General features: G+C 35.0%; 1 protein-coding gene across 1 annotated transcript; it reads left to right on the top strand.

Annotated features, from left to right (window-relative positions):
* Nucleotides 1-20,508: 20,508 nt before the first annotated feature.
* Nucleotides 20,509-38,777, top strand: LOC134243423 (integumentary mucin A.1-like). The gene is made up of 2 exons (XM_062725669.1): nucleotides 20,509-20,654; nucleotides 37,615-38,777. Exon 2 carries the CDS (start codon nucleotides 37,725-37,727, stop codon nucleotides 38,715-38,717), a length of 993 nt encoding a protein of 330 aa, XP_062581653.1. The 5' UTR covers nucleotides 20,509-20,654; nucleotides 37,615-37,724; the 3' UTR covers nucleotides 38,718-38,777.
* Nucleotides 38,778-67,362: the final 28,585 nt, after the last annotated feature.

The following is a 67,362-nucleotide window of genomic DNA, read 5'->3' as shown; positions in this document are numbered from 1 at the left end:
ATTATGGGCAACGACCTTTATTTTTCGTCGTCTGCACTTCCGGTCGCAAACGGAAGTGAATTCAAAAAGTCTCATTTTTCAACTTTTTTCTTTTTCAATATTTTTCTTTTTGATTTACAGGGTTTATAGTGTGTCTTATGAGAATTCTAAATATGTATTCAGAATCTTGATGCGTGCATTTATTGAAAAGATATGATCGAACCAAACTTTGTCCCACTGTCGGGGGTTCGAATCCCGCCGTGGGCGTTCCCAAATTTTTTCTTTGTTTCTATCATTTTTCAATTGTAAATGACTTTTCTCACTTTTTATAACATGTATGAAATATTTTGCCGATTTTTGAAAGCTATATTTAAAGACATTTTGAGGTTTATCTGTAATAATCATGATATATGTTGAGAGACTGCTGTAAATGAACGTAAAGGGAAAAAAAAAAAATTCTGAAACCTATTTCATGGGATGACGCAGCATAGATATCTAACGAAAAGTCAGTCGGAAGACCGCTTGTTGCTTTAGCAACAACAACGCATCTAGTTATGTTCCCCAAACGAAGTTGGGGAACATATTGTTTTTACTCTGTTTCTTATTATTATGTTCCCCAAACGGAGTTTGGGAACATATTGTTTTTACTCGGTTTCTTATTATGTTCCCCAAACGAAGTTGGGGAACATATTGTTTTTACTCTGTTTCTTATTATGTTCCCCAAACGGAGTTTGGGAACATATTGTTTTTACTCGGTTTCTTATTATTATTATTAAGGTCTTCCGTCTCCAACGGAAGACCTTCTTGTTATTCTTCGGTTTCTTTTTCCCTATTATTATTATTATTTTTTTTCCAACCGATTTTTGTGCACGCGATTTCTCAGAAACGGATCGGCCGATTTACACGAAATTTTCATATGTAATAGATCATTAATCGATCTTGATAGGTTTTTAAACGTTTTTATGACGTCACATCCGGTCGTGAGATATGGTCAGTTTTCTGATTTTAAATTGCAATTTTGTCTGAACTTAGTAGCGAAAACTGCTTAAGATATGAACTGAAGATTAATTGGAGATGATAGTTCATGATTTATAGCGTTGCAGAATCACCTTTTCGTGCGTCGTCAATACTTCCGGTCGCTACCGGAAGCGAATTTAAAAAACGCAATTTTTCAAATTTTGTTTTTTAATATTTTTGTTTTTGATTTGAATAGAGACCCTTTTGTAGAAGCGAAATATGTAATTTGTTTGAAAATCGAAAAAGCCGATCTCGAGATATTTGCATTTGAAAACGCGAAGCGGCGATTCCAATGGCTAAATGGTTAGCGTGTTGGACTGTCACGCGGGCGACCCGGGTTCGATCCCCCGTGTGACCAAAAATTTTTATCATTTTTCTGTTCGATTTTTCGATATTTTTTAACTTTAGATCATTTGGAACAATATATTATAAACTTTTAAGCATATCTTGCGTAATTAGGGGTCACAAGGGGCCAGAATATCAAATCTTTGACGCCTTATATCTCGTAAAGGGGGAATATTTTGATAAGCAATATTGAACAAAAGATAGTCAGGATAATGTTCTAAACAATACGCATACTTTTAATTTTTGTAAAACGCCCCCATTAAGGACTTGTAGGAGTGGCCCTTAAATATTTTTCATTTAGCATATCTCCACAACGAATAGAAATCTCTGAATGAGTGTTGAACAAAAAATATTCAAAATCACAAGACCTTTCATTCGATATCAAGAAATTGAGGCTGACCCCTCAAATTAGGGGCTCAGAGGGGCCAAAAGTCTTTTATCTATAACTCTCTAATGATCAATATTTTGTTATAGATTACTGAAGCAAAAGTATCTATCTTAACGATTTTCAACAATATATGATAATATTTTGATAATATGTTACGTAATTAGGGGTCACAAGGGGCCAGAATGTCACATCTTTTAACGCTTTATATCTCGAAAAGGGGGAATATTTTGATAAGCAATATTGAACAAAAGATGGTCAGAATAATGTTCTAAACAATATGCATACTTTGAATTTTTGTAAAACGGCCCCATTAAGGACTTGTAGGAGTGGCCCCTAAATATTTACATTTAGCATATCTCCACAACGAATAGAAATCTCTGAATAAGTGTTGAACAAAAAATCTTTAAAATCACAAGACCTTTCATTTGATATCAAGAAATTGGGGCTGAACCCTCAAATTAAGGGCTCAGAGGGGCCAATATTTTTTTATCTATAACTCTCTAATGATCAATATTTTGTTATACATTACTGAACCAAAAGTATTCATCTTAACGATTTGCAACAATATATGATAAAATTTTTATCATATGTTACGTAATTAAGGGGTCGCAAGGGACCAAAATGCTATATATTTTATACTTTATGTCTCAAAAAGAGGGACTACTTTCATAAGCCTCATCAAACAAAAGATGTTCAGAATATCGTGATAGGAATGAGAAACTTTAACTTTAAAGAGGGAAAGCTCAATGTCATTCTCTTCAAACAAATATCTCAGTCAAAATCACATCTCATCTTATCGAGAAATTCAACGGAAGACCTACTCGTTGCTCGCAACGAGATCTCATCTAGTTATTATTATTATTTTTCTTTTTTCATAGTTAGGGCGATATCTCAGCTGTGCGCGGACGGATCTGAAAGTTTTTTACAGGGATGATGCATCATGAGAATATCTCCAGACGTGTTTTTCATTTTTTCGAAATTCACTTTCGTTCGCGATTTTTGGGGATTTTTGTATTTTTTAAAAGGCATTTTGTCCAGCAGTTTTCTCGGGAACGGCTAAAGATATGAAAGTGAAACTCACTGAGGTGATAGAACATCGAACTCCGTTATGGGGAACGACCTTTATTTTTCGTCGTCGGCACTTCCGGTCGCAAACGGAAGTGAATTCAAAAAGTCCCATTTCTCAACTTTTTTCTTTTTCAATATTTTTCTTTAGGATTTACAGGGTTTATAGAGTGTCTTATGAGAATTCTAAATATGTGTTCAGTATCTTGATGCGTGAATGTATTGAAAAGATATGGCCGAACCAAACTTTGTCCCACTGTCGGGGGTTCGAATCCCGCTGGAGGCGTTTCAAAATTTTTTTTCTTTGTTTCTTTCTTTTTCAATTGCAAATGACTTTTGTCTCTTTTGTAACACGTATGGAATATTTTGCCGATTTTTAAAAGCTATTTTTTGAGATATTTTGAGGAATACGTGTAATTATCATTATGTATGTTGAGAGACTGCTGTGAATAAACGTTAACAAAAATATGCATTCTGAAATCTATTTCATGGGATTACGCAGCATAGAACTCTAACGAAAAGTCAGTCGGAAGACCGCTTGTTGCTTAAGCAACAAGAACGCATCTAGTTATTATTATTATGTTCCCAAAACGAAGTTGGGGAACATATTGTTTTTACTCTGTTTCTTATTATGTTCCCCAAACGAAGTTGGGGAACATATTGTTTTTACTCTGTTTCTTATTATTATTATTATTATTATTTTTCTTCTTCTTCTTCCTGGAACTTTTTTGTCCGGGAATGATCTTGCAAACTGTTCGTCCGATGTAGGTAAAACCTTTTTAGGGTTAGTAGACATGTTATGTGGATTTGCGGAACCAAGGTCATTTTGCGCGCACGTGCTTGCAAGAGCGTGCACGTGCAACACGTGAAATGACCAATATAATAGATATAGCCACAACTGTTCTATTTTTAAATGAAATGCTTTGAAACTCATAATGTGAGGATATATTAGTAGTATAGACATGACGACATGGTGAAAATAGCAAGATCTCACGCGCATGCACGTGCACTTCGCTCTGATTGGCTGAAACTAAAGTCTCAATATCTTTCTTGTTTTTTGACGAAATCCTTTGAAATTTTGAACATAGCCATGCATTAGGATATCCTACAACATAAAATAAAGCAATAATCATGAAAACACGTGCATGCACGTGCAGTGCAATCTGATTGGCTGAAACTTTAAACAGCTATAACTCCCTTGGTTTTCAACCAAACAGGATGGGATTTGGAACATAGATAGATATAATGGACTTCTACAAGTAGGTATGGTCACCATGCACATGCATACACGTGCGTGTACATGTGCTGCAATCTGATTGGCTGAAACTTTAAACAGCTATAACTCCCTTAGTTTTCACCCAAACGGGGTGGAATTTAGAACATAGATAGATGTAATGGACTTCTACAAGAAGGTATGGTCACCATGCTCATGTATGCACGTGCGTGCACGTGAAATGAGTAAAATCAAACATACACTTGAATGAGCGTATTTTTTTAAAATAATTTTGGATTAAATACTTTAATATTCAGTATATTAAAAATATAGATTGTGTAGACAAGATGATATGGTCATGATGCAAATGCATTCACATGTGCACGCGTGCAATGCTAAAGTTTAAATGATTTTTGTACACTTCTTTGTTAATGTTGTTAAAATCTCAGATGCATAGAGGTTGTCTTATTTAATGACGCTTACAGGGAATATGGCACCAAAAGGGATTGGGGAGCGTTTGGGGAACATCTGTAACGGTCCCCGTTACAATTAGCACTAGTTATTATTATTTTTCTTCTTCCTGGGCACTTTTTTGTCCGCGAATGATCTCGTAAACTACACATCCAGCTAAGGTGAAATGTTTTTAGGGTCAGTAGACATGTAATGTAGATTTGCGGAATGAAGGTCATTTTGCGCGCACGTGCTTGCAAGAGCGCGCACGTGCAACACGTGAATGACCAATATAATGTATATTGGCGTAACTTTTCTATTTTTTGATGAAATGTTTTGAAACTCATAATGTAAGGATGTATTAGTAGTATAAACAAGATGGCGTGGTCAATATGGCAAGATCTCACGCGCATGCACGTGCGCTACGCTCTGATTGGCTGAAACTAAAGTCTCAATATCTTTCTTGTTTTTTGACGAAATCCTTTGAAATTTTGAACATAGCCATACATTAGGATATCCTACAAAATGTATTATAGCAATTATCATGAAATCACGTGCATGCACGTGCGCTGCAATGTGATTGTCTGAAATTTTGAATAGCTATAACTCCCTTGGTTTTCAACCAAACAGGATTGGATTTGGAAGATAGATATATATAATGGACTTCTACAAGAAGGTATGGTCACCATGCACATGCATACACGTGCGTGTACGAATACTGCGATCTGATTGGCTGAAACTTTAAACAGCTATAACTCCCTTGGTTTTCAACCAAACAGGTTGGAATTTGGAACGAAGATATATATAATGGACTTCTATAAGAAGGTATGGTCACCCTGCACATACATACACGTGCATGTACGTGCGCTGCAATCTGATTGGCTGAAACTTTAAACAGCTATAACTTCCTTGGTTTTCAATCAAACGGGGTTGGATTTAGAACAGATAGATGTAATGGACTTCTACAAGAAGGTATGGTCACCATGCTCATGTATGCACGTGCGTGCACGTGAAATGGGTAAAATCAAAAATACACTTGAATGAGCGTTTTTTTTTCATACTTTTGGATTAAATACATTAAAATTTAGCATATTAAAATATGTAGATTGTGTAGAGAATATGATATGGTCATTACGCACATGCATTAACATACGCAAGTGTGCAATGATAAAATTTGAATGAACATGGTACACTTCTTGGTAAACGTTGTTAAAGTCTCAAATGCAAAAAGTTTGTCTTATTTAATTACGCTTACAGGGAATATGACTATAAAAGGGAGTTGGGGAGCGTTTGGGGAACATCTGTAACGGTCCCCGTTACAATTAGCACTAGTTATTATTATTTTTCTTCTCGGGAAAATTTTGTCCGCGAATGATCTTGTAAAGTACACATCCGATTAAGGGGAAACCTTTTCAGGGTAAGTAGGCATGTTATGTAGATTTGCGGAACGAAGGTCATTTTGCGCGCACGTGCTTGCAAGAGCGCGCACGTGCAACACGTGAAATGACCAATATACTTGAAATTGCCGTAACTTTTACATTTTTCAATGTAATGCTTTGATTTTTAGAATATATAGACAGATTATAAATGTAGATAAGATGACATTGTCAACATGCTATTTTGTGTACACGTGCTTGCAAGAGCGCGCACGAGCAACACGTGAAATGACCGATTTAATTGATATAGGCGTAAATTTTTACCTTTTTGATGAAATGCCTTGAAACTCATAATATAAGGATATAGTAGTAGCATAGACAATATGACATGGTCAAAATAGCAAGATCTCACGCGCATGCACGTGCGCTTCGCTCTGATTGGCTGAAACTAAAGTCTCGAAATCTTTCTTGTTTTGTGATGAAATCCTTTGAAATTTTGCACATAACCATGCATAAGGATATCCTACAACATGATATATAACAATTTCATGAAAACACGTGCATGCACGTGCGCTGCAATCTGATTGGCTGAAACTTTAAATAGCTATAACTCCCTTGGTTTTCAACCAAACAGGATGGGATTTGGAACATAGATAGATATAATAGACTTCTATAAGAAGGTATGGTCACCATGCACATCCATACACGTGCGTGTACGTGCGCTGCAATCTGATTGGCAGAAACTTTAAATAGCTATAACTCCCTTAGTTTTTAACCAAACAGGATGAGATTTGAAACATAGATAGATATAATGGACTTCTACAAGAAGGTATGATCACCATGCACATCTATACACGTGTGTGAACGTACTCTGCAATCTGATTGGCTGAAACTTTAATTAGCTATAACTCCCTTGGTCTTCAACCAAACGCAGTGGGATTTAGAACATAGATAGATGTAATGGACTTCTACAAGAAGGTATGTCATCATGCTCATATATGCATGTGCGTGCACGTGAAATGAGTAAAATCAAAAATACACTTGAATGAGCGTATTTTTTGTAATACTTTTGGATTAAATACTTTAATATTTAGTATATTAAAGTATATAGATTGTGTAGACAAGATGATATGGTCATTACGCACATGCATTCACATGCGCACGCATGCAATGCTAAAATTTGAATGAACTTGGTACCCTTCTGGGTTAAGGTTGTTAAAGTCTCAAATGCATAAAGTTTGTCTTATTTATTGAAGCTTACAGGGAATATGGCACCAAAAGGGAGATGGGGAGCGTTTGGGGAACATCTGTAACGGTCCCCGTTACAATTAGCACTAGTTGAGCGTTATTTTTGCCAATTTCCGTTTTTTTTTCTTTCGGTAAGTATCTATCGATCTACTTCAAGGGGGAGGGGGGGGGGGCTATAGCATACATCTGTTACTTAATCACTGCATATATTTATTAAACATAATTAAAAATTCTCTTTAGGTATCGTTGATTCCGCTTTTTACTGTGTTTATATATTATACACGTGCGTCTGTTTCAAGAAAACTCTCACTTAAACTTCTGGAAGTTATTTAAAGTTATAGTCCCTTTTTTCTGTTAAAACCGTCATTTTACACTGATATAATCGGAAAACACTTACTAGTATTCACCATGCCTAAAAGTGTAAACTGTGTTGTTTGTAAAAACGCATAAATAAATCGAATCGAAGAACCCTCAAGGAAAAAATAAACGAAGTACGAAGGACTGAATTAGCGCGTATTACGGGAGGAAAGGTCACGGAGGATGACTACATCTGCACAAAATGCACCCTCGATATGAATAGGGGGAGCTTCAGGGGCAATGTTGATGTTAAAACATTTTACATCGGCACAAAGTCACACAAATATTGTGCTATTTGCAGATCCCGTAAAAGGTCAATGAAAGCTGTTTCTAAGAAAGCTGCACACAGGTACATTGTATTTCTTATACATAATGTTATATTGCACGAAAAAGCACGTGTACATGTATGCCCCTCTCACTTGTCCAATGATTAAAGATCAATATTATCCTGACTTTCTATCAAAATTCAACCGCATATAGTATATATTTGTTGGAACACTCAGATTTTTTGCAAAATCATATGCTTTTGATAATCAATTCTACGTATAAAAAAACTTTAATGAAATTATTATCGCTTTAGAATTAAAATAATTATCCCTTGAGAAATAAGCTAGGTTACTGTAAAATCTTAAAAATACTTACCTAGTCCCAAAAATACCATCTTTTGCAAGACATTATGTTTACAGAAACCATATCATTGTGTTTACATTTTATTTCAACGAATTTCAAAAATAATTATTTCATTGATATGCTCGTTTAAAAGCTAAGCAGTAAAAATAAAACCTAAACCTACCAAAATTATTACATATTGTCGGTCCCAAGCCTGAAAAAAAGGTGAGGGGTTTTAAGATTGTTTAGTTAATTAATAAGATATCACTTAAAAACTATATTAAGTACACGTCGAACACTCGATAATATATTCACACTATTCGCACGCTTGATTGACGCTCCGCCTCCTTATTCAAATAATACAGTGACCTATATATAGCCGCAATGGCGAAGTTGAGATTTGGCACTGATGTATGCAATTTTATTTCATTGATATTATGTATATATTGAGAGTCTCTCTATCAAAAAAGATTTTGAAGTGTTTGTATTCATACCATACTTGTACATTTTAGCTAAAATATGTCAATGTTCTGATTTGAAAAGGCAAAAATCCGTGTTTAAAAAGGGGCCAGATCGCAATGTTATGAAGAGTCATTCTTTCTATTTTCTGCATATTATTTACAGATTTAATTGTTGCCTACTTTGATAGACTATTTGTTGGAGTAACTACCACAACTGATGAACTTATTCAGTAGTTGGTCATAAAAGAGTTGTCTTTCAGTGAAAAGTGTCAATTTTTCAAATTTTAACAAATTTGAAAAAATGCCAATTTTTGGCATTTTCTAAGCATAGTAGCAAGAAAACGCGGGCAATCCATAACAAACAACTACCATCACTGAAAAGGTCATTCATTACTTAACAAAATATAAAATTTCAAGAGAGGTATTATTTCTTAAAATAAAATAAAACGAAAACGAAAATGGTTGCTATAGAGATTTTGGATTAATTTGTAGATTCAACATTTGGCTCCTTTTTGTACATTATTACTTTTAAAAAATCAAAGTAAAACAAATCACACTACTAAACATCATAATTTTAAAATATCATGATATAAATGTAAGTTCATAAATTAAACAAAAATAATGTGTTACTATAGCAACCAAAAAGTCAGGAAAAATCACTATAACCTTAATAGCTATTGACGTTATCATTATCCAGAATCTTTGGCCTCAGTGTATGATTTAATTTCTTCAATTAAATAACACTTATTATATTTGTTACTTCACTTATCTTCATTTAAAAAAAAATTCAAGCGTCTAAAATCACGTTGCTATGGTAACCCGATAGTTTTTTAAACACTTCCTTATAATGGTTGCTATAACAATTTTGTGATACTAACAAGTATACAACGGATAATAAAAAAAGCTTCATTCATGTTTTTTTTTTTCTTTTTCAAAAAAATAAATTGAATTTAAATGTATTTCACTAAATATCAAAATATTAATTCATAATTCATTTTAAAAAATGGTTGCTACGGCAGCCAATAGATCAGGAAAATCATTTTCATTGATATGTTTAATAGAGAAAATCTTCTGCTTTATTGCACGATTATATGTCTTCTTCAATTCCATATAAACCTTTTCATTTCACTTACATGAAAACAGACATTTATAATTTTAAAAGAAAACAGTTGCTATGGTAAGCAATTGCTAATAATTCAGGAATGATCCAAATAATTAGGGCCCTACTTGGCGGGCGCCCTATAGTGATCAGTCTCTCCGTCCGAGATCTCCTGTCCGGAGCATATCTTCTCTCTCCTTGGCCCAATCTGGATTACACTTCACCTACAGAGTGCCTTTGGGAAACCGGTGTGCAGTGACCTTGAACCATGTTTCTAGGTCAAGGATCAAGGTCAAAGCAGATTTTAAGAAAAATCTTTGTCCGAAGCATTGTATCTTCTCTCTCCTTGACCCAATCTGGCTTTTACTTCACTCACAGATTTTCACTGATTAGTGGATGTTCAGTGACCTTGGTAGAAGTTTCCAGGTCATGGTCAGAATTAGCCTCTCTGTTTAAATCTTTGTTCTGTGTATAATTTTTTTTCCTTTACTTCCAGTAAATTTATATAACTGAGGATACAAGATAACTTCGATATATTTCTGTAAATGCGCAATATTCGTGAAGTCGTACTAAATGGCTTTTACTGTATTACACAAACGTTCCTCTTCAAAATAAACCCTTTTAAATTACCTTACATTTTCAAGTTCATTGTTGAAAGCGGGGCCCTTTGAGATGGCCACCATCTCAATGATATCTAGTTATTGATGTACCAGTATACAAAACTCATAGCACTGCCACCAATGTTTGATTATACTTCTAATTAATTTATTTACCGGGACAAAAACAGATGAACTCAAACTTAAACTGATCACATATATCTGAATTAGTGCAGCAGGATTTGTTTCCATGGAAACAATAAATACCTACATAAAATCATGACCGATCTTTTGGAAGCAATTTGCTTTATTAATTGAAACATATATACACGTTTTAACATGTACATGCACTTCTTAGTTTAAGTAGGACAAGCACATAGTCAAGAGTGCCCCCCCCCCCCCCCTTCGTCCTCGATTCAACTTGTTTTTGCTGTTGTTGAAATGATCTTTTGCTGTTCCTTTCGTAAGGAATCATTATACCACCGCTGCAAAGGAGAGGGGGTGTACTAATTTACTTTTGTGTGTCAGTCCGTCCGTCTGGCTATCTACCTGTGTGTCTGTACGTAGCAAATGTTTGGTTGCAGTTTTCTCAGCAACTATTCATTGAAGATGCTTGAAATTTTAGCACAGTATTATTTTGCTAAGGCATGCCATATGCATGGTGGGTAATATTTTAGTTTAAATCTGATGTCAACTTCCTGTTTATCCGTGAGTCCGTTCCATACATAAAAAATTTCGTTGAAGTTTTCCAAGCAGACACAAGTGTCTTTCATATACATTAAGAATGACAATCAAAATTCAGCATGTAATTCAAAGATTTTGTGATTTTGTTCTTTCTCATTAAGGCACCGAGGTTAAAATAAGTATAAGGGAAAGTACAATTAGGTGGAAAGCATATAATATTCATTCCATGGTGCGTGGCATTTACCCCCAGGAAAAATAATCAAACACAATACAGTATAAGTGTTAGAAAGAAAGATAAAAATCACTGCTGTATACTTCCATGGAGAAAATACTAGTATGTAAATTACATGTTCAATTAATTTATCTTGACTTATTAAAATGTAAAGAATACTTGAACTCTTTACAATTTGTGTAATATACTGTGAATTTCTAAATTTTAGAATATAGTTCTAAGGGCAGATCACTCTTACTGCAAAAAACACCATAGAATCAGAACTCGTTGGTGTGCAGTGTAGAGAGGGTTAAATTCTTAAGTATACATCGATATATGACAGGAAAAATATTATTATCTGAAATAGTTTTCTGGGGGGTTAAAGTGAGAGGGGGGGGCAATAAAATGTTACCAACCCTCCTCCAATATGTTAAACCAGAAGTCTCTGTTGAGACTGTAGCTCTACTGGTTTGTACATATAACAAAGGATGAGAAAAGAAGCCATTGCCATCAGACCAAAACTGTAGAAGGAGTAGCGTTTTAAAGGAATTTCACAGAAAGTTCTATTTTTAGTAAAAATGGCAACACCGTTCATCGAAATCGGAAACCGATGCACAGTTTTATGCACCTTAGTGTAGTCTACTTGTGTGCCAAGTTATTTTAAAATCAGATCAAAATGGTACAAGGAAAAGTGTTTTAAAGGAATTTCATAGAAAATTCTATTTTTAGTAACCATGTCAAAACTGTTCATCAAATCAAAATCCAATGCCCTATTTTATGTACCTTAGTGAAGTCTACTTGTATGCCGAGTAATATTGAAATCAGACCGAAACTGTAGGAGGAGTAGCATTTTAAAGGAAATTCACAGAAAATTCTATTTTTAGTAACCATGGCAACACCGTTCATCGAAATCGGAAACCGATGCACTACTTTATGTATCTTAGTGTAGTCTACTTGTGTGCCAAGTTATATTTAAAACAGACTAAAACTGTACAAGGAGTAGCATTTTAAAGGAATTTAACAGAAAATTCTATTTTTAGTAACCATGGCAACACAGTTCATTGAAATCAAAAACTGATGCACTATTTTATGTATCTTAGTGTAGCCTACTTATGTGCCATGTAATATTGAAATCAGACCAAAACTGTAGGAGGAGTAGCGTTTTAAAGGAATGTCAGAAAATTCTATTTTTAGTAACCATGGCAACCCTTACATCGAAATCCGATGCACTATTTTATGTATCTTAGTGTAGTCTACTTGTGTGCCAAGTAATATTGAAATCAGACCAAAACTGTAGAAGAAGTAGCGTTTTAAAGGAATTTCACAGAAAATTCTATTTTTAGTAACCATGGCAACACCGTTCATCGAAATCAAAAACCGATGCACTATTTTATGTATCTTATAGTAGTCTACTTGTGTGCCAAGTTATACTGAAATCAGACCAAAACTGTAGGAGGAGTAGCCTTTTGAAAAATTGTTTACAGACAGACGGACAGACGGACGACGGACACCTTACTATCGCATAAGCTCTTCTGGTCTCTGACCAGTAGAGCTAAAAAGGGGGGCTTGATTTATTTGTATTAATATTTTTTAAATAACTTATTTTTATCTAAAACTATTTGGAAAGCTTCTTAAAAATATTTTCCAGAACATAAAGTCTGTGATAAATGGAATACTGAGATGTCCTCATAAAATATGACAAAATCAAATATAATATTTTTTTCTCTCAGAGAGAAAAAGATTTGGGCACAGAAATCTATGATTTCAACAACGACCATTTTACATATCCCCAATTTCTGCATGTACGTAAAAGGAACTCCTCTCCACTGAAAATTGCCATATTTCCCTATAAACCTTAATGTATTCCTTCATTATATATTGTTTCAGTAAAGTGTACACATTGTATAAATTTAGCTTAAATTCAACTGTGACAGCGTTTGCTATGACAAAAAATCTTAATAATTAAATTATATATTTTTTCTTTGTTGCAATACATTAATCTGACATTAAAGAGATAAATTTCTAAGTTCTTTCAATTTTTTGCATTAACTTCAAGTTCCCAAATGAAAGGGCACATTCACCCACGATCATCGATCCCCATTCAAAAAAAATTTGCATCAACAAATTTCAGCCCTGAATAAATTGAAATCTAAAAGAAAATTGCAGTTTTGTTACGTGTTCAGTTTAGTGATGTGATTTCATAAGGTCAACATGTAAAATAAAACAAAAATAATTAATTTTAAAAACTGATAAATAAATGAAATTAATTCTTTTAAAAATTGATGAAATACCTTGCATGGCAATAACTTTTTACCCCCCCCCCCCTTCTTTTTTTTTCCAACCACACAATTAAAAAGCTGTTATGAGGTATTTAGCTTTTGTCATATACAGAATTGCTTTAGTTTACTTTGGTTAATAACATATTTTACCGTATAATCCCTATTAAGTGCCCCTGCCCCTATAAGCGCCCCCTAGGTCTTCTTTCAATTATCAGAAAATAAGGGCCCCCTGTACAGTGATTAAAATCATCTAGAATGGTATTAAAAGTATACCAAAATTTGAAGAAAGTGAAAATGTAACTTGTCTATTATCCTGTATCTCGTGGAAAATGAATCATATAGCATAATTTGGGTAGATTATCTTCACTTAAAGTAAAGTTAGACATTATTTTAGTGGTCTTTAAAATTTTTGAAGTTAAAAATTGATATTAAAGAGAATACCAAAATAACTTCGCAATTTTCTAAGTGCCCGGGGCAGTTACCACGGTAATAGGGATTATAAGGTATAATTTTTATCAACAGAAGGTTTATATAATTTTCATCAACATCTGATTTTAATAACATTGATAATTTGCCTAAACTATAAATTATTGATATAATTAGAATCATATCATTATTTATGCTTGGGTACTTAAATGTTATTTTTACAATCAATAGTCATACCCTCTTATTAATAAACTCATACAAAATATGTGCAACTTTCAATGTTCATGGTAAATATTTAATTGGTACTTGCCCTGTAGATCTCTAGTTATCTTCTTATTGCCATGTATATTACTTCATCACAACCTTATTATCCCATCCTTAGCTTTGAAGTCCATTTAACTGACGATACTTTGTTTTTAAACACTTTTTTCAATGATGCAGCACTTGTCACATAAGCAGGAATTTCATAGGATGCAATCCATTTTTAAGTTTATCACATTCACATCTTATACACAAACATGTATATCTGTCAGACACAGTAAAGCCTGAACAATCATTTAACAGTTTAACTATTAGTAATGATAAATATTTCACAAATTGGATGAAAACCCCTGAAATATCCAAAAGAGACAGTATTTACTCCTCAAAGTTGTTTTCTGCTGTGTACTTTCACTTTCATTTTCATTGATTGAAGCAAAAGATTTCCTAAAGGGGAAATAACTCTTGACAAAAATGTGTGTAAATTTAGAGATTTTTACAAACTTTACCATCAATTTATTTTCTTAAAGTAAATAATACCTCTCCAGTTTTTTCATATGTTCTTCATAAATGTATAAGGTGAAATTCAGAGCATCAGAATATTCCACCAGTGCCTGCGTTTTTTGTGTACATTGTTATGTTCAACCCCCCCTTTTTTAAAGCAATTTTCTATGTTATTTGGCATTTAACGGCAGGTCAAAAATTTTTTTTCGACTTTTTTGTTTAGAAAATACAAATAAATTATTTCAATGGAAAAAAATAATAATAATCACCTTTTTTAATTAAATGTACATTAATGAGAAGAAATATCATTTTAGGTATTTTCCACCCTTGTGCAAAAACAGGTAACCTGGTTGCCATGGAAACAAGACCAATTGGTCACTTTCAATAATATTTTTGTAAATCGGGCTTATAATGTAGTTATTTCACCAAGTTTCATCAAAATCTGTAAAAATCAATTTCCAGCCCATTTTGATGCTTACAGGGAATGACTCTTAAAACTTGACACGGCACTCAGGGCCATTGAGCAATGAAGGTTTTTTTTTAACTCACCCGAGCCGAAGGCTCAAGTGAGTTTTTCTGATCAGAATTTGTCCGTTGTCTATCTTTGTCGTTGTCGTCGTAAACTTTTCACATTTACATCTACTCTAGAACCACTGGGCCAATTTAAACCAAACTTGCAACAAATTATTCTTGGGCAAAGAGGGTTAAAGTTTGTTCAAAGAAGGGTCATGCCCTCTTCCAAGGGGAGATACTTATGGATAAGTGAAAAATAATGGCATCTCTAAAAAAATCTTCTAAAGAACCACTGTGCCAGAGATGATGAAACCCGTGTGGAAGCATCCTCAGGTAGTGTAGATTCAAGTTTGTTCAAGTCATTACCCCTAGAGGTAGGGTGGGGCACAATGGGGGATCAAATTTTACTTAGGAATATATAGGGAAAATATTTAAAAATCTTTTTCTCAAAAAACTATGGGCCAGGAATGATGAAACTCATGTGGAAGCATCCTCATGTAGGGTAGGTTCAAGTTGCTTAAATCATAACCCCCGGGGGTAGGGTGGGGCTACTGTGGGGTATCAAAGTTTAAAATAGGAATACATGGGAAAAATCTTTAAAATCTTCTCAAGAACAGCAATACCATGAATGGTCATAGTTATACTAAAGCATCCTCAGGTAGTGTAGATTCAAGTTAGTTCAAATCATGACCCCCGGGGGTAGGATGGGGCCACAATGGGGGATCTAAGTTTATCATAGTAATACAGGGGGAAAAAATTTAAAAAATCTTCTCAAGAACAGCAAAGCCATGGTTGGTCATATTTAGACCATTATGCATCATATTAATTTAAAAGTATTTGTTTATACTATGAAGTATATAATTATTTAAGTTGGTTCAAATGTATCCCCTCCCCTCCCCTGAAACCACTTTTATATTTAAACTTGTCAATACTGAATTGATTTTTGCTTTTAATTAGCCAGTTGCTCAGGTGAGCGATATGGCCCCTTGGCCTTTTGTTTTATTGTGCTACTACCTATCGCGAAACAAAGCATAAGTTTTTAAGGTCTCATCCGAAGGACCCGCGACTTTCAATTAAAAGTGCCGAGACGTCGCGCACGGTGTTGGTGTCAAATAGTCAATAATTACTATTATGGCGGCATTTGCACTATTTCCATAATTTTAAAACAATTCTCTATATGAAAACTATATATCATTCGGTCGGTAATTGTATACTAAATACATTTTAACAAAAATATTGATTAAAAAATTCCAATTATCAAATATATTAATTTGACTATTCAATCAATTACGTCAAGAAAGCATGTAGATCGGTAACAGGAGCGTCGCACACGCAATATCAAAATGTTGATAATTTCCATAAAACAAACAATAAAAACATAAAATTTAGCAGAAAAGTTCAAATTTTGATGTAAATAATGTAAAGTTTTACAATTGTGATGTTGTTTAATCCGAATGCTTTGAACGCGTTGTTCAAAATGCAAGACAGCAGCGATGTAGATAAGCATTATCCGAAGAAATATGGAAGGAATATGAAATGTCATCGGTAACTAAATAAAAATAATTCAATGAGCAAAATCAATTTGAAATGGCATGTCAATGATCCTTTCTGTGTGCAAGGAACTATATTTTAAATTAGACTGATATTTTGTGTCGATATGTATGTTGGGTTTCTGATATTAAGCCGATTTATTGTGGGAACATTGACTAAGATGGTGTGTCACAAAGTTTGGAGGTTCAATGTCGCAAAGTTTTTAAGATTCGTAAAATGGCAAATTTTTTAATGCTAGATGAACAAGAGGCCCACGGGCCTTATAGGTCACCTGAGCATTATGCAACAACTTTCCAGTTATTGAATTTGATTCATGTTTTAACTTAAGCCAGATGATATATGGCATTCGCAATTTTGAAAGAGGCACCATTGATCATCATAACAGTACACTTAGCAGTTGCTTAGCTTGGTTACTAAATACCCATACGCAGGGTAGGGGAACAAAAATGCATACCAACTAATCAGTAATATTCAGCAATAATCAGTAGTGCCCCTAACACTGTGATATAAACCCCTGACCCTAGGTCCACACATTGCACAAATTTTAAAAAGGCACTCTTAAAATTGCCTATCAAAAAATAAATAAATGTTTTATAAATACAAAGGAGCAGATTTCAAACAATTAATTCATTTTCAGTATATAAGTAGAGCCCCCCCTCCCCCACCCCTGACCCAGGGTCCTTGAAATTCACAATTCTGCAAGATTAGGGCCCTTGCTCATCATGACTATATAGGTAGTTCATCTGCTTCATACCCAGAGACAGAGAAGAAAATTTTCAAAGATTTAATGTATTTTCACTATATAATCAATAGAGCCCCGCCCTAACATCAGAACCCCAGACCCTGGGGCCATAAAATTCATAATTTTAGAAGAGGCATTCTTGCTCATCATAACTATGTACTTAGTTAGTTTATTTAATTCCTAGGAGCAGAGAAGATTTTCAAAGAATTCACGTATTTTCAATATATAATCAAACTAGCCCTGCCTTAACACCAGAACCCCTGACCCTGGGACCATAAAATTCACAATTTAGGTAAAAGCACTCTTGCTCATCATAACTATACACTTAGTTAGTTTATTTAATACCTAGGAGCAGAGAAGAAGATTTTCAAAGAATTCATGTATTTTTACTATATAATCTATAGAGCCCCCCCCCCCTCCTCAACACCAGAACCCCTGACCCTGGGACCATAAAATTTACAATTTTGGTTGAGGCACTCTTGCTCATCATAACTATGCACTTAGTTAGTTTATTTAAAACCTAGGAGCAGAGAAGAAGGTTTTCAAAGAGTTCATGAATTTTCACTATATAATCAATAGAGCCCCCCCCTCAACACCAGAACCCTTGACCCTGGGGCCATAAAATTCACAATTTTGGTTGAGGCACTCTTGCTCATCATAACTATGCACTTAGTTAGTTTATTTAATACCTAGGAGCAGAGAAGAAGATTTTCAAAGAATTAATGTATTTTCACTATATAATCAATAGAGCCCCCCCCCACACACACACACAAGAACCCTTGACCCGGGGGCCATAAAAATCACAATTTTGGTAAAAGCACTCTTGCTCAACATAACTATACACTTAGTTAGTTTATTTAATACCTAGGAGCAGAGAAGATTTTCAAAGAATTCATGTATTTTTACTATGTAATCTATAGAGCCCCGCCCTAACACCAGAACCCCTGACCCTGGGACCATAAAATTCACAATTTTTGTTGAGGCACTCTTGCTCATCATAACTATGCACTTAGTTAGTTTATTTAATACCTAGGAGCTGAGAAGAAGATTTTCAAAGAATTCATGTATTTTCACTTTATAATCAATAGAGCCCCCCCCCCCAACACCAGAATCCTTGACCCTGGGGCCATAAAATTCACAATTTTGGCTGAGACACTCTTGCTCATCATAACTATGTACTTGGTTAGTTTATTTAATACCCAGGAGCAGAGAAGAAGATTTTCAAAGAATTCATGTATTTTCACTATATATAATCAATAGAGCCCCACCCTAACACCAGAACCCCTGACCCTGGGGCCATAAATTTCACAATTTTGGTAGAGGCACTCTTGCTCATCATAACTATGTACTTAGTTGGTTTATTTAATACCCAGGAGCAGAGAAGAAGATTTTCAAAGAAATAATGCATTTTCACTATATACTTATTTAGCCCCGCCCTAGCACTAGAACCCCTGACCCCAGGGCCATGAATTTCACAATTTTGGTAGAGGACTCATTGCTGATTACAATCATGCAAACAGTTTGACTGCTTGATGTCCAGGAGTAAAGAAGAAGATTTTTAAAGATTGCATTAATTTTAGTGGTTTTGGCCCCACCCCTCAGGCCCCAGGGGGGCAGGGATCATGAAATTCACAATTTTTGTTCCCCTTTAGCCATAGATGCTTTGTGCCAAATTTGGTTGAAATTGGTGCAGTGGTTGCAGAGAAGAAGCTGAAAATGTTCAAATGTTAACACACGATGGACGACGGACGACGCACGACGACAGACGAAAACGGATAGCAATAGGTCACCTGAGTTTACTCAGGTGACCTAAAAATTGATGTTGAAAATTATTATAAATTCTACAAAATGTTGCCATGTTATTAAGGAAAATATCTCTAGACAGAATTTTAACTTGCGGTGCCTTAAATTTTAATAATAATTGTCGAGTTAACATGTATGTACTACATGTAGCTATACGTCACAGTTGAATTTGACGGCAAAAACGTCACGTTTAAATGCTACACTCCAGCAATGACCTACATTTTAAGAATTCATTTTTCTAATTTGGCACCAAACAACGTTTAATACAAAATGTGCAAAATCAAAACTTTATTTAGATATGAAAATGAATTGATTCTATAAAGAAGTGTTTGTTTTAGAGGCTTTTTACAATGTCAAAATAAATGTCACACATTGTCCAAAAGTAATAAATCTTACTTTAATTGTATAAATGTGGTAACATTGATCATGTGTAGTAATTGAAAATAGACATATTAAAAATTAAAGGATTTTTATGAAATGTGCATCTTTTCAAATAGTTATTGGTATATTCTAAAATAATTTCAATAGAATGGTGAAAAAAACCTAACAAAAATTAAATGTCAACATAAATGTCACAGACGTAAAAATTTGGCGTTTTGACGTTTTTAGGCTCAATGCATAAAATGTTATGTAAAGCGTCAATATATTTTTCGCTCTCCAAAACTTCCTCTTAATATTATTGCTGATGAGCCTGATATGGATAAAAGAAAAACATACCAATAATGATTAATTAGGAGAATAATTCAAGTTTTAAAAGTTGTATTTATATATAAAGTAAAACATGTGCAGTGTTTACTTGTACACTGTATCAGTGTATATCCCTGTCAGAATCTGTACAAAAGTACCCATCAGAGTTCGAATTAAGACACGAAAAGAAAATCACACAAACCAAAATTGATGCAAGGATATGATTTAAAATTTGAATTAACTCACAGTAAAGTGTGTCAACTCTATTTTATGCTGGTATAAACTGTTCTATACATGACGAGTTTACATTAATAATGTTTACACAGATAATGTTAATTTTATATTAAAATAAAATCACAATATTTTGGAAAGGTGTACTGCCGCACTTATGGCTGCATGAAAATGAAAAGCTGCGCAAAGTCATGCGCACTTGAATTAGACTCGGCCTGTTTAAGGAATTTTAATTATGACGCTTCATTAAGAAAGTTGATGCTGGATACAGTAACTTCATCATTTTTTGTTCATAACTGCTATTTGTATTCGGCGTAAAACATTATTAATCAATCATTTACATCAGATTCGACCTCAGGAAACATCGTGACCACAACAACAGTGGTCACTGAATCAACAACAACGGCAAGTTCCACTCAGTCACCATTAGTATCCGCTACTGCTACAACAACCAGTGTATTAACAACATCCCAGAGAGCTACAGCAGCGAACACTTCACCAACAACAGTCTTAGAATCAACTACCACAAAGACAACACCAACATCTTCTCCTGCGTCTCAAGGTAATGTGTGTTTTAAGTAGTTCTATTCTTTCTTCTTCTGTAGAGCTCGTTATTTATTTCTCTTAAATACTTATTTCTCTTACTAGAACGTCATTTAAATACAAGAGATGAAAAACCATGTTTGATGACATTAATTTTCGTATATTCAGAATTCAGAGGAAATATTAATTACAAAATGTTTAGCTGTATCATAAATAATAATCAACACTCTAAGTGTCAATGCAATTTTATTTTTATGTTAAAAGACGACGAGACGTCCATAAAACACACCTACACTTTTCTTTAATATTTTTTGTCACGATCATCATCTGTTTTATGTTTACTTAGTATAACTTTACATACTTGTATGTTGATTTCTTATAACCAGAGATGCATACATTATAATAAAAGTAATCTTTTCTGTCACCTGCTTTCGTGTAAATTCTTATAACCACAAAAACGCATACATTAATTGTATAATAAAAGTAATATCCTTTCCTGTCACATTTTTAGCTTATTTTCTTGGATTTTTTTTTATTGACCACTGCAGTTTTATTGGGTTTTTTTTATTACTCTTTTTTGAGAAAGATCGATTGTTTCAAGCCACGTTCGAGCTTTTTCCACTAATGAAGAGACGTCACAGGTGAAGGGCTTCAAATTTAAAACTTGACTCGGCACTCAGGGCCATTGAGCAATGAGGTTTTTTTTATCTCACCCGAGCCGAAGACTCAAGTGAGCTTTTCTGATCAAAATTTTTCCGTTGTCTATCTTTGTCGTTGTCGTCGTAAACTTTTCACATTTTCATATTCTCTAGAACCACTGGGCCAATTTAAACCAAACTTTGTTTGTTCAAAGAAGGGTCATGCCCTCTTCTAAGGGGAGATACTTAAGGATAAGTGAAAAAATCTTTTAAAAATCATCTAAAGAACCACTGGGCCAGGGATAAAGAAACTCCTTTGGAAGCATCCTCAGGTAGTTTAGATTCAAGTCAAGTCATTACCCCCAGGGGTAGGCTTGGGCCACAATGGGGGATCAAATTTAATTTAGGAACATACAGGAAAAATATTTAAAAATCTTTTTCTCAAGAACCAATGGGCCAGGAAAGATGAAACTCATGTGGAAGCATCCTCAGGTAGGGTAGGTTCAAGTTGTTTAAAACATAACCCCCGGGGGTAGGGTGGGGCTACTGTGGCGTATCAAAGTTTAAAATAGGAGTACATCGGAAAAAGCTTTAAAATCTTCTCAAGAACAGCAATACCATGAATGGTCATAGATATACTAAAGCATCCTCAGGTAGTGTAGATTCAAGTTTGTTCAAATCATGACCCCCCCCCCCCCCCGCGGGGGATCGGGGATCAACATTGGAATACATAAGAAAATTCTCCTCAAGAACAGCAAAGCCATGATTGATCATAGTTATTCCAAAGCATCCTCAGGTAGTGTAGATTCAAGTTAGTTCAAATCATGACCCCCGGGGGTAGGATGGGGCCACAATGGGGGATCTAAGTTTATCATAGTAATACAGGGGGAAAATCTTTGAAAATTCTTCTCAAGAATAGTAAAGCTATAGTTGGTCATATTTAGACCATTATGTATCATATTAATTTATAACTATTTGTATATACTATGAAGTATATAATTATTTAAGTTGGTTCAAATATCCCCTTACCTCCCCTGAAACCACTTTTATATTTAAACTTGTCAATACTGAATTGATTTTTGCTTTTACCTAGCCAGTTGCTCAGGTGAGCGATGTGGCCCCTTGTTTCATTTTGCTACCACCTACCGCGAAACAAGGCCTCGGTTTTTAAGGTCTCATCAGAAAGACCCACAACTTTCAATTAAACGTTCCGAGCGCTTGGCGAAGGGACTTTTATCGACCAGGCCTGGAGACCATAATCTTAGAACAGACTTACGTCAAAATTTTGAATAGCTTGTCAATTACATGTATAACACATTCGTTACCAAGGATTTGTAGGTTGTAAAATATTCCAAATTAAACATATGATATTTATTTGAAGTTTTGACTTAATTCTGTTCTCAGTACAGGGTCTCAGGCTCAGGTTCAGTCGTGACTGTGATTCGAACATACGACCTTCCGATCAAATCACGACCACTACTTAAAGGTTGAGTGCTCAAATCACTACCGCGACTAATCTAACTCAAGAACAAGGAATTATATCCAAGAACCTAATCCAGACATTTTGTTCCTCAGTCTAAAATCTCCAAAGCGGAAACATTGCAGTGGATATATGTAACTCTTTAAGGTACTTTTACTTGCCAAAAATCAGCTCAGTATCTGCTAGCGCTTAGAAACAAGTACTGAAATCAAAGTGTTGCAGGCACATCAACAGGCAGACGAAAACATAAATCATAAAATCAAACGTACAAAATCAAACGTATTGGACTCACCCGTGATTTCCGCTATTTCATCTCAATCTGCTGTGCAGATTGGCCTATCTGCCCTTACGTCTCGTCCTTCAAATTCTGCGTCTTATGCTCTTCCATCTAGCTCTGCGTCTTATGCTCTTCCCTCTAGCTCTGCGTCTAATGTTTTCATTTGGCTCTGCGTCTAGAAGAAACGAATCTTCCGTACAGCTTTGTGTATTTATCCCCAGCTAACCACAAAAGACCATTTCTTTGCATCAAGATGTCTACAACAATTTTTTATAACAAAAATTTTGAACCTTGGAGTAGGCAAAGACGATTCATCGAAAGTCTGTTTACTTAAATGAAATGGTTCTCCATTTGTTTGGCTCATTATTGAGAATAACATTAATAGCGCTTTGATCGTCTTTAAAACAATTTTTAATTGTAAATTAGTCATATACATGTACTCAACAACAACTGAAAATAGGTAATTAGTGAAAGACATGAGCCTGGATTTATCTTTTTTATCATATTTTTATGTTATTGCGGTGTTGGGTAAGTAAATGAATGAGTCATTCAATCTACGAGGGGCGTTCAATAAATAATGTCATTGGAGCTCAGAAAGAAGCAAACGACGCTTTTCAATGATTTAGTCTTCATGATTTTACTTATTAATCTATTTTAATTCAAACACATGTCCGTAACATTTGTTATCCAATTTCTGATTGTTTTTAGAACTCATTTTTTGGTATGACCGTTAGTATACTGGAAAATGGCAGATCCAATGATTTCCTGGACTTGTTTTTTTCCTTCTGAAAGGTGTTTTTTTCACGTTTGGAAATAGAAACAAGTCAAAAGGTCAAAGATCTGGCAAATATTCTTAATGTGAAAAAATATTAACTTTCTGTTTATCCCGTAAACCCCTTTACTCTTTAGGGCATGCGGGTTTAAACGCTGTCGTGAAGAAATTCAATGTAGTGGATTCCTGATTCTGGGTCCTTTCTCTGATAAACCTTTCGATTTCTTTGCAAAGAAACTGCTTTCTAGACACCTCCAGATATTAAACTGTCTCCCCGAATACGAATTTGAACAATAATACCACTAATATTTAAGAAAATTGCATATAAATCTGTTTTTGTGCTCTTGCATACCTTTGCTCTTGACAGACCTTCGCCGTTTTTATTAAGTACATCTTATGGTAAATTTTGTTTTAATGGTTTTAAGTAATAGATTCATGTTTCAATATCTGTTTGAATATAAAACAAACGTGGATTACTACAATTTCTGATATTTTAAAATAATTGTTAAGACTTTTGTACACGCTGTCGTTTTCACTCATTTTTCAAAATACAGGGTGACCTTAGAGTACCAAGCTTAATTACTGTCAAACGTTTCTTAAAAACAGTGTAAACTACTCCCGATATGATGTCTATCAAATTTGCTATGTGTCTTAAAGTCAATCATACAACATCAAATATTATTTGTTGATATTTGGCAAACAGTACATAAGTTGTTATAATTTTTGTTGGCAAGGAGTGTACCCATTTTTGATGCCCATTATATAATTTTTTATCTTTGAAATCCACCTGCTAATTTGTCTATAAAACAGGCATCGGTTGCTGTAAATGTCACATATTTCAGTGAATATTTCTTTGGGATTTTTAACAAGTTTTACAGCAGCTTTAAAGTAGCTTTTATTTTCACTCTAGTTTACTGATTCTTTACCATTCATTTATAATGCAGTGTCTCGAATAGCCCTTGTTTCCCAGCTTCTCACGATAAAACTATGTGATGAAAAGTGGTCACATAAACTGTTATAAATTCATTAAAGATTCAATAATGAGAGAAAGTCAAGCTTTATGTCATATGACTACTATGTTGTATGTCATCGAGCTAATGACATTATTTAGTGAACGCCCCTCGTAATTTTTGATCTTGTTATATCTAAAACAAACTAGCATGTCTTGGCGCCATGCCCCTTTTTCCCAACGGCGTACCCTTTTTTCCTGACCAAAAAATAATGAATATGCCCTTTTGTGACAATATTCCTTAGCTGCTCTGTTTATTCGGTGCATGCTGATAATCCCTTTGTTTATACAATGCCAATAGAGGTGATGAATGACATGATATGGATTGTGTCAGTCATATCAACATTGAGAAATATGTATATATATTAAAGAAAATATTGTTCGGTAGCTTAAAAAGAAAAACAGTATTCTAATCGAACATAGCCAAATTGGATATCGAGTTTAAAGACGTCCAATTACCTGTACATATAAGTATATTCCATAAATTACATACTGACATGAACCCTCGCCTGTCAAGTCTATTTTCGGATGTTTGAGATTCCGAAAATGTTCAGAAGATTTCTGGCTGTTTAACGGACAAATTAACAGATACTTGGTCAAATGCATACATTTGGGCAAAAGCTAAGAGTCAAATTTAATAAAATTTGTCAAGAAAATTTTCGAAGGAAGACAATAAAAATGATCACGACCCACTCTTCGTCATTTTAAATAGATGAATGATCTTCATCACTCAAATATCACGTGTTCTTTCCGAAAAAAAGCAGGAATTGGCAATTCTTCGATGCTAGACTGGAGAAAAATTGGAAAGAATTGTGGTCTAATAAATGTACAATTTCTGGACAAGGTGGCTGTTTATACTGAAAAAAGGATGTTTTACAAGCACTTGAGGTATCTTTCTTTTTTAAAGAACTTCTAGATTTTCATTTAGACATCATTAAACAGGAAAAACGTCGAAAACATAAGTACATGTACGCATGGATCTCGTACTAAATGGTGTTGCTTGGTTTTGGTTAACATGTATATCTATCATCAGCACATATTACAATATTTTTGACACCTACGTATACTATACTGACAGCCAAAAGAAACGCAACAATCAGTAATCTACAATTATTTGATTTTTTTTTATCTTATGATTTTCAAAGGAGAATAAAGTAAGGCTAAACTCATTTTTCAGAACATTAGAGATTTGATAAAAGTGTTAAATGTTTATCTGTCTACTTTACTAAGTAAAATATGACTGTTAAAATACCCCCTCCCAGCCATTCAAGTAAAACGTGCAAGGCTGCCCTAAACAACAATTGCTGCTTAATTTTTACGATACAATAGGTTCATTAATATCGAGAGCTGAGCGAAGGAATTATTCTTTGGCATTTTTAAAAGCCCGTTTTTCAGATGGTTAGGTCGAATTTTCTCTAACTTAGAGCAGTGTTGCCACCCTTGGACTTCCGGTACAAGGACTGTCCTTAATGCATATGATACGCAAGACCCTGTGGTGGCGTAATGTAGTGAATGTCGCACCAGCAACTCTCCATCACCTTTACTGTGAAATTTTCCAGCTAGAGCTATGGAAATGCGTACACAAGTCATTTTCAAGTAGCTTTTTTTAGCATCGTTACGGGAAACGAAATGAGAATTAATTTTTTGAAATATTGCTACATTACTTATGACGAACAGTAAAAAATCCTGAAAAGTCCATTATATTGCCAAATGTTTTGTTTAACAGGCAATTTTTTATTTCTGTTAAGCAGGCTCAAACTTGACTTCCGGTTATGGTATGGAAATCGTTCAACCGTTAAATTACCGATGTTTACCAAATTAAAGATATTCATAATTTTAAGATCTATAAAAAATTCTTTACTTTAGATAATTATTTCCCTCTAAAGTAGGGTGTTGCGTTTCTTTTGCGTGTCAGTATATTTCGTGCTTGGTAGTTTTGCTTTTTTAATATATTCGATCAATGCATACTATTAATGCAAGATATATTACTGTATTCAGCGGCGGCTCACACAAATTGGTCCGACCAAAATAGTTCCATCATGATAAGTAGATACAACATTATTGTTCATGATAAGAGTAAAGTTGTGTATGTCATACGTTAAAGAAATCAAAAATAACGTCAAAATATTATTAGAAAGTCACTTTCCCCCCGAAATGCAAATAAAAAATATCAATATTCCTACGCTCGCTCCCTCCTCAGCCTTTTTTTTTTTTTTTTACATGTTTGATAACAGAGAATATTTAGGTCATTCTTCGATTCATATCTTTTCACCGATGAATTGATAATACTATATTAACAATTGTATTAAGTACATGTTTATAGTCCGTTAATTATCATACAATTTCTTCTTAAAGAAAAAATTAATTATTCTGTGTGTGTGTATTATTAAATGACGGAATTTTCAATCCCTGGCCGGATTCTACTCGTGTGTACACTTTGTAAACTGTAGGGTATGTGTGGCAAAACGAGAACTGGGTCGGAGATTCGGATTCGTGTTGAAGTTCAGCATACCATTTTATATAGAACTTGAATAATGTAAGTAATTTCTGCGACGAATACATTAGTATATTTCATTAATTTTTCAAAACAAAAAAGGTTTTCAGTTTAGAATTTTCCGACCGGTCCTGATTTTCCTAACCCGGCCATTTTAAACACAAGTTGTTGCAGATGCAAATGTTAGAACAAACTATATATAGTTCAACAGGGATTGTATAATTTTTATTAATCAGAATTCGTATTCATATGATCTAATTAAGAAAAGAAAAGTTTTGTCTGCCATCGTAACTTCTCGGCAAAACAAAACGTGTTTCTCCGAGCTCGCTGGATGCGTTTGACAGCTCCATCGCACGTGTGTAGACCAAGGCTAATGTTGGTCTTGTGGACACAGGTACATGTAGGCCTATGTGTACTGTTTGTTAGGAGACTGGATGACCGTAATGCTATGGACTCACGAAATTTACAACAGTTCCATAATTAGACAGTGCAGTTTTTTTTTTATTAACGTCATTATAAACACTGTTAAACATATTAAATCTAAAAGTCGAATATCTTTGGATATGGGGTAACCCATATCTATTCTTGTTTACAAATGTTTGGTGTTTTACAAAAAAAAAAATTAAATAGAACTTCCCGTGTGATGCCTTTATATTATAGCCAAACACAATAACAAACAAATACACAATTGCTGTAAAAGCATATTATCAGCCTTGTTTTTACCTGTCATTTTATATAGCTGGTCTCCTGGGAGATGAAGTGTTTTGAAAACTGTTCTGACAAGGAATAAAGATGTATTATTGATGTTTTAAATACCATCGTCATTTCTACAATTTCAAGAATTTTAAAATTTCTTTGACGTGAAGTCTGAAGGATTTTTAGTTCTACTGGTCAGAGACTTGAAGAGGTTATGCGATGGTTAAGATGTCCGGCGTCCGTCCGTCTGTCTGTCTGTCTGTCTGTAAACAATTTTTCAAAACGCTACTCCTCCGACAGTCTGATATCAATACAACTTGGCATACAAGTAGACTACACTAAGATACATAAAAGAGTGCATCGGTTTTTGATTTCGATGAACGATGTTGCCATGGTTACTAAAAATAGAGTTTTTGGAGAAATTCCTTTAAAACGCGACTCCTCATACAGTTTTGGTCTTACAGTATTTCAATTTAACTTGGCACACAAGAAGAATGCACTAAGATACATAAAATACTGCATCGGTTTTTGATTTCGATGAACGATGTTGCCATGGTTACTAAAAATAGAATTTTGGGAGAAATTACTTTAAAACGCTACTCCTCCTTCAGTTTTGGTCCGATTTCAATATAACTTGGCATACAAGTAGACTACACTACGATACATAAAAAAGTGCATCAATTTTTGATTTTGATGAACGTTGATGCCATGGTTACTACAAATGAAAAATTCTGTGAAATTCCTTTAAAACGCTACCCCTATACAATTTTGGTCTGATTTCAATTTAACTTGGCACACAAGTAGACTACACTAAGATACATAATTTTATTTATTGCTGCCTGTTACAAAGTTTCAAATCGAAGTGCTACTTTTCCTTTGTTACAGACGAGTAGAGCTACAGTCTCATCAGAGACTTCTGGTTTTCTTTGAGTCTTTGACATTTTGCAGTTTTGTATATTTTGATTTTCTATATAGAAATGTGAATAGCAATAACTTGCAAGGGCCCCGCTCGGCAGGCGCCCTATAGTGATCAGTCTGTCCGTCCGTCAGCTGTCCGTCCGAGATCTCTTGTCCGGAGCATATCTTCTGTCTCCTTGGCCCAATCTGGCTCATACTTCACCCACAGCGTGCCTTTTGGTAAATAGTGTGCAGTTACCCTAAACCATGTTTCTAGGTCAAAGGTCAAGGTCATAGCAGAATTATATGAAAATTCCTTGTCCGGATCATATTTTCTCTCTCCTTGGCCCAATCTGGCTCGTACTTCACCCACAGAGTGCCTTTGTGTAACCGGTGTGCAGTGACCTTAAACCATGTTTCTAGGTCAAAGATCAAGGTCATAGCAGAATTATATGAAAAACCCTTGTCAGAATGATATCTTCTCTCTCCTTGGTCCAATCTGGCTCATATTTCACCAACAGAGTGCCTTTGGGTAACCAATGTGCAGTGACCTTGAACCATGCTTCTAGGGCGAAAGGTCAAGGTCAAAACAGAATGATATGAAAAATCCTTGTTCGGAGCATATCTTCTCTTCCCTTCGTCCAATGTGGCTTATACTTCACTCACAGAGTGCCAATGGTCAGTGAATGTGCAGTTCTAGGTCAAGGTCAAAAATATCCTTTCGGTTTAACTACTTGTCTGGAGCGTATTTTCTCTTTCCTTAGCTTAATCTGGCTCATACCTCACTCACAGGTTGTCTTTTGGTGAAGGGTGTGCAGTGACCTTGAACCATATTTCTAGGTCAAAGGTTAAAATTATAGCAGTGAAAATCTTTGTTCAGAGCATATTTTCTCCTATTAGTCTAATGTTGCTCATACTTCACTCACAGAGTGCCTTTGGTCAGTGACCTTGAACAAAGTTTTTGGGTCAAGGGTTAAGGTCAAAAATAGTATCTCATTTAAAAGTCTTTATTCGCTACATAATTTCTTTCCTATACGTCCACTCAGCCTCAAACAAATTAACTGGATATCGAACATTGGTGATTTTCCTTCCATATTATGGTAGAGGATATGCAACAATTTTCGTAGAGGATAAATTTCTAAAAGTATTTTAATTATATTATTTTTCAGGGAGTAATACTTTTTGTCCCCTTTAATCTCAAACACCCTTTCAGCTACTTTTCATTTTCATGTTTATTGCTAAAAGCGGGGCCCTTGAAGCTTAAGATGGCCACCATCTCATTGATATCTAGTTTAATCTGTTATGATTCACAAGCGAAATAAAATATTAACATGATTAAGGAGATAACAAACAGTGCAGTTAATCAAGCTCAAAAGAATAATAACCAGAAGTCTCTGTCGAGACTGTAGCTCTACCTGGTTGTACTTATCAAAAACCATTGCACTATTTTATGTATCTTTATGTAGTCTACTTGTGTGCCAACTTATTTTGAAATCAAACTAAAACTGTAGAAGGAGTAGAGTTTTAAAGGAATTTTACAGAAAATTCTATTTTTAGTAACCATGGTAACACCGTTCATCGAAATCAAAAACCGATGCACTATTCTACGTATCTTAGTGTAGTCTACTTGTGTGCTAAGTTATATTGAAATCAGACCAAAACTGTAGAAGGAGTAGCATTTTAAAGAAATTTCACAGAGAATTCTATTTTAGTAACCATGGCAACACCGTTCATCGAAATCAAAAACCGATGAACTATTCTAATGATCTCTGTGTAGTCTACTTGTGTGCCAAGTTATATTGAAATCAGACCAAAACTGTAGAAGGAGTAGAGTTTTATAGGAATTTCACAGAAAATTCTATTTCTAGTAACCATGGTAACACCGTTCACCGGAATCAAAAACCGATGCACTATTCTATGTATCTTAGTGTAGTCTACTTGTGTGCCAAGTTATATTGAAATCAGACCAAAACTGTAGAAGGAGTAGTGTTTTAAAGGAATTTCACAGAGAATTCTTGTTTTAGTAACCATGGTAACACCGTTCATCGAAATCAAAAACCGATGCACTATTCTATGTATCTTAGTGTAGTCTACTTGTGTGCCAAGTTATATTGAAATCAGACCAAAACTGTAGAAGGAGTAGCGTTTTTAAGGAATTTCACAGAAAATTCTATTTTTAGTAACCATGGCAACACCGAACATCAAAATCAAAAACCGATGCACTATTCTATGTATCTTAGTGTAGTCTACTTGTGTGCCAAGTTATATTGAAATCAGACCAAAACTGTAGAAGGAGTAGTGTTTTAAAGGAATTTCACAGAGAATTCTAGTTTTAGTAACCATGGTAATACCGTTCATCGAAATCAAAAACCGATGCACTATTCTATGTATCTTAGTGTAGTCTACTTGTGTGCCAAGTTATATTGAAATCAGACCAAAACTGTAGAAGGAGTAGCGTTTTTAAGGAATTTCACAGAAAATTCTATTTTTGGTAACCATGGCAACACCGAACATCAAAATTAAAAACTGATGCACTATTCTATGTATCTTAGTGTAGTCTACTTGTGTGCCAAGTTATATTGAAATCAGACCAAAACTGTAGAAGGAGTAGTGTTTTAAAGGAATTTCACAGAGAATTCTATTTTTAGTAACCATGGCAACACCGTTCATTGAAATTAAAAACCGATGCACTATTCTATGTATCTTAGTGTAGTCTACTTCTGTGCCAAGTAATATTTAAATCAGACTAAAATTGTAGGAGGAGTAGCGTTTTGAAAAATTGTTTACAGACAGACGGACAGACAGACAGACAGACAGACGGACGGACGCCGGACGCATTACTATCGCATAAGCTCTTCTGGTCTCTGACCAGTAGAGCTAAAAATCGGGAAGAGAGCAAATGCGGATCTTCATTCAAATAACAGAAGTGGAAATAGGGGTCCCTTGGGGAGTATACCGGTATATTCCCTGTCACGGCCGCCATATGCTATGTGTCATGATCGGTCCACAAAAATCTGCAATTAATTGTATAGAATGACCTAATGTAAGCACCTATCTGTACATGCCACACATGTCAGGCGCGTGGTGCAATGGTTAGAGCCTCTGCTCTAGAGTTGCGAATTAAGGCGTTGATCCTGACGTTGCGTATTCGAATCTTACAATGGGACGTAATCCGAGATTTCTCTCACTCTAACCCGCTTTTATATCATGACTTGCGCGGGGGAGAGTCAAAGCGGAGACCATATTGAAAACTGGGAGTTCGGCGACACCAGCCGTTGTCTCAACTCTGCCTACCTTTTACAACTGCTAAAGCAGTCGAATGGCGAAGAGGCGACCTAATTCAACTGATGCTTCATTTATAATTTGTCGGTGATAGGGCCGTTTAAACGGCGAAAGCATCCTTTTAATGAACTCTGCGACACCGGCTGGTGTCGCCGAATTCTCAGTTTTCAATATGGCCTCCGCTCTGACTCTTCCCCGCACAAGTCATGATATAAAAGCGGGGGTTAGAGTCAGAGGAATCTCGGATTACGGGGGACGTGGCATTTGGTCCTTCGGATGAGACCGTGTCGCAGTAGGTGTTGGTACCAAAAACGATCCCTTCTTGCTCAATGGTCGAAAGTGTGAAGTAAAGGACAAAGTTTTCAGACCCCCAACGGCAAAAAGTTGCGTCTTCATATGAGTGAAAAATTCTTGAGACGGACGTTAAACAACAGACCAAAAAATGTATTACTGTATGAAAAACATAAACCAGTATTCGACTTAACCATATCTTGATATTGTACTGAATATCATTTGCAAAATGGTGATTTTAAGTTTGGTTCATTTAAGAAACCATTAGAACATACAACATTCTTCTGCGTATCGACTCAACTGGAAGCAGACACGTAGTAACAGGGGGGGGGGGACTTTTTTCCCCAACATTACTTGTACTGTTGGGAATGTTCATTGAAAGGCTGGTTGCGCCCCCCCCCCCCGCCCACCGTTTATTCCAGGAAATTGATATCGGGGAATTATTTGTAGTGTTGAATACAACAAAATTGGTACTGGAAGAAGTTGACATTGAAAAATATTGGCCTCTACCCCCCCCCCCCCCCCCCCCCGAGTCTGTTTTATAATGATTTCGGTCACACCATGGTTTTGCGGCATTCCATATATACAATAGTGATCCTTGCTGCAGGTTGCACAACAATTTTAATTTTACTGTATAGAAAATCAGTATGTCCTAAAGTATAATAAATATAGTCAATGCAGGAAGTTTACATGACTGTATATTTTTTTATTTAAAAAATAAATAGGCTCCATCTCGTGCCGGAATGCCCAAATCGGGAAAGGAGATCGAGAAATTATTCTGTGTCAACCATATTTGACGTGAACTTAAATTGAAATGCTGTTACTGTGAAATCACTAATTTTCGTGGGGGGTTAATTCCCATGGTTTTCAGGGTACATGTATGAAAAGACCCATGAATTTATATCCCCCACGAAATGCAATTTTCCACAAATATTACTACTGATCAATTCTTCAACCACGAAACCAAATCCCCAGGAACCATACTATTTTCCTCAAACCTCGAAAATTTGACCCCTCGATAATGTGTGATTTTACAGTATGATACTAGCATGGTAAAAGTCATGCTCCCAGTTTTCTGTATACTTTTCCCTTGATAAAATCTTTATGTGACTGACTTAATTAAATGCGATATTAAGCAAATCGTCAGTGCACGTTGTCATTTGTGACAGTGTGTGGAGAGACTTGGGCGAAGATGGGCGTCATGCCCGACCGTTTTGGATTTTGAGAAATAGATATTGTGTATGACTGCCGGTGGATAACGTTGTAGGAAATAACACATCTCATAATTTAAAATTTACAAGACAAAGTACATGCACAACCAGCTCATTTGGGGAAAAAATTAAACTTGCTGTCAAAATCACCTGACTGGTTGTATGAGATATATACCAAAATACGCATACAAATTAGTAAGTCCATAATAAAAGCCACAATCAAAATACTGTAGACGTACTTTTTTCCACGGGGTCATTATTCCGCGAAATCTCAATTTCTGTTTAATCCGCGGGTAGAATATTACGCGGATTTTCTAGATTGCCACTACTGCCTTATATAATAAGAACACTTGGACAAATTTCCGCGGAAAATATTTGTGACAGCGTACATAGCGTAAATATTAAAAACCACGCGGAAAAAAGTACTTCTGCAGTATTCGTTTCATACTGTTTAGGAGATACAAGGAGGGGCTATCGCTCGCCCATGTCCCGGATATCTCTGATGAAGTAAGAAACTCGTACTCAAAATAAATCTCTCATAACAAGCTAATTCATAGAATTCGCTTAGGGAAAAAGTAAACCATGCGCAGTTCAGGGGGAGGGGGGGGGGGTCGGATCCCCTTGACAGAATTTCTAGAATTATCAAATGTATACATGTATACTGAAGCAAATAAAATATGCCAATATGGATATAAAGGTTTGATTGCCTATTCTTTATTATGTGTATAGAAGATTCTTTTTATATGGAATATTTATCACACTGTAATGATGGTTTTATTAGTTTGTACAAGCCAGACCTCATAATTTTTTCATTTCACATGCTGAATACTGTCATTTAGTAAAAAAAAAAGTATTTCGAAAAAAAAAAAGAAAATTGATCGTCCGTGATTTGAAGCCGAGATCTCACATGTGAAGCGAGAGACACACCACTAGACCACGGAACTTCTTTACACTGGCGAAAATTATATGCAAAGATGAAGTCACATATATATATTCACGCTCGATATTGTCAAAATTTTACACAATGCATGGTGTCTTATTTAACCTTTATTAAACAGTTCTAAGAGGTGTAATAAGAATATAAAGTCCACCGAGAACCTGTTTTATATGTAATAACTCTCCTCATGCCCCAGTGCTAAAAATAGCGACATTTAATACAATAAATACTAATAAAACAAACGGGACGGGACACTTCGAGAGGGGTAGGGGTCTTTCTTAGGCCACAGGGAATTGTTATGTAAAATTTCATTGCAAAAGGTCAAAGGGTTCTCGAGATATCGCGTGGAAACAAAAGTGTTATAACAGACAGAATTTGCGAATTTATGACATTGACCTTTAACCTTTTGACCTCAAAATCATTAGGTTTCTTCTCTAGTCCATAGGGAGTTGCTATGCAAAATTTCATTGCGAAAGCTCAAAGAGTTCTCGAGATATCGTGTGGAAACGAAAGCGTTACAGACAGACAGAATGGCGGACGGACGGACAGACCCAAATTAATATCCCCCACTTTTCAAGCGGGGGACAATAAATAACATGTTGTAATAAGGAAGTTTAAAATTGTCACAATATTAAAAAATAAAAATTTAGTTAAACATATCCTTGTTCAACGCGTATCTTAACTGCATTTACTCCCCTTTATTTGTCTTTCTATACAAGATATGTTCGTTTTTATTTGGGTGTGGTTTATTACGACAGTGCTATATTTTTATGCCTTTGCTTTTGTTAATTGTAACCTAGTTTTGTAGCCAATAATCATTATAATTTTTTTCTGGTTTCATCATTTTTTCTATATTATGTTTATTTTGTTTTGTGCACATCATTGAATCACAGACATGCATGTTTGCAACGATTATTCATTTTCATGAGTGTATGTACATGTATGTATGTGGGGGGGGGGGGGGAGTTGAAAATTAAACTTTGTACAAATTATTATTATCATTATTTAATTTGTATAGCGCTAAATATGATTAAAATTACTCTAAAGCGCTTGATTAAAATAAATATAAAGATATACAATAATTATCATATAACTGAGAATCTGAAATGGGAGTATAGACATTAAAATAATAAAGATTACTTCAAAAATTTGATCAGAAATAGTAATAATGTAAACATAATTGAATTGGGAAAAAGACATAACGCATAAAAAGTATTACAAAACAGAGTCCATAAAGTGTTTGTTTAAACAGGAACTAAATATCTCAAGTAACCATAACCCACGTTACAAGTTGTGATAGGTATAATGTTTTTACCCGTCTTTCAGTCAGTCGGTCAGTCCTTTTTTTGTCAGCGCAACTCCTCATAAACCGCTGCACAGAATTTGGTCTACCTTTGCAGATATTAAGGACATAATGTGTAGATGTGCATATTACGAGGGAATTCCAATTCCTTTATTTTTCTCGAGAATTTCCGCACTTTTCAACTCAGATTGTTGGCCAACCCTTGAATATGAAGATGAACAGTTTGTCAGCGCAACTCCTCATAAACTGCTGCACAAAATTTGGTCAAACTTTGCAGATATTTAGGACACAATGTGTATGTGCATATTACCAGGAAATTCCAATTCCTTTTTATTTCTGGGAATTTCGGCACTTTTCAACTTAGATTTTTGGCCATACCTTGAATATGGAGATAAACAGTTTGTCAGCACAACTCCTCATAAACCGCTGCACAGAATTTGGTCAAACTTTGCAGATATTTAGGACACAATTTGTAGATGTGCATATTACCACGGAATTCCGATGCCTTTATTAATCTGGGAATTTCGGCACTTTTCCACTAAGATTTTTGGCCATATTTTGAATATGGAGATGAACAGTTTGTCAGCACAACTCCTAATAAACCGCTGCACAGAAATTTTGTCAAACTTTGCAGACATTTAGAACACAATATGTACATGTGCATCAAGAAATTCCGATTCCCTTTATTTTTTTCTGGGAATTTCGGCACTTTGAGTTTTGGGGGAGCGTAGGGTATGTGAGCTACTTCACTTGTATTTCATTACTTTATTATTGATAAAAAGCCATTTTAAAAAGTAAGTCTTATGAAAGTTACTAAAACTCAAATTTTATGTTAACTAAATATTTTTTTCATTAAGATATTTCTCGCCAATATATGAAGTTTTTGGTTAAAACAATGTATCACAAAGTAATAAGACTTGGTATGATTACATGTAATTGGAAAAAAAATCAACATCTTTTTCAAAATCTGCAGTGGATAAGGATTTGTATTAAGAAATAAATTAATTTGATTAAAATAAATCTGAATACAGTTTTATGCTCCTGTAATCGAAGATTCGGGGGTTTATTGTTTTTGACCTGTCCGTCTGTCTATCCTCAATAACTTTAACCTTGCCCATAACTTTCATATTTCACATGATTGTGTATTCCTTTTGACAAGACCTTTCTTCGGGTACCATCAAACTTGACCCCTTTATCTTGGATTTTGACCTTGGCCATAACTATTGAAACAGTGGTGCTAGGGCTTTCATACTTCTTATTGGTATTCACTGTTACAAAAGCTTTCAATGGGTTTACAATCAGTGTTTCACAAAAACACCTTGTTCTAAGATTCTTTAACATCAAATCATAAATCAATTAATACAAGAAATTTTTAAACAGATTAAAACATCAAGTTATGGTCTTCTTTGCTTACACAATGGTAAAAATTTCTTGTAATTGAGTGTTCTATAACCTTAATGGTAATAAAGAATAATTATTATAGAAAATAAAAAAATTAAACATAGCATAAACCAGAGTTACTACATAGTTCAATGAAAAGCACGATCACTTAATCAGTTGATTCAGTTTCATGATAATTTCTTTTAAAATGGTATTTTTTTTTAAAGGAAAGAGTAATCATTTTTATTGTACAGTTAAGAATACATCTGTGAATTTAAAAAAAATCCAGATTACTTTTTCAATTTTTCTCAGTAGAAACAATCGAAAGCACAACATTAACACAACAGGCATCCTCGACAACATTGGATAGCACAGTTTTAACGCAGGAACTGTCTTCAACGGCGATCGAAACCACAACTTCAATGCAACAGCCACCTTCAACAACACAAGATAGTACATCTTCCACTCAGCATTTATCAACTGTAGAAACAATCGAGAGCACAAAATTAACGCAACAAGCACCTTCGACGACATTGAATAGCACAGTTCTAACGCAAGAACTTTCTTCAACGACTATCGAAACCACAACTTCAATGCAACAGCCACCTTCAACAACACAAGATAGTACATCTTCCACTCAGCATTTATCAACTGTAGAAACAATCGAGAGCACATCATTAACGCAACAAGCACCTTCGACGACATTGAATAGCACAGTTCTAACGCAAGAACTTTCTTCAACGACTATCGAAACCACAACTTCAATGCAACAGCCACCTTCAACAACACAAGATAGTACATCTCCCACTCAGCATTTATCAACTGTAGAAACAATCGAGAGCACATCATTAACGCAACAAGCATCTTCGAAGACACTGGATAGCACAGTTCTAACGCAAGAACTGTCTTCAACGACAATCGAAACCACACCTTCAATGCAACAGCCACCTTCAACAACACAAGATAGTACATCTTCCACTCAGCATTTATCAACTGTAGACTCTCCAACAACTTCAACGCAACAAGTATCTTTATCAACAACAGAGGATATAACTTCATCTCAACCGCATTCATCAACCTTAGTAATAGAAAGCACAACTACACCTAAACAATCGACAACAACTGTAGTAACTACCACGGATCTCAGTTACTTAGACAGACTGGGGTTTACTCCAACTACGTTTGCTGCAATGACAACAGGGGTGTCTTTCCTCATTTTAGTTACAATAGGCATATGTGTTTTACTTGTGTATATTATACATAGAAAAAACAAATTAAAACGTGAACCTCAAAAGAAATATAAAAGGGATGAGACTTGCAACAAGAATGATAAGAGAAATGTATACAATTCAAGAAGTTATGCTATAGCATTCAATGCAAAAAATCGCAAGCCTTTATTTTATTATTACTGGTGATACAAAATGAATATAGGACGCAATAGTCCGACCCCGATGGTTTGGCACGCCAAAGTCCGATGTGTCAGGAAAACAATTAATGTTTATGACGTCATAGTAAAAACTGCACTTAACTGCAATGTAACAACGATAACCTAGATATAATGGGTGGGTGCGAGACTAACCCGAATCAACTCGCCTAGTGCATGAGAACTAATCGTAAAGTGTCAAGCAAGGTCTAACCCAGTCAGTCGGGTGATCTGCAAGGACTATTCCTTATATCTCTGGAAGGTGCAAGCAATCAGCTAAAGAATAAAATGCATGTGTGAGTTATTGAGGTAAATTTACATCCGCAGTTTTTTTTTTATACTTATACTAAGTGTGGAAATTGATTTGAAGACCATTTTCGTGTATGCTCATGCATAGAAATATACACAGAGAAACTCACTTTAACGTGACGTCACAATGAGGCTTCAAAAACGGACAAAGGGCAGCGAGAAATTCAAAAATTGAGTACAGTTTTGGTACTTTCAATTCTCGTCGCCGCATCAAACCTAAGACGTAAACATAAGTAGTGACTGTTCCTTCACCAAGTGCTCGGCATTAGAAGTGAAAGTCACGTGTCTTTCGGATATGACCTTAAAAACGTAGGTCCCGTATCACGGTAGGCGTGGCACGATAAAGAACCCTCACTGCTCAATTACCCTGAGTGCCGAGTATAGATCAAAATTTGAAGCCCTTTTCCAGCATACGGTGACGTCTCTTAAGAAATAAGGTATCATTTTTAAACATCTATTGGGATATAAATACGGGTTGGTCACGAGATTAAATTCCATAAAGCCCGAAGGGCTTTATGATGAATTTAATCTCGTACCAACCCGTATTTATAGCCCGATAGATGTTTTAAAATGATACCTTATTACTTATATTTACATTTGTGACTTATTCATACTTTATATTTGCCTGACTGTGACTTTTAGCGTGTGAGAATGCATTATTTTTCAAACTCAACGGCAAGTATGTAATCCACTGAACGCGCGTCGACCCTTTATGACGTCACTGAGAAATTACGTCAAACGATTATCCATACGCACATTTTTGACCTCTTGACCCTGTACCTGTATTTATACAGTTATAGATATGCATTCCTTTCAGTAGTGTTATATAAAGAAAAACATTTGCAAATGTAAATATTAAACAATACACAATATTTGCATATATATATATGTCAATCAAATATGTCACATTAGCACACGTTTCTCCGTGTATAATTCTACGCGCGAGTACACACGAAAATGGTATTCAATACAGTTAGCTTAGAAGAAAAACACAGCAAATGTAAATATTGGACCTTAGCGTGTCATATCATCGCACTTTAGCGCATCGCGTCTCATTGGAAACAATCCATATGATATGCATCGGACTTTGGCGTGACAATTGGATTTTGGCATCCATGCCGACAGGAAACCATCGGAGTTTGGCGCAGACCATCGGGATTTGGCAAGACCATCTGACTTTTGATTCTTAGACTTGTATACTAGCATTACATTGTATACTAATACGGTTAATATTTATAGCTGCAACAAAAACAATTAGTATTATTGGAATTTCTGTTAGTTGTCTTGAGCATATTACTTGTGTTTATAAATCTTGTCAATCTGAATTCATTCTTTTTTTCTTGTAATTAAAATAATGTATTGATTTTCTCACAAATCTTTTATTCAAATATCAGAAACAGAAAAATCTATCAAATTTCTGGAGCGTGGGTCGTTCCTATTTCTATGGCTAGTATTAATCACATTTTTGCATAAACCCTTAAAAAAGAAGATAATCCGGATAAAGAAAGATAAAGTGTTTGTTCACTGTTTACTTTATCAATAAAAGTTTCAACATTGGCAATCAAATACATGTATTGAGGATATCCGATCCTCAGCTAGGAAGGATATCATTAAATTTTAAAAGTCTCAAGAACTCTTTTTAAGCAGAAATTTTCATTTTAAGCATCTCAGTATTTCTGAATACTCTTTGAAGTCTTAGAGACTGTCTTTTAAAAATTGTACATTTGTACCCTCATGAAGTACAAAAATAAATGCATTGACCTGTTGCTATCTGTGTTCGTCCGTCGTCGTGCGTTAACATTTGAACATTTTCAGCTTCTTCTCTGTAAACGCTCAACCAATTTCAACTAATTTTAGCATAAAGCATTCATGGGGTGTAGGGGAACAAAATTGTGAATTCCATGGTCCCTGCCCCCCTGGGTCCTGAGGGGTGGGGCCAAAACCACTAAAATAAATGCAATCTTTAAAAATCTTCTCATCTACTCCTAGTCATCAAGCAGTCAAACTGTTGGCATGATTGTAATCGGCATTGAGTGCTCTACCATATTGTGAAATTCATGGCCCCAGGGTCAGGGGTTCTAGTGCTAGGGCGGGGCTATATAGATTATATAGTGAAAATGCATGATGTTTTTTTAAAAATCTTCTCTGCTCCTGGGTATTTATTAAACTAACCAAGTACATAATCATGATGAGCAAGAATGTCTTCTCTTAAATTGTGATTTTCATGGCCCCAGGAGTGGGGGTTTTGGTGTTAGGACGGGGCTCTATTGATCATATAGTAAAATGCATAAATTCTTTAAATTGTCTCCTCTGCTCCTGGGTATTAAACCAATGAACTATGTTCCTAGTTCATCTTCGCTAGCCAAGAGTTTTCGGTCCACAACTCTCCCCATAAACCCTTGGCCGATATGCATTGTAAAACGCCGGACAATTTTCATGGGAGAGTTGTAGCCGACCGTGGACCAATGAAAAAACTGTTTTCAATTTACGGCCTAGATTTTTTGAGAAGTTTTCGAGGAAATTCTAATGCATGTGTAAACCCGTTTTTGTTCCTATGAACACACCACGTCTGTCCGTTACAGCATTGGAAAGAATTAATTTTTGTATTCCAAATGTTGTTTCAATGGAAGTCGCCATATTGTGTAATAATTTTCTACCGAAACATACTTAAAAGCAATCATTTCATTGGCTGTTTGCTACAACCAGAATTATCGTTCTTTCAGGAGATTTACAGATGGCGCTATGTGTGACCGGCGTTTTACAGTGCATATCGGCCAAGGGTTTATGGGGAGCGGTGCGGACCGAAAACCCTTGGCTAGCGAAGATGTTTCTAGTTATAATGAACAAGAATTTCGTCTAAAATTGTGAATTTCATGGCCCCAGGGTCGGGGGCTCTGGTGTAAGGGTGAGGCTTGGTATTTATTAGATTAACAAAGTACATACATGTAGTTATGTTGAATAAGGCTGCTTCTTCCAAAATTGTGAATTTCATGGTCCCTGGGTAAAAGGTTCTGGTGTTAGGGCGGAGCTCTATTGATAATAACTATATAGTGAAAATGCATAATTTTTTTAAAAATCTTCTCATCTGCTTCTAGGTATTATACAAATAATGAACTATTACATAGTTATGATGAGGAAGGATGCCTCTTCCAAATTTGTGAATTTTAGGGCCCCTGTGTCAGGGGTTCCGGTGTTGGGGTGGGGCTCTATTGATTATATGGTGAAAATGCATGAAATCTTGAAAATCGTTTCCTTTGGTCCTGGGTATTATGCCAATGATCTCTGTACATAGAAAGATGCCACTTCCAAAATGGTTAATTTCAGGGCAGGGGAACGGGGGGGGGGGGGGGTACATAGTCTGGTTATATATTAATGCCCTGAAATCTGCTCTTTGGTATTAACTATTTATGATGAATAAAATTAAAGATAAAATCTACAAAATTGTGAAATATGTGGCCCCAGGGTCAGTCGATCCTGTGGGATGGGGTGCACAGTTGGTTTTAAAGTGGAAATGCATTTTTCTCTTTGTTACTCTGATCTACCTCTGGGTATTAATAAGCCAAAGTAAGCATACTAAGAGTATAGTAATGATAAAGAATAGTGCCTCTATCGAAATTGTGAATTTCATGGCCTCTGGTTTAAAAACGAACCAAATTCAATTGTTGGAAAGTTGCTACGTGATACTCAGACCTATAAGGCCCGTTGGCCCTTGTTATAGACATCAAATATCTTTAATCTAGATTTAGATTAGCTGCAGAACTGTAGCTCTCTGCTTGAGAAAATTCGGAGCTACAGATCCAAGCATTGTAAAAACCTTCGATTTACGCCGAAGTTTTTAGTCGCTCTCTTCGGGTATTATTTCTTGTATTTTATATTTTCCCTAGCTTTAAAAAATAGTATTTAAAATTAATCATATACATGTATGTAACACCAATTCCTGAAAATTTACTTGCCTTTCACTCTTTTTAAACCGACTTTACAAAACTATTATACAGGACTTTTTCGGACCGTGAAAAGGTAAATAAAGTATGAAAAATAAGAGTTAAATATGATTAATTATATATGATACCATTCTAAACGCCAGAGAAATCTACATGAAATAATACCTAAAGTATCAACAAAAATCGTCAGCGTAAATCGAAGGTTTTTATAACGCTTGCATCTTTTAGCTATCTGCTTTTTCTGTCCGAATTTTCTCAAGCAGAGAGCTACAGTTCTGCAGCTAGCTTTAGATACAAATGTTTTAGCATGATATGAAGTTTTAAAAAATGTGCTGTAAAGTCTCACATGTAAATAGAACTTAAAATCAAAATAATGAAAAAAATGCATTGTCCTCAAAATGTCTGGATACCTTTAATTTTTTTTATATGATACGATTAACGTTAATGATAAACTTTGAATACACATTTTAATTAAAGATTCAGAGACATTTTTGTTTGCATTTTCAAAGTATCCGCATTTTGGCATTACCTAGTAACTCCTTTTTTTGGGACCTGAGGATCGGACAACCTAAGTTCGTGTAAGATGTACACATAAAGCAAACGCATTTAAGGATGTATTCTTCTGATACCCGGAAAAAAATGTGCATTAAACTTTCCACATGGTCATATTTTTCTGAAAGTGTTATATCCAAGGAATAATTTAAAGACAAGAAAAGTGTATGTTAGTATTCTTCTAAAAGAGATTCAACCCCTCCAACATAGGCCAAAATAGAGCATGGAAATTTAATTAAAAACGCTATTAGACAATAAAAATACCTCATAAACTTATAAATACAAACAATATAAACTTAATTTGGTTTAAATTTACTTGAAAGTATTGCAAAGTTAATTTTTTAAGCGTAATATGAGCAAATAAACACCAAATAGATAACTTGTACCCAACAATGTTGTTTAGGTGTCAAATTTAGGCAAATTTTTCCCTATAAAGTTGCTTGAAAAACCACAGAAAAACATATTTCTACAATTAAACTTTTTCCAGAAAATTGTTGTATAGTTTTTTTTTAGGTAATTATGGTTCCTTTTCATAGCATGAAAAGTAGGGGTTAATGTACATATAAGAAAGTTTTGATATTTTTCATATCCCCACCCCCTATTTCTTTTTCAGCGTTTTACGAAAATTAATCAAGGCATTTAGGCATCAAAGTATGTGTTTTATTCAAAATTAGTGTGATAATTTCATGTAATAATTGCAATATTGTTAAGAAAAGCTTTTCATGAACAAAAAGTAATCATTTAACAAATAAAAACTTCATAATAGTTTGTTGGATGTCCTCTCTTTCTCTTGCCCTGCGGGTTCCGGATTGGGTCCTGGTGTATGTTGTTGGATGGTGGCTTCGCTGGCCAAATGTCTATAAATTTGGGATAGAAATTCTGCATTTACAATATCAAAGGACATTTATCATATATTAAGAGCTAAATTTGCAATAAAAAAGATAAGACGAATGTTGTCGTCTGCACGCATCTGGAGACCCCCTAGGCCTAACGTTACGTACATGTTTATGCTATGTTTGAGTTTGCGATGTGACAGTATACTAAGTATTTTGAAACTTTGTATCTATAATGCATAAACATTGCTACTTTCAATAAGTTTGAAAGCACTGGAAACCTATATTTTCGCTTTTCCACTGCTACTGGAACGTCGTCAACACACTTCGGCGCTCTTGGCTGGCATGTTTGGGGACCGCTTTCGAGAATGTACCTGTAAGCCTAATTGTAATATCGGCAATTTTCTTAATGTTTAAAAATTTCTGTCGTCTTGGTTCTTTTAACGGAATGCCATTCGGCATTCCTGTCGTTTTGAAACGGGCGATGCTGTCTTCTTCCCCTCTCGATCATGTCGATTTCACTTGTTGACTTCCTTAGGTGTCGTAAATATCGTAATTTTTCACACGTCTTGGTCATTAATACAACATGGATAGATTTTTGTTTAAAAATAAATATAGTTAAACATGTAAATCATAAAAACTTTAAAAACTTGTTTGAATTGTTATCAGTTTGAATTTTACGACATGTTTAAGTACGAAGATCCACTTGGGTTAAATGGTTAATTGGTTAAATGATCAGAAGAATTCATTCTTAATGTTTCACTGGTATTTATCTTTATAGTATGAAAAGGCAGTGACATTCAGTTTTATATCTCAACATGAAATTCGCAGTGAGATTAAGATGGTGCATCATATATGAAATATCCAAACGGATTTAGATTTTAAGGACGTGGCCATTTGATACTGGAAAAAGGGCCTGGCAAAATATTTAAGATTTTCAGCTCACCTCAATTGATCTTTTTTGATCACCCATTGTACGTCGTCTGTCCCTCTGTAAACATTTCACATTTTCAACTTCTTCTCAAGAAACACTGGGCCAAATTTAAGCGAACTTGGTACAGAGCATCCTTTGGTGAAGGGTATAAATTGTTAAATAAATGGTAATTTTCAATTATAAGGGGGAGATAATCGAGAAAAGACGAATAGGGTCGGGCCATTAAAAAAGCTTCCCCAAAACCAATAAGCTAAAACTTATGTTGAAGCATCCTGGGGTAGTGTAGATTCTAAATTGTTCAATTCATGACCCAAGGGGGTAGAGCGTGGCCACAGTAGGAAATCCATGTTTTACATTGAAATATTATATAGAGATTAAAGACTAGGATTTTTAAAGAAAAACATTCTTCTCAAGAACCAGCTGGCCAGAAAAACTTAAACTTATTTGAAATTATCCTGAGATAGTGTAGGTTCTAAACTGTTCAAATCATGACCCCCGGGGAAGGGCGGGGCAACAATAGGAAAAGCAAGTTTTACATTGTAATATATAGGAAAATTCTTTAAAAATCTTCTCAAGAACCACTGGGCCAGAAAAGCTGAAACTTTTTTGGAAGAATCCTGGGGAGTGTAGATTCTAAATTGTTCAAAAATGACTCCAGTGAAAGGGCGGGACTACAGTAGAAGAAACAAAGAAGGGGAATCTGGTAAAGAACAAAGTTAAACAGATGAGCTTTGTTGCCCTTCGGCCTCTTGTTTTATTTCATATCAGTCAAGCATAGATTATTTATTTTCAAGGAATCAAGGGAAGATTTAGAGATTAAGTTCAAAATCTTTTGGCCGGTCGAGGTCTTATTTAAATCTGGTTCAAAACGTTACCTGTTAAACAAACTTTCTTTTTACAGATTTAATTAAATGGTAATGAACAAATTCATACGAAGCTCTCTTGACTGGGAAGGTATACTGTAAATGTATTATATTTAGCGTGTACGATATTTGGCGGAAATTGAGTTTTTAACAAGTTAGCGTAGATTTGATTTAGCACATTTCTTATCGTTCTTATTTACGTATATAAGTACAAAACATTTAGAGTTGCACTTGAATTAGTGGAAGTGTCTTTCCGCCAAAAGCGCTAAAAAGAATACACAGCCAAATGTAATACGTTTACAGTATGTTTACAAGCATAAATGGTCATTTTTACCCCCCGCTTGAAAAGAGGGAGGGTATTTAGTAATCGGTATGTCCGTCCGTCTGCATGTCCGTCTGTTACGCTTTGGGGTACCCATCTCTTTACCGCAACTCCTCTCATATCACTGAAAGATATTTGATTAGACTTTCACAGAATCTTTATTACATTATTGCCATTATGCATCTTCTATTTTATTTTTGATCCGACACATATTTTGGGTTTCTCATAACAAAACATGGACACTGGCATTATATTCATATACAATGTATATTCAATCTCTAATGAGATTATTAAAAACTATCAGGCTGGTATTTAGGATTTTTCATCAGTTAAGCATACTAGATAAATTATGATCATTTATTAATTTCCATGAGTTTTTGAAAATCTCGTTATGCTTCGTTTTGAGGTCTGACTAAAATGGATACTATTTTCGATCTCAACCATGAAAAAATTGTAAATATTAGAGTCATAAACTACTTGACACTAGTTTAAATTTATATCTATTAATGCAAGTCTTTTGACGGCCCAAACACCCTTCATATTGTTTACTTCTTTTCATAATCCTTATTAAAACATTGCTGTGACGTCATGCCTTTGTTCTTGCAGTCTAAAAATTTACCTGTAGCCGTCCGATAATAATAATTTCCAGTCTGATAATATATTATCGGACGGTAGCGATAACAAAATCGGACGGTATTTAAAAAACAAAAATAAGAGTGGAGATAAGATTAAATATGTCCAGAAACCCCCAATAAAAATGTTTGGAAAAAAATCAGGGAAACCAAACGCAAGGAAATTAAGTTACTACAAAATAGCAAATCCATGAAAAAAATCCGAGTTAAACCTACCACAACATTAAAACTTTCCACTCTTTAAAAGAGTTTTTGATACAGCACTTTGAATGAGCGAATTTAATTAAATCCATTTCTGAAAAAGATTCTGCAATCTCCTTTTATGTTTGATCCCCGATGGCCACACTTTCAAGACTTGAGAATTTCCATTATCTAAATTAAAAATTCAGCTAGGGTAAAACTCCGCATTTTACTTTCCATGGTGATAGTTAAAATATCACCCAAAATTATGTCAGTATCAAGGTCAATTTATGCCCATCATAAATAAAAATGTTCCCCCAAAAAATCTTTAACCACCGGATTCCTGTTCTGCTAAACGATACGACTGCCATTGGATGAATAAAATGAAACAAAAGTTCACTCACTTTTTTTACCGTCTCATTTCTTTTATCTACTTATCAGACAGGTAAAAAAAAAATGGGTACCTGAACTCCTATTGTGTTATTATCGGACTCCTCCAGGTAACTTTTGAACATTTAAATGGCAATGTTTTAAGTAAGATATATGCCTCATACTATTCTATATGTAAAATTATCAGACAGTTTTCGGCCCTAACGGGCCTCAAACAGTCTGATAATTTTACATATAGAACAGTATTCGGCATATATCCATTACATAACACCTTATCCTCCTTCAATGAATAAAAAGTCTAAAACAGTTTGTCGTGTGTTGCCACTTTTGTGACGTTTAATACATCTAATTTGTTCAAAAATTTCAAATTATTATTAACAATGACATAATTTTAGTAGACTCAAAATATATAAAAATGAGAAATAAACCAATTGTGTAAAGCGAGATAATTTCTAGTAATTATGTTCCCCAAACGAAGTTTGGGAACATATTGTTTTTACTTTTTCTGAATTTTTTCTTTGTTCTCCGGTACTTTTTTGTCCGCGAGTGTTCTCGTAAACTACTCATCCGATCTAGGTGAAACCTTTTTAGGGTCACTAGGTATGTTATGTAGATGTGCGGAACGAAGGTCATTTTGCGCGCACGTGCGTGCATGTGCGCGCACGTGTAACACGTGAAATGACCAATATAATAGATTTAGCCGTAACTTTTTAAATATTGGATGAAATGCTTTGAAACTCATAATATCAGGATATAATAGTAGTATAGACATGATGACATGGTCAAAATAGCAAAATCTCACGCGCATGCAGGTGCCCTTCGCTGCGATTGGCTGAAACTAAAAGTCTAAATATCTATTTTGTTTTCTGACAAAATCCTTTGAAATTTTGAACATAGTCTTACATTATGAAGATCTACAGCATGATATATAAGAATAATCATGAACGCACGCACATGCACGTGTGCTGCAATCTGATTGGCTAAAACTTCAAATGCCTACAACTTTCTTGGTTCTCAATAATACAGGGTGAAATTTCAAATATGAATAGATATAATGATTGCCTACATTATACTACTATCAAAAGTAAATGCATGGACGTGCATGCACATGCGACCGCACACAATGTATTAAAAGACAGTATACTTGAGTGTTTGATGTTCATGCAGAATTAAGAACTTCTAAATGTCAAGACATGTAACATACTGAAGCATGCAGATCTTTTTACCCTTGACCTTGAAACTTAGGTCAAGGTCACTGGTAACCTGAATAAAATGTTGATATTAGCTATTTACCAAAATCACCTTGACCTATGAACTTGAAATCGACCTTAACCTTTGTCCTTGACCCAAGGGTAAAAAGAAATATGAAGTACATGTACATGTATCTAGAAACACCTTTCAGAGTTTATTTCGGTTGACAGGTTAGAAGTTAAAGAGGTGGTGGTTTTTAATGACCTTGACCTTTCATCCAAATGTCACAATCAATCTTAAGTTCTTGAAATAAGATACAAGATTCAACTCCAACGTTAAATAGGTTAAGAATAAAAATCCCCCCCCCCCAACCCCCACCCCACACACACACACAAACAAATCAAATTAATGGCAACGTAGAGAATCACTGTTAAACTCAAATAACACCTCGGACCCACATAAAATTTCAGGAAAACTGCAGAAAAGAGCTCGAGGAAAGTGTATTAAAATGTTTCATTTGAGTTTCCAAAGTATATAGAAATTATTAATTTATACAGAAAAAATTACAAATCCTGTCGTGTTTAAAATTAAAGTGCAGATGACCAAAGTTGGCATATAAGCCTTTTATAGCCTATTTATTCAGATGTCGTTAATAGCATTCAATTCTACTGATTTGAAATAATATTTTAATACCAAGCATCCTTTGTTTAATTTACCTTTGAAATTTATTTGAATTTTTTTTAGAATTACGCAATCTCCAGAAATAGCGATTTTCGGTATATTAAAAATCAATATACATGTACGCTCCTTCGTAAAATAATCAGATATTTGCATTCATGAAAAAAATATTAATAAGGTGTTAAACAATATTGGTCACATTAGCTGACACGAATGTCTTTTTAAACATCTCTTGTAAAACCCAGAGAGTAGCCCCCTATGCATTGGAAAAAATGAATAGTTCCGGTCAAAAAACCTTTATATATTTATTTACAAAGTATATAAAATTTACCAGGCACAGGTATCAGAGTTGTCAAAATGGCCTGAGAGGAAATATTAAAAAAAAATTCTGAACAGAAAGGAAAATCCCTTTTCCATGTATGGAACTTCTATTGAATAAGTTCATTTTGATTGGTTAGGTATTGGCGTGATACCCTTAGTCGACTTTAACCCTGCCTTGTCGTCGGAATAAAACCAACTTTGAGCCCGAGGTTAAAATAAGTAGAGAAATAAAATGTGAATCGATATGTTAAAAAAATGACATATGCTTGAAAAATGGTAAATTTATATATGTATTTTTTTCTTTGATTCGCGGGATAGAAAGATATATATGTTAATCGCTTAATCAACATGCCATAATCATCTTGCATATACATGTACATGTACGTGTGCGCGCATGCAAAACGTTAAACAATATATAGTTGATATCATTGTAACTTTTATATTCTTAAATGAAATCCTGGGATACTTAGCACATTTAGAGGAATAAGGCACGATAAGGGACATGGGGATCGTTTGGGGACATCTGTAACGGTCCCCGTTACAATTAGCACTAGTTATTCTTTTTTCTTCTTATTTCTTCTCCGGTACTTTTTTGTCCGGAAGTGTTCTCAGAAACTGTTCACCAAACTAAGTTAAAACCTTTTTAGGGTTAATGGGTGTGTAGTGTAGGTGTGCGGAACGAAGGTCATTTTGCCCGCATACGCCTGCACGTGCGGGCGCGTGAAGTGAGTGAATTGACTGATATACTTAATATGGTCATAACTTTTACATTTTTTGATAAAATGCTTTGAAACTCATTATATAAGTATATATTAATAGTGTAGATAATATGACATGGTCAAATTAGCAAGAACTCACGCGCATGCACGTGCGCTGTGCTCTGATTGACTGAAACATAAATCTCAATATCTCTTTTGTTTTTTGACGAAATGCTATGAAATTTTAAACATAGTCATGAACTGGGATATTCTACAATATGATATCCAAAAAATTCAAAAAATCACGTGCATGCACGTGTGCTGCAATCTGATTGGCTGAAACTTTAAAAGGTTATATCTTCTTTGTTTTTTGATGAAATGCTTTGAAATTTAAAACATAGTCATACTTTAGAATACCCTGCAATATGATGTCAAAAAAATTTCAAGAAATCACGCGCATGCACGTGTGCTGAAATCTGATTGGCTGACACTTTAAAAGGCTATATCTTATTTGTTTTTTGATGAAATGCTTTGAAATTTAAAACATAGTCATACTTTAGAATACCCTGCAATTTGATTTCAAAACAAAATTCAAGAAATCACGCGCATGCACGTGTGCTGAAATCTGATTGGCTGAAACTTTAAATGGCTACATCCCCTTTGTCTTTTTACGAAATGCTATGAAATTTAAAACATAGTTATACATTAGGATATTCTGCAATATGATATACAAAAAAATCAAGAAATCACGCGCATGCACATGTGCTGCAATCTGATTGGCTGAAACTTGAAATGGCTATAACTCCCTTGTTTTTTGATGAAATGCTTTGAAATTTAAAACATAGTCATACTTTAGAATACCCTGCAATATGATTTCAAAATAAAATTCAAGAAATCACGCGCATGCACGTGTGCTGCAATCTGATTGGCTGAAACTTTAAATGGCTACATCCCGTTTGTTTTTTGAAGAAATGCTATGAAATAGTTATACATTAGGATATTCTGCAATATGATAGACAAAAAAATCAAGAAATCACGCGCATGCACGTGTGCTGGAATCTGATTGGCTGAAACTTGAAATGGCTATAACTCCCTTGTTTTTCAACCAAACAGGATTGGATTTAGAACATAGATAAATATATGGGACTCCTACAAGAAGGTATGGTCATCATGCACGTGAACGCACGTGCGTGCATTTGGAAATAGTGAAATTAAAAATACACTTGAATGAGTGATTTTGAATATTTATGGACTGAATGCTTTAATATATAGTATATCAAAATATAATGATAGATAGTGTAGACAAGATGATATGGTCATAACGTGCATGCATTCAAATGCGCACGGGTGCAATGCTAAAATTTGAATAATTTCTATCTTTCTGGGAAAACGTTGTTAAAGTAAAAAATCCTCAGAATTTGTCGTATTTAATGAAGCTCACAGGGAATATGGCACCAAAAGGGAGTTGGGGAGCGTTTGGGGAACATCTGTAACGGTTCCCGTTACAATTAGCACTAGTTACAACTTAGAAATAATCGAAAATTCATGAAAATTGGTCTGAAAACGCCATTGACTTGACCCCTAACATAAATTTACTTATCTTTTATTAAATTTCTATTCATTAGTTCTAAACTACTCTTTGCGATCAAATACTTTTCTATTGCCAAAATTCAGTTTATGGAATAAATTATACAAGAGGCCCATGGGCCTTATAGGTCACCTGAGCATCATGCAACAACTTTACAATGATTGACTTTGGTTCATGTTTTAATTAAACTAGATGTCATGGCATTCACAATTTTGAAAAAGGCACCATTGCTAATCATAACTATACACTTAGCATGTTTAGTTTGGTTACTTAATACCCATAGACAGAATAGGGGAAAAATGCATTTCGACTAATCAGTAATATTCAGCAATAATCAGTATTGCACATTTCACAATTTTGCAAAAGGCACCCTTGCTTATCAAAAATATTTGATTAATACAAAGGAGAAGATTTCAATCAATTAATTCATTTCCAGTATCTAAGTAGAGCCCCCCCCTCTATGGTACTCCTGACCCAGGGGTGATGAAATTCACAGAAGAATGGCCCTTGCTCATCATAGCTATATATTAGGTAGTTCATCTGCTTAATAACCAGGAGCAGAAAAGATTTTCAAACAATTTCTGCATTTTCTCTATATAACCAATAGAGCCCCGCCCTAACAACAGAACCCCTGACCCTGGGGTCATAAAATTCACAAAGGTATTCTTCCACATCATAACTATGTACTTAGTTAATTTATCTAATACCCAGAAACAGAGAAGAAGATTTTTAACGAAATAATCTATTTTCACTATATAATCAATAGAGCCCTGCCCTGACACCAGAACCCCTGACCCTAGGGCCATAAAAATTCACAATTTTGGAAGAGGCCATGAAATTCACAATTTCGCAAAAGGCATTCTTCCTCATCATATATATGTATATAGTTTATTTGATTCTTGCTGATCATAACTGTATATACTTAATTTATTTGATACTCAGGAGCAGAGAAGAAGATTTTCAAACAAATTCTGCATTTTCTCTACATAATCAATAGAGCCCCGCCCTAACACTAGAACCCCTGACCCTGGGGCCATGAAATTCACAATTTTGCAAAAGGCATTCTTCCTCATCATAAATATGTACTTGGTTAGTTTATTTGATATACAGGAGCAGAGAAGAGGATTTTTAAAGAAATAATGCATTTTCACTATATAATCAATAAAGCCCCGCCCTAGCACTAGAACCCCTGACCCTAGGGCCCTAAAATTAACAATTTTGCAAAAGGCATTCTTCCTCGTCATAAATATGTACTTAGTTAGTTTATTTGATACTCAGGAGCAGAGAAGAAGATTTTTAAAGAAATAATGCATTTTCACTATATAATCAATATAGCCCCAACCTAAAGACCAGAACCCCTGACCCTAGGGCCATAAAATTCACAATTCTGAAAGATGCATTCTTGCTCATCATAACTATATACTTAGTTAGTTTGTTGAATACCCAGCAGCAGAGAAGATGATTTTCAAACAAATTCTGCATTTTCTCTACATAATCAATAGAGCCCCGCCCTAACACCAGAATCCCTGACCCGGGGGCCATGAAATTCACAATTTTGCAAAAGGCATTCTACCCCATCATAAATATGTACTTGGTTAGTTTATTTGATATACAGGAGTAGAGAAGGAGATTTTTAAAGAAATAATGCAATTTCACTATATAATCAATAGAGCCCCACCCTAGTACTAGAACCCCTGACCCTGGGGCCATGAATTTCACAATTTTGGTAGAGGACTCAATGGCCATTACATTCATGCTAACAGTTTTTCTGCTTGATGTCCAGGAGTAAAGAAGATTTTTTTAAGATTGCACTAATTTTAGTGGTTTTGGCCCCACCCCTCAGGCCCCAGGGGGGCAGGGACCATGAAATTCACAATTTTTGTTTCCCTTCACCCATAGATGCTTTATGTAAAATTTGGTGGAAATTGGTTGAGTGGTTGCAGAGAAGAAGCTGAAAATGTTCAAATGTTAACACACGACGAACGACGCATGACGCACGACGACGGACGAAAACAGATAGCAATAGGTCACCTGAGTTTACTCAGGTGACAAAAAAATACAGGCGGGAATCACGAGTTAACGTTCATTGTTCTTTATAATATATATTTCAATCTGGAATTGACTTTCAAATGAACGGTATATCTAAATCTTCTATAGTCAAAGACTCGTAGAAAAAGAATTTGCGAACTTGTAATAATACATTCTATACATTTACGTTATCGATATTATCATTTCTTTTTGTAATTCCAACATGTATCTCCAGTTCTCCAAATTCTCCAAGTACACACTTTTATGAGTATCGAATTTGATATTCTTAAAAATTAATTTACATTTTTTGATATCCAATATTCATACATGAAAATTGGCATCCAATGTTTTTGAAAAGAAATATTTAAAAAAAATTTATCTGTCTATGAACTTGAATTAATGAAAAAAATAATTGTGGTGAGTCTGTGTGTCTCCTATAGCTTGTTATATATAATGACTTTCCTCTTGAAATATAGACAAGATTCGAAATTAACTAGATTTACCTTTTTTTTTACCCTGAATCGGGAGAGGGCAAGCAGAAATGATTTGAAATATGGTTTCGTTTCATCCTATATACCCGTTTGTTGCATTTCTTATTTTAAAATTTGGTTAATATCTGTTAATGCAGAACAAAAACAAATTAAAAAGTAAAGCAATTTGGCAAATGCTCGTATTTTTTTATCATCAATAATGATTCTGTTTCAGAGATTTTAGTGCCATTGGTAATTGTTTGCGCTGTAACCGGAACAATTCTACTCCCAGCTAGTATTTTTATTTTCTACAAGAAATTCAAAGTTACATCTATTAAGGACATTCATATGAAATCTGCAACAGATGTCTATAAGGAGACGCGGCTTGGTATCGCAAAAGGGCGCTTCTATTCTAAGGACCTTGATGTCAAGGTAAACTTTAAAAAATTCACATTTCCTTATGCATTACTGTGTAATTTTATCTCACCAATTACACTACATGAGCCGAATAATGTAATTTCTACAGAGAAAATAAGATCTGGGCCGTTTGTGTTTTGGTGGGAAACACTATACATGTATGTTAGTTAAACTTTTTTCCATGGTCTGTAAATTTGTAGATACACCACAACACTATGTAAAGAACTAACCCGATCGATATTAAAATGACTCTTCTGATTCTCCGCTGTATAAAGATACATTGTACAATGTAAAAATATTTTGCGGATGTTTGTGAAATAGTAAAGTAATGACAGTTGTGAAGAAATTCAGTAGAGGGAGAAAATGTAAGGATATAACATGCTCAATACTGACGTAATTTAACTTTAATTCATAATTATAACAAAAGAATATATTAAACCGTTAATTCATTTCAAAGTATAACACCGGCTTCTCCTGACAATCCTTATGCAATTTTTAGCCTTTTTTTTTTTCGAAAATTTGATATATTTGGAATATTTTTTATTACAGAAACTTTACGTTTTAAACTCACCTGAGTGGAAGACTCCATTGAGTTTTACTGATCAATGAATATCTGGCGTCCGTTTGGCTTTTGTTGTCTGTTCACTTTTCACTATTTCCAGAAGGACTAGATCAAATTTTCATTGATCATGAAATACCATAATTGTTTCACTTTAAAAAATCAACTTTCGTTTGATTTGAACTCTGTTCTTAATAATTTAGGTTTCTGTCAAAGGACAAGGTATCATGGTAACCACTGAATCTGGCCCCTTATTTGATGTAAACAAAAATATCAGTCAAAACTGTGGTAGTTTGTAGTTAAGAACCTAAATTGATGCATGTTTTAAAACCAGCACTAATTTTGTTTCAAAACTCACATGGAGGCCTCGAGAGGGTACAAAAATAAACTGTTTTCCAAATTTTCTCAATTCTGATGGAATTTCGTCAAATTTGAGATACATTTCACTTCGGAAAACAAAGACCACAAGGTTGCCTATCTGATATTTTTAAACACAAGTTGAATCAGATACTAGTATATGAGATGTATAAATTTGGTAAAGAGGCAAACTTGTGCTTTGTTGTTTGAAAAGAAAATGTGTTGTAAAAATTGATGGCATGAAAATGAAAAATTTTGGATATTGACGTATTTTATGACAGTCCTGTGACATCAGTGCATCCTATAACTTAGATCAATAATTTTGTGGCAGGGGTGACAAGTGGTTTTCAATTAAACTGTTGCATCATACCTATTTTTGTATTCATATGAAGCAGAATTTGTGCAAAATCTAATGCGTGAATAGAAGAAACACTTACTGTGGCCTTCAACTCGACGACAGATATATCGTCGACGTACTGTCAATTAACAACGGTTAATTCCAATTTTATATCGATACGATATATCCTGGTGAAATTGAGATAATAGATACCACAAAGTCTGCCATATCGGTTTCATATTTTAGATATTAACTTTAAAAAGACGTTTATGGTAATCTAACAACCAAACTCTAGGATAGACGTGATGACTTTAACTTTTTTATCGTCCAATTCCCTTACTTTTGCGGCAGTATACCTTCATTACCTGCACACGGCGTTTATATATCTCAGTTGATTCGATACGCAAGAGCATGCTCTACGTATGAACAATATCTAAAACAAGGTATAGTATTGACAAACAAATTGATGAAACAAGAATATCAGCAGGCTCGTTTAAAGTTTCATTTCGTAAATTCTACGGTCGATACAATGACCTTGTCAGCAAATACAATTTTATCATTGAGTCAACTGCTGATTGACGTTTTTCTTACTACTAGTAATTGTTATATTTAGTCCATTATTGATACACACGTTACATGTATTTCCCGATTACTACAAGGAGCACACGGCGGGTGTGACCTGTCGGCAGGGAATGATTACTCCCCCATGGCACCTGATCCCACCTCTGATGTTTTGGAGGTTCGTGTTGGCTGTGCTCCCATTTTGTATTGTTTTATGGACTTTTAATCTTGAATACTGTTCGTTCCATGTTTCATCTTAAAGACATCCAAAACCAGGGGCCAAAAAGGGGTCTTACCTAATCTTGTCCTTTTTAGCTCACCTGAGCCGAAGGCTAAAGTGAGCTTTTCTGATCACATTTTGTCCGGCGTCCGTCTGTCCGTCTGTCTGTCTGTAAACTTTTCACATTTTCGACTTCCTCTCAAGAACCACTGGGCCAATTTTAACGAAACTTGCCACAAAGCATCCTTGGGTGAAGGGAATTCAAGTTTGTTCAAAATGAAGGGCCATGCCCTTATTCAAGGGGAGATAATTGGGAATTAATGAAAATTTAGTGGTATATTTTAAAAATCTTCTTCTCAAGAACCACTGTGCCAGAAAAGATAAAATTAATGGGAAAACATCCTCAGGCAGTGTAGATTCAAGTTTGTTCAAATCATGACCCCCGGGGTAGGGCGGGGCCAAAATGGCCGACCAAAGTTTTACATAGAAATATATAGGAAAATACTTTAAAAATCTTCTTCTCAAGAATGACAAAGCCATAATTCATCATATTTATATGGGAGCATGCTCAGGTAGTGTAGATTCAATTTTGTTCAAATCATGACCCCCCGGGTAAGGGCGGGGCCAAAATGGCCGACCAAAGTTTTACATAGAAATATATAGGAAAATTCTTTAAAAATCTTCTTCTCAAGAATGACAAAGCCATAATTCATCATATATATATGGAAGCATGCTCAGGTAGTGTAGATTCAAGTTTGTTCAAATCATGACCCCCGGGGGTAGGGCGGGGCCAAAATGGCCGACCAAAGTTTTACATAGAAATATATAGGAAAATTCTTTAAAAATCTTCTTCTCAAGAATGACAAAGCCATAATTCATCATATTTATATGGGAGCATGTTCATGTAGTGTAAATTCAATTTTGTTCAAATCATGACCCCCCGGGTAAGGGCGGGGCCAAAATGGCCGACCAAAGTTTTACATAGAAATATATAGGAAAATTATTTAAAAATCTTCTTCTCAAGAATGACAAAGCCATAATTCATCATATTTATATGGAAGCATGCTCAGGTAGTGTAGATTCAAGTTTGTTCAAATCATGACCCCCTGGGTAGGGCGGGGCCAAAATGGCCGACCAAAGTTTTTCATAGAAATATATAGGAAAATTCATTAAAATCTTCTTCTCAAGAATGACAAAGCCATAATTGATCATATTCATATGGAAGCATCCTCAGGTAGTGTAGTTTCAAGTTTGTTCAAATCATGACCCCCGGGGTAAGGGCGGGGCCAAAATGGCCGACCAAAGTTTTACATAGAAATATATAGGAAAATTCTTTAAAATCTTCTTCTCAAGAATGACAAACCCATATTTCATCATATTTATATGGAAGCATGCTCAGGTAGTGTAGATTCAAGTTTGTTCAAATCATGACCCCCGGGGTAGGGCGGGGCCAAAATGGCCGACCAAAGTTTTACATAGAAATATATAGGAAAATTCTTTAAAATCTTCTTCTCAAGAATGACATAGCCATAATTCATCATATTTATATGGAAGCATGCTCAGGTAGTGTAGATTCAAGTTTGTTCAAATCATGACCCCCGGGGGTAGGGCGGGGCCAAAATGGCCGACCAAGGCTTTACATAGAAATATATAGGAAAATTCTTTAAAATCTTCTTCTCAAGAATGACAAAGCCATAATTCATCATAGTTATATGGAAGCATGCTCAGGTTGTGTAGATTCAAGTTTGTTCAAATCATGACCCCCTGGGGTAGGGCGGGGCCAAAATGGCCGACCAAAGTTTTACATAGAAATATATAGGAAAATTCTTTAAAAATCTTCTTCTCAAGAATGACAAAGCCATAATTCATCATATTTATATGGAAACATCCTCAGGTAGTGTAGATTCAAGTTTGTTCAAATCATGACCCCCTGGGTAGGGCGGGGCCAAAATGGCCGACCAAAGTTTTACATAGAAATATATAGGAAAATTCTTTAAAAGTCTTCTTCTCAAGAATGACATAGCCATAATTCATCATATATATATGGAAGCATGCTCAGGTTGCGTAGATTCAAGTTTGTTCAAATCATGACCCCCGGGGGTAGGGCGGGGCCAAAATGGCCGACCAAAGTTTTACATAGAAATATATAGGAAAATTCTTTAAAAATCTTCTTCTCAAGAATGACAAAGCCATAATTCATCATATATATATGGAAGCATGCTCAGGTAGTGTAGATTCAAGTTTGTTCAAATCATGACCCCCCGGGTAAGGGCGGGGCCAAAATGGTCGACCAAAGTTTTACATAGAAATATATAATTAGGAAAATTCTTTAAAAATCTTCTTCTCAAGAATGACAAAGCCATAATCCATCATATTTATATGGAGCATGCTCATGTAGTGTAGATTCAAGTTTGTTCAAATCATGACCCCCCGGGGTAAGGGCGGGGCCAAAATGGCCGACCAAAGTTTTACATAGAAATATATAGGAAAATTCTTTAAAAATCTTCTTCTCAAGAATGACAAACCCATAATTCATCATATTTATATGGAAGCATGTTCAGGTAGTGTAGATTCAAGTTTGTTCAAATCATGACCCCCGGGGGTAGAGCGGGGCCAAAATGGCCGACCAAAGTTTTACATAGAAATATATAGGAAAATTCTTTAAAAATCTTCTTCTCAAGAATGACAAAGCCATAATTCATCATATATATATGGAAACATGCTCAGGTAGTGTAGATTCAAGTTTGTTCAAATCATGACCCCCTGGGGTAGGGCGGGGCCAAAATGGCCGACCAAAGTTTTACATAGAAATATATAGGAAAATTCTTTAAAAATCTTCTTCTCAAGAATGACAAAGCCATAATTCATCATATTTATATGGAAACATGCTCAGGTAGTGTAGATTCAAGTTTGTTCAAATCATGACCCCCTGGGGTAGGGCGGGGCCAAAATGGCCGACCAAAGTTTTACATAGAAATATATAGGAAAATTCTTTAAAAATCTTCTTCTCAAGAATGACATAGCCATAATTCATCATATATATATGGAAGCATGCTCAGGTTGCGTAGATTCAAGTTTGTTCAAATCATGACCCCCGGGGGTAGGGCGGGGCCAAAATGGCCGACCAAAGTTTTACATAGAAATATATAGGAAAATTCTTTAAAAATCTTCTTCTCAAGAATGACAAAGCCATAATTCATCATATATATATGGAAGCATGCTCAGGTAGTGTAGATTCAAGTTTGTTCAAATCATGACCCCCGGGGGGTAGGGTGGGGCCAAAATGGTCGACCAAGGTTTTACATAGAGATATATAGGAAAATTCTTTAAAAATCTTCTTCTCAAGAATGACAAAGCCATAATTCATCATTTTTATATGGGAGCATGCTCATGTAGTGTAGATTCAAGTTTGTTCAAATCATGAACCTCCCTGGTAAGGGCGGGGCCAAAATGGCCGACCAAAGTTTTACATAGAAATATATAGGAAAATTCTTTAAAAATCTTCTTCTCAAGAATGACAAAGCCATAATTCATCATATTTATATGGAAGCATGTTCAGGTAGTGTAGATTCAATTTTGTTCAAATCATGACCCCCGGGGGTAGAGCGGGGCCAAAATGGCCGACCAAAGTTTTACATAGAAATATATAGGAAAATTCTTTAAAAATCTTCTTCTCACGAATGACAAAGCCATAATTCATCATATATATATGGAAACATGCTCAGGTAGTGTAGATTCAAGTTTGTTCAAATCATGACCCCCGGGGGTAGGGCGGGGCCAAAATGGCCGACCAAAGTTTTACATAGAAATATATAGGAAAATTCTTTAAAAATCTTCTTCTCAAGAATGACAAAGCCATAATTCATCACATTTATATGGAAATATGCTCAGGTAGTGTAGATTCAAGTTTGTTCAAATCATGACCCCCTGGGGTAGGGCGGGGCCAAAATGGCCGACCAATGTTTTACATAGAAATATATAGGAAAATTCTTTAAAAATCTTCTTCTCAAGAATGACAAAGCCATAATTCATCATATTTATATGGAAGCATGCTCAGGTAGTGTAGATTCAAGTTTGTTCAAATCAGGACCCCCGGGGGTAGGGCGGGGCCAAAATGGCCGACCAAAATTTTACATAGAAATATATAGGAAAATTCTTTAAAATCTTCTTCTCAAGAATGACAAAACCATTATTCATCATATTTATATGGAAGCATGTTCAGGTAGTGTAGATTAAAGTTTGTTCAAATCGTGACCCCCGGGGGTAGGGCGGGGCCAAAATGGCCGACCAAAGTTTTACAAAGAAATATATAGGAAAATTCTTTAAAAATCTTCTTCTCAATCATTTTCTAAATAATAGCAAATCCATGATGGGTCATGGGACTACTTTTGGATTTAAACTTTACAATAAAAAGCCATTTTATACTAGTCCTACCCTTGGTGCTCAGGTGAGCGATGTGGCCCATGGGCCTCTTGTTTAGCTCTTCTGAGCCAAAGGCTCAAAGAGCTAAATGCTATGGCCATTTGTGCGGTGTGCGTCGTGCGGTGTGCGTTAACTTTTTAGAAAATGGGCCATAACTCAATAATCCTTGGCCAATCAGTGTCAAATTTTTCACAGGGTGTCCTTGGCCCAATGGCTACCTTTTATACTAAAACTAGGGTTGTGACCCTAAAACAAGGGGAGATAATCAGAAAAATAAAACCAAAAGTACTGGGTGCTAAAAAATCTTCTCCTCCAGAACCAGAGGGCAGATTTTCACCAAACTTACATACAAGGATCACGATATGTTGAAGATTAAAAATTGTTCAAGGCATGACCCTGGGGCAAAGGGCGTGGTCTCAAGGTCACTTCAAAGTTAACCAAAATTTACACTTCATAAAAACGATGATATTTTGCTTACTATAAAGACTAGGATCATCAATTCTTGTAAGTTGATGCATCTTAGGACTTCACATCATGTTAACACAAAAGTAGGTCACGGTGACCTACTTTTTAAAATTTACGGGCTTTTGTTTTCAAATTGATTTTGAGGCATATTTTGGTTACTTTAAGGCCTATGATCATCAAACTTTGTCAGTTGATGCATCTTGGGTCCTTGAACAAGGTCAACTTAAAAGTAGGTCACCGTGACCTACTTTTTAAATTTTATGGCTCATTTTTTGTAAAACATTTAATCCCATTATTTCAGATACTGAGAGGTTTAGAATCACTAATTTTTGTAAGTTGATGCATCTTGGGGCCTTAAAACATCTTTATGAAAAAGTAGGTCACTGTGACCTACTTTTTGTATTTTGCAGGCATTTGTTTTCAAATTGTTTAAAAGGCATATTTTGAATACTTTCAGACCTATAATCATCAAACTTTGTCAGTTGTGGCATCTTGGGTCTTCGAAAAATGTCAACCAAAAAGTAGGTCACGGTGACCTACTTTTGACATTTTATGGCTATATTTATGTATCTTAGGTACTTTTTGGCTTAGAATCATCAAATTTTGTCAGTGGATGCAACTTGGGTTTTCGAAACATGTCGACCAAAAAGTAGGTCACTGTGACCTAGTTTTGACATTTTATGGCAATATTTCAGTATCTTAGGTACTTTTTGGCTTAGAATCATCAAACTTTGTCAGTTGATGCTACTTGGGTTTTCGGAGAATTTCGACCAAAAAGTAGGTCACTATGACCTAGTTTTGACATTGTATGGCTATATTTCAGTATCTCTTAGGTACTTTTTGGCTTAGAATCATCAAACTTTGTCAGTTGATGCAACTTGGTTTTTCGAATAATGTCGACCAAAAATTAGGTCACTGTGACCTAGTTTTGAATTTTATGGCTATATTAAAGTATTGTAGTTACTTTTTGGCTTAGAAACATCAAACATTGTCAGTTTGAGGCATGTTGGGTTTTCGGAAAATGTTGACCAAAAAGTAGGTCGAAATGACCTACTTTGGATTATCTCAGGTTCGTATTGGCTTAGAATCATCAAAACTTTGTCAGTTGATGCAACTTAGGTTTTCGGAACATGTCGACCAAAAAGTAGGTCACTGTGACCTAGTTTTGACATTTTTTGGCTATATTTAATTATATTAATTACTTATCGGCTTAGAATCATCAAACTCTGATAGTTGATGCAACTTGGGTGTTCAGAGAATGTCAACCATAAGAAGGTCACAGTGACCTACTTTTGAATATATGTGGTACTTATTGGCTTAGAACCATCAATCAATTAATGCATCTTGAGTCCTTAGAATGTTTCAAAAGCATAAAGGAGGTCACCATGACCTACTTATGGTATTTTATAGCTATACTGATTTAGCTTCAGTCCTAACTGGCCAAGAATCTTCAAAGTTTGTCAGTTTATGCATCTTAGGATACTTAGAGTAAGAGGCTTCAAATAGAAGTGATAGACTGTACAATTTATCAGAGAGCGATTCAAGGCCCTTGGGCCTCTTGTAATTCAATAGCAGTTGGTGGTTTTAGTCATTCAAGTTCTCAAAGTGTGTCGTTTTTAAAACACATGCTAAAACCTCGTCGTAACTCTTGTATCAGTCTTACTGCAAAGGGACGGATTAAAAAGTGTATTCTCATAACACTGAATTTTCTTGTTCATTGAAGAGGTTGAGAAGGAAATTAAGATGTCTGATAAATGGATGGGAATAGTGATATTCTCCTTCTTAAATGATCACAATTTAAGTCAATGCAAGTTTCGGGAAGATTGAAAAACGGAGTACTCCAGGCAAACCGTCTCAACAAAAATAAGGAGATATTGACTGAAAATGAACGGAAACTGCAAGTTATTAAAATTCCAATAAGTCCAAGGGGCGTAACTTTGTGAAAAATAGTCCTATCGTACCCAAAACAGCAGAACTTGACCTAAACATTCTTATGATAAATCTGTATACCAAATTTTATTGCAATATGTGCAACCTCTGCGAAGAAAATGCACGGAAACTACAAATTGTTGGAATTTTTCTAAGTCCAAGGGGCATAACTCTGTCTAAAATGGTCTGATCGTACCCCCCCCCCTCGAAAAAAGAAAAAAAACGCGACTTACATATTCTAATGATGATTCTGTATACCGAATTTCATTTCAATAGAAACGGCAAAATTTTCCTCAAAACTTTTATTTTATCATGATTTTACAAAAATCAATGATGAGGACTTTATTCTAAATACTAAAATCACAATTTGAATATGATTTTTATATATCTGAAGCTTGTGGGTTTTTGCAAACTAAGTTCACTCATCTCCTTTAATAATATATTACCTGAATTTTCATTTTTAACATCACGTGTCACACACTATATAGACATTTCGCTCGCATTGTTCATCCATCTTCTTTTTATGCATGTTTAGAAAATGTTCTGAATTTTTAGGCATATCAACAAATGAAAGGTGGTACCAAGAATCATTAATCAATGTAAAACTGGATATCAACGAAACCCTGAACTGAAATCCAAGCTCTTGAAATTATTGAAGCCGAGGTTGCTGATAGAAAATGTGCAATGCTATATTCATCCAATCATAACTGTTTTATTTCAGAAATTTGTAAATACTGGTTGTTATAGTACGTCAGTATTTATTTTGTTAAAGGTTTGTAAAAATTCATGTATCTTTTATATCTGTCTCAATACATTTTAATATATATATGTAGGTAACAATTAAGGTTTTTTTCGCTCTACTCAGAGACCAGAGGAGCATATGATATGCGATAGTAATGCGGTCGTCCGTCTGTCCTTAAACAATTTTTAGCTCACCTGAGCTGAAAGCTCAAGTGAGCTTTTCTGATCACATTTTGTCTGGCGTCCGTCCGTCCGTCTGTCTGTCCGTCTGTCTGTCTGTCCGTAAACTTTTCACATTTTCGACTTCTTCTCAAGAACCGCTGGGCCAATTTCAACCAAACTTGCCACAAAGCATTCTTGGGTGAAAGGGATTCAAGTTTATTCAAATGAAGGGCCACGCCCTCATTCAAGGGGAGATAATTGAGAATTAGTGAAAATTTGGTGGTATGTTTTAAAAATCTTCTCAAGAACCACTGTGCCAGGAAAGATGAAACTTATGGGGAAACATCCTCAAGTAGTGTAGATTCAAGTTTGTTCAAATCATGTCCCCTGGGGGTAGGGCGGTGCCACAATGGCCGACCAAAGTTTTACATAGAAATATATAGGAAAATTCTTTAAAAATCTTCTTCTCAAGAATGACAAAGCCATAATTCATCAAATTTATATGGAAGCATTCTCAGGTAGTGTAGATTCAAGTTTGTTCAAATCATGACCCCCGGGGGTAGGGCAGGGTCAAAATGGCCGACCAAAGTTTTACATAGAAATATATAGGAAAATTCTTTAAAAATCTTCTTCTCAAGAATGACAAAGCCATAATTCATCATATTTATATGGAAGCATGCTCAGGTAGTTTAGATTCAAGTTTGTTCAAATCATGACCCCCGGGGGTAGGGCGGGGCCAAAATGGCCGACCAAAGTTTTACATAGAAATATATAGGAAAATTCTTTAAAAATCTTCTCAAGAATGACAAAGCCATAATTCATCATATATATATGGAAGCATGCTCAGGTAGTTTGTTCAAATCATGACCCCCAGGGGTAGGGCCAAAATGGCCGACCAAAGTTTTTTAAGATATATATAGGAAAATTCTTTAAAAATCATTTTTTTTAAGATAGCAAATCCATGATTGGTCATGGGACTACTTTTGGATTTAAACTTTACAATAAAAAGCCATTTTCTACTTTTTCCTACCCTTAGTGCTCAGGTGAGCGATGTGGCCCATGGGCCTCTTGTTCAAAATGCTACTCCTCCTACTGTTTTGGTCTGATTTCGATATAACTTGGCACACAAGTAGACTACACTAGAATCCATAATTCTGTTTATTTTGATTTCAATGAACTGGGTTGCTTGGTTACTAAAAATAGAAATTTATGTGAAAAACTTTCAAAATGCTACCATTCGTTCGCATTGTAACACTGTACACCTCCTATGAATCAATTGTTTTGGAAATACATTCCCAGCTACATGTAAAACTACATTAATTTTATATTAATTTTTCCTTAAAATACTAGTTTTTTTTTTTACTTTTTTAAAATTTTTGTTATGGGACCAGGCAAAATTAATCACAATGATGGGACCGGTTCAAACGGGCATGGGACAATGAGTTTTTTTTCATCAGAGAAAACAGTAATACTCCGGAAATTTATATTGTTTTCATTCCGGTTCAGTGATTATGTTGCGGATGTAAACTGGTACATGTACATGTATATAATGGCTGAATCCGCGTTATAGATCTAGAGCGTTCATTTTCCTCTTAGCAGTATAAGAGTAAAGACGTGTGCGAACCATAACAGCGGTAAGTGAGACTTAACGAAATAAAGTCAGCTTACAGGCGAAGTCAACCTGAGGAAATTAGGAAGGTCTAGTCTACAAGAATAATAAGTAAAAGGAGGCTGTTCACTCATATGGATACGCCACCACGCGCCGGTGGAGAGCTGTTGTATTCATATTACTAAACACAAATATATAACATATAATATTGAAAGCAATAGCTCACCAATGTAGTTGAATCGCAGGTGAGTTGCAGAATCTCCCAGAATAACGTCTGTGTACTGTCAGGTATATAAAGCAACTGAACATTGTTGTTTAAATTTGAGAACAGCTCATGTAAGTGTTTAGGTGATCTCGAACCCGAAATTATTTACTACATTCCTCCCTTTCATATTTTTAAGCTTTTATCTATATTGTATATATAAATAACTAAAACAGTAACACTATATTTAGTTCTCAAATAATAAAAATATTTACATTTATAACACGTTATGCAATATGACAACAATCAGACAATTCGACTGTATATCATCTGCATCAGTGTCCCCTAATCTATGTTACAACTGCCTAAAAACTTAACTGATTAATTTTAAGTGTAAAATCATTTAGTAAAATATCATTGCCCAGATTTGTAAGATGTACTCCATCGACTCGAATACTGTTTCCTACAAATAATATTTGGATGTTTTATAGTATTTTCCTTTTCAATGAATTCTTTAATGTTTATGTTAATATTTAACCTTTCCTTTTCCCCTTCCTTCCAAGATGACCCTCTCCAAGTTAGTCTTGATAGCAAGTCTGAAAAAGTAATTTTACATTTTGGAAATTCTTCCATAATGGTAAAGTCTCTTTGTATAATTGGAAGAAACTTTTTGAAAAAAATTTTATGTATTACCCCAAATGAATTATAATACAATCTTGAAAAGGG

The sequence above is a fragment of the Saccostrea cucullata genome, unplaced genomic scaffold, assembly GCF_032062105.1.
Source record: "Saccostrea cucullata isolate Sc308-1 unplaced genomic scaffold, CSIRO_AGI_Scuc_v1 ctg2475, whole genome shotgun sequence".
Classification (NCBI taxonomy): Eukaryota; Metazoa; Mollusca; class Bivalvia; order Ostreida; family Ostreidae; genus Saccostrea; species Saccostrea cuccullata.
The sequence above is the reverse complement of the archived record's forward strand: the minus strand, read 5'-3'. Positions and strand labels throughout refer to the sequence as shown.

Excerpts from the sequence above, each read along its gene's own strand:
- LOC134243423 (XM_062725669.1), top strand. The coding sequence starts at position 37,725 with ATGCAACAGCCACCTTCAACAACACAAGATAGTACATCTTCCACTCAG.